We start from the raw sequence: 72089 nt of genomic DNA, 5'->3' as shown, positions 1-72089 counted from the left end.
TTGTGTGTATCCGCATTCTCCTGCTGGTCAGAGTAGAAGAAATAAGAAGCCTACCAAGCGGTCAGGCCTTGGGATAGAGTGAGGGATAGCCTCAGATCGAAGGGGAGGTCTCGAAACCTAAGTAGACTTAACACCTACACACTTGGTGGTCTATCCCATCCTGGCACCTATGGATTAATGGGTTCTAAGAGATAGACACTCTTTTTAAGGTGTAAATAAACTCCTATCCCCTGAAGGTGTTAATCCCAGCCCTATCCTGACAAGAATCAAAGTGATCACAATCTATCGTTTGTGTCTTGTTTTTTATTGGCCAACCATCTTTGGTGGCTTTATTACCTTTTCTGCTGCCATATGAAGACAGATGATGAGAGAGAGCAGAAACCTCCTGCAAATGGTGCAGAACAAGATGTGTTTCCTTCCGACTTCCCTATATTTGTTCCATTCTCACTACCCACTCTTTAATGTTCTACCATCCCAGGACCTTACATCCTCATGCCTAACCATGCCTGTAGGGTGACTCTTATTATTGAACAGAGCATTTCACCCGGGGACGTAATGGCGACACTGGCTTCATGTGCCACAACCCAACTCATGTAGAATTCCAAAAGAACACAGCTAAATCTGCACACATCAAAAAATCACCTCTAAGCCTGCTCCCGCTACCACACAGAATCCAGAGTCAAGCGGTTGCTAAAATGGCAGAAGTCCTGCTGTAGAAAAGAAGAAAAGACCATTTTACTGCAATACAAGGACTTGCAACACGCTATAAAAATCTAGCAGAAACTGATTCAGGGGGTAATTCATAGAATTCAGCGCACAAGTGGCGTACGCAGCTGGCGCACAGTGTGCACGTTCGACAGTCTGTGCCAGCCGTGTGCGCCAAAATCCATTTTCGCGCACAGCGTATTCATGGATTTTAACATCCAAAACCAGCCGTGGCGTAGAGTGGCGCAGCGACTCTGCAGCAGCGCCAGTTACGCCCCTAACCCCTCTCCGTGCGCCATGCACAGCGCACAAATCCCGTACATGGCACACAGGCCAGTGGACCAGCATACATCCCCCCAACTACGAAAACGCCTGTAAAACTCCCCGCGCACCCCTCCGAATACATGTACACCCCTGCGCGGGGAGAATCACACGCGATTGGGCCTGTGCAAGTGGGGTACGTGTATTACTGTGGGTCACGGGGAGTTTCACACGCGATTGGGCCTGTGTGATCGGGGTACGTTTATCACTGGGGTTCGCGGGGAGTTTCACACCCGATTGGGCCTGTGCGAGCGGGGTACGAGTATTACTGGGGTTCGTGGTGAGTTTCACACGCGATTGGGCCTGTGCGAGCGGGGTACGTGTATTACTGGGGTTCGCGGGGAGTTTCACACGCGATTGGGCCTGTGCGAGCGGGGTACGTGTATTACTGGGGTTCGCGAAGAGTTTCACACGCGATTGGGCCTGTGCGAGCGGGGTACGTGTATCACTGGGGTTCGCGGGGAATTTCACACGCGATTGGGCCTGTGCAAGCAGAGTACGTGTATCGCTGGGGTTCGTGGGGAGTTTCACACGCGATTGGGTCTGTGCGAGCGGGGTACGTGTATTACTGGGGTTCGCGGGGAGTTTCACATGCGATTGGGCCTGTGCGAGCAGGGTACTTGTATTACTGGGGTTTGTGGGAAGTTTCACACGCGATTTCGCTGTCAGAGCGGGGTAGGTGTATTCAGTGGGGTGCGCGGGGAGTCCCACACATGAATTGGCAGTGTGGGTCCTCCCAGGTGTGCCCTCTAACCCCTCCACGACCCCTGCAGGCAGCCCACACCACAGGGGACTATCCAGTACCCCTGGTCATGTCCCGCACGCAGCCTATTCAACATGGGCATGCCCCCCAGCCGGCCCACATGTCACCTTGCATTAGTGATCACCAACTCATGTTCCCCAGAACCCCCACCCCCAGCAGTGAGGCTCAGGCCCCAACTCATGTCCCCCAACACCCCCACCCACCCAGCAGTGAGCCTCAGGCCCTGACTCATGTCCCCCAGCAACCCCACCCACCCATCAGTGAGCCTCAGGCCCTGACTCATGTCCCCCTCAACCCCCCACCCCCCAGCAGTGAGGCTCAGGCCCTGACTCATGTCCCCCAGCACCCCCACCCACCCAGCAGTGAGCCTCAGGCCCTGACTCATGTCCCCCAGCACCCCCACCCCCCAGCAGTGAGGCTCAGGCCCCGACTCATGTCCCCCAGCACCCCCACCCACCCAGCATTGACGGGCACCTGCCAGGAGCCCCGACTCATGTCCCCCAGCACCCCCACCCCCCAGCAGTGAGGCTCAGGCCAGGCCCCGACTCATGTCCCCCAGCACCCCCACCCACCCAGCAGTGAGCCTCAGGCCCTAACTCATGTCCCCCAGCACCCCAACCCCCCAGCAGTGAGGCTCAGGCCCGACTCATGTCCCCCAGCACCCCCACCCACCCAGCAATGAGCCTCAGGCCCTGACTCATGTCCCCCAGCACCCCCACCCACCCAGCAATGAGCCTCAGGCCCTGACTCATGTCCCCCAGCACCCCCACCCACCCATCAGTGAGCCTCAGGCCCTGACTCAAGTCCCCCAGCACCACCACCCCCCAGCAGTGAGGCTCAGGCCCCGACTCATGTCCCCCAGCACCCCCACCCACCCAGCAGTGAGCCTCAGGCCCTGACTCATGTCCCCCAGCACCCCAACCCCCCAGCAGTGAGGCTCAGGCCCCGACTCATGTCCCTCTGCACCCCCAACCACCCAGCATTGACAGGCACCTGCCAGCAGGCCCCGACTCATGTCCCCCAGCACCCCCACCCACCCAGCATTGAAGGGCACCTGCCAGCAGGCCCGACCCATGTCCCCCAGCACCCCCACCCCCCAGCAGTGAGGCTCAGGTCAGGCCCCGACTCAAGTCCCCCAGCACCCCCACCCACCCAGCAGTGAGCCTCAGGCCCTGACTCATGTCCCCCAGCACCCCAACCCCCCAGCAGTGAGGCTCAGGCCCGACTCATATCCCCCAGCACCCCCACCCACCCAGCAGTGAGCCTCAGGCCCTGACTCATGTCCCCCAGCACCCCCAACCCCCACCAATGAGGCTCAGGCCCCGACTCATGTCCCCCAGCACCCCCACCCACCCAGCAGTGAGCCTCAGGCCCTGACTCATGTCCCCCAGTACCCCCACCCACCCAGCGGTGAACCTCAGGCCCCAACTCATGTCCCCCAGCACCCCCACCCACCCAGCAGTGAGCCTCAGGCCCTGACTCATGTCCCCCAGCCACCCCACCCACCCAGAAGTGAGCCGCAGGCCCCGACTCATGTCCCCCAGCACCTCCACCCCCAGCAGTGAGCCTCAGGCCCCGACTCATGTCCCCCAGCACCCCCACCCACCCAGCAGGGAGCCTCAGGCCCTGACTCATGTCCCCCAGCACCCCCACCCACCCAGCAGTGAGCATCAGGCCCTGACTCATGTCCCCCAGCACCCTGACACCCCAGCAGTGAGGCTCAGGCCCCAACACATGTCCCCCAGCACCACCACCCACCCAGCAGTGAGCCTCAGTCCCTGACTCATGTCCCCCAGCACCCCCACCACCCAGCAGTGAGGCTCAGGCCTGACTCATGTCCCCCAGCACCCCCACCCACCAAGCATTGACAGGCACCTGCCAGCAGGCCCCGACTCATGTCCCCCAGCACCCCCACCCACCCAGCATTGACAGGCACCTGCCAGCAGGCCCAGACTCATGTCTCCCCAAAATGTCATCATGATTCACAATCATGGGCCTCATGGCCTCCCAAATCCCACTGCACGCCACCCCTGTGCAAAGACCCAACCAAGTATCCCATCCACCCCACATTGAAATGCCCATTACATGATACAACCCAAATGGCAAGAATGTACATCAACACATGTCGGTCACACACACACAATGGGGCTGGTGATTGTGAAAACCTGCACCGTGACATGCATGAAACCATTGAGCGAATACCACACATCAAAGTAATAAACCAAAATGTATTGAACACAAAAAGAATGTAATCAAATGAAAACATGAAAAAAATGTTTGAAAAAAAGATGAAATTCAGCATGTCCAAAACACAAAAATAAAAACATGAAGTCTGAATCCAAATAAATCGAAATTAAAATGTGTCGAAAGTCTCCGGCCACCAAATCAAATCCAAAGGAAACGGAAACAGGAAAATCCATTGCTCCATGGTGAGAAAAATAATAGATAAATCCACTGTTCAACTATGTACAAAGAAGTAATCCAGGGTCCATGAGCCCAATGAATGAAATGAAACCTAGCAAAAAAACGACCTAATAAAGAACTATATACAAAAAGGCGGGGCATAGTCCAAGCGCCCCAAATGAATGAAAAAGATAAAGGAAACCTAAAACTACAAACTATATACAATGGCGGCGGGCTATTCCGACGACTCACTTCCCGATTGCCCGGGCCAGGGCATCATCGAACTCCTGCTTGATGTCCTGGAGGCGGTCCTCTTCCATGGCCCAGAGGGTTCGCAGGGACGATGCCATGTTAACCTCCAACTCCCTGCGAATTGCCTTGAGGCACTCGGCCCGCCTCAGTTCTCCGCCCTGACCATTGTGAGCCGTGCCTCTTCCGCCCGCCGCCGCTCCGCACCTATGGCCTGGCCCAACCGCTGCACACAGAAGACACTTGTAATCCTGGGTCCTCCTGCCCTCTGGCCGATGCCTGCCCCTCGGATGTTGAAGGCCCCGAGCCATCATGGCTCCCACCTTGTTGCTGCTGCTGCTGTGCCTGAGTCCTGGCTCTTGCTGCCTGCACGTCGTCCTCCGGCTGGGGTGCAGTTGTTGAGGTGGCCACCCCTGCTGGACGTCCGACTCCCGACTGTGGCAGGGATGTGTCCTCCACCAGCCTGGGCGCAGAGTCAGAGGCAGCTCCACAGGGTACCCAGGTGATACATGGGTGGGAAGATGGCATGGAGGACGACTGGTGCACAGAGGGTTCAGGTGAAGAGGGGGTCGGAACAAGGTACAGCATACGGAGGAATCCAGCCCTGGTGACCTGTCCCAGTAGGTCAACGCGGTCAACGAGGCATCTGAGATGACGTGCAGTGTCTTAACGAAAACACTGCAGGTCACCTCGCATGCCCCGTTGACGCAACGCCATCCCAGACAGGACAGGCTCATCTCGGTCACGGATTGCCACGTCCGCAGGGAGAGGAAGGCCAGTTGTTGTGCGCTCATCCCCTCCCTGAAAACATGTATGGACGTAGGCATCCCTGCTGGTGCAGGATGATGCAGTCACAGGATCAGGGACAGGATTACACACAGGCACCTCCGCCGCGGCCTATGCTGCCTCCTGTCCCTGCCCCTGCACTGCACCACTAGCACCAGTGGAATCCCCACCTCCAGACCCCGTGTGTCCCTTCCACGGCTTCCTCCTCCACCAAACCTCCCACCAACCTGGATGACTCCATGCCATCTTCCTCCATCGGACCCTGTGCGGTCTCAGCTGCCCCTTCTGCTGCCGAGGAGTCCACCTCTGACCTCTGCCTCTTGGACATACCCTCGCAGACTCCTTACTTCCCGACGAGATGACAAACTGGGAGGGGAGCCGGGCCTTGCGTCTCCGGCTGGTGATGCGATCCCTGCCGCTTTGCTCCACAGCACCCTCTCCGCCCTCTTCATCAGTTGACGCTGCAGACAGGAAGAGATAGAATACAGGCATCAGGGCATTGTACAATGGACTGATACACACATTGCAGACAGGAAGAGATAGAACACAGGCATCAGGGCATTGTACAATGGACTGATACAAACATGACAGTTGCACATGAGTGGCAGCGTAAATCTACAGACATGGCATCACACTCCCCAACACACATGTCATTTCAACTCACACACATGAGCAAATCAACAGGAATCTTGCACCAGGCAGCACCGTCCATACACAAACAACAGCACAAGCAGCCGAAGGTGAGCCTGACGTCACATGAAACACGGGGAGTGCAGAACACATGCACACACGCCACCAGATTTACAAGCATGTGTACATCTCCACCAACTGTCGCAGTGATGAGATCGCCATCCATGTCACATCTGGCAATCAGCCTCCTACATGTCAGTGTCACATGCATCCATGTTGCATCACAGTTGCACACTTGTCAAAAACACACACATGCACATGTACACAGTGCAGATACATGCAGCAGGAACCACCATCCATGTGTGACACAACAACCATGCCAACGTACATACACAGAAATACAAACATGTGTGTTCCCACACCTGCATTTGGCCAGCATGCTTAGCAACACATACACCAACGATGTGTCTCACACATGAGAGGACTCACATGTGGCAGCCTCACGCCCCTGTCCATACACATCCATACATGGCCCTACAAAAACACATGTGCAACCTGCACACTACTGGCACACCACAACATGCACAGCGTCCAATCAGTATGCATGTACACTTACCGCTCGACTCCAGACGGGTCTGCCTCTCAAAGACCTGGACGTGGAGCGCTGGGCGTATGCGTTCCAGGACCCTCATTTGGTGGTCGGACAGGTGGCCCCGGCGCCCCTCCGCATCCGCTGCCTTCAAGAGGCGCCGGGCCTTGTCGAGGGTCTTGGACCTGAAGTCCTCCCAGCGCTTCCGGACATGTTTGATGTCGCGGACTGCCACCCCCTCCACGTTGATGGCAGTCATGGTGTCCATCGAGATCCTGGTCTGTCCTTCATTTTCGGCGCACAAACTTCCAAAGAGGGCATCATACTGCCCCAGGACTTGCTCCACCAGGACACCAACTTCCCTGGCACTGAAGCAGGTGGCCCTCTGCCTCTCTGGCTGGGGGTTGCCAGTGGTGCCAGATGGTGTTGTGCCCGACATGGCAACCCCAGAGGCAGGTGTGGGTGGGCAACTGGGTCCTGGGGTTGGGTTGTGGAGCGATGTTATCCCAGTCGGGAGTCTTCAGTTCGAGCAGGGGTGGTCACAGCAACTGCACCCCTGGCTGATGTGCAGGCACCAAATAGCAGGGCACGTGGGCAGCAGGCAGTCAGGCAGCAGCAGATGGCAGGTGGGAGCGTGCTCGGGGCTCTGGGGGGCAGTAATTCGGGCCTTCTGGGCTGGAGCGTGGTCTTCCGTGTGTTGTTGCGTGGCCAGCTTGATACAGAGTGATTTGGCACATGAAAAAATTGCACATCAGTGTGTAATTCGAGGAAAGGCCCTTAGCACGTAAGTGCATCTGTGACGCGACACGCGCGGTCGTTTCCCTCGTAACGTGGGCATAGTGGTTCAGCGCGTGCGTGAAAAAACTGCAAGTCCGCGTGTGAATGATTGTAATCCGAGGAAAGGGCCTACTCGCGTAAGTGACGTGACGCGCGCGGGTGTTTCCCTCAGCACAGGTTAAAGGTGAGCGGGGCCAGCAGTTCGCTGCTCGTGCCTTTCGTGGAGACCGACGTGTATTGCTACTTTGTGTTGTTTCGCGCGCCATCACAACTTAACAGTGGATCAAGGACGTATCTCTTCTTTTGGCGGGGGTATTGGCTAGGCATGTTTTTAATTATCACGCTAGTCAGATGGTGAGTCACGCACGCTTTTTTTCCCACTCCGGGTGCCCCTGTGTATCGCACCCATTTTCGAGGTCATAGTAGCCTGCATGTCCCACGCGTACGCGTTTTTCGTGTTACTGGGTGCCACCGCATACTGCGGGTGGTTAATTCCACCCATGTAGGCTGCAGGGTTGCGTGCACGGTTTTACTGCCGTTTTGGGGTGCCTGAGCGTTGCGTGACCCGTCACTACATCACCGGGGTCACATACAGCCTTGCAGGTGCAGGGGGGCTGTTAACATCTTACATCCCGCCCCCTTCACCCCAATTGCCCAGGACAATTGTGATGTACACCTCCCATTGGCACTCCTCCATCTGTGCCAGCACTACTTCATCTGTGCCATGGTTGGGAGGCCACCAAAGGTGAGAGGCGCCTCAGCTGGGCATCCTCCTCATGGCGGGCGTGGTCAGGGACGTAGCCGGGGTGACCAGGGAGTAGGGGGACTCCAGGGGGTCCAGGGTGGCCGCAGAGGGGGAAGAGGAAGGGGTGCGCCACTTGAGCACGATGTTGTGCCATGTGTCGGTGCAGTCATGCCACCACCCCCTGTGGTTCCCGGGAGATGCAGCTTCTGCATCTGGCACTGGCGCCCGTGTGACCCGGCAGTCCATTTCACCAACTGCCACGGGCCCAAGGGTAGTGGTAGCTGCAGGTGCAGCTGTGGACACCACCACCACCCAGGCTCAGGGTCTGCCAGCGCAGGCTGCGTTGGCACTTGAAGAGTCCTTGGAAGATTTCCAACAGGCCAGGAGGGAAACCATAGGTGCACGCAGGGCTGCCCTGACCAAGACATGTGTCCCTGGAGAAGTAATGTCATCTGCTACCCTGAACAGCTGGGTGTTGGCAAGTGCAGGGGCAGATGCAGCCAACAACACCCCAGTTGTGAGTCTGCCAACCAGGACAGTCACGGTCAATGACCCTGCCACAGCGGATGTTGCTGCGCAGGGTCCATTAGAGGGCACCGAGCTGCCACTGACGCAAATCAGGCCTTTGGTCGTCCCTCCACCTGCCACTCCCTTGGCTCAATCCACCGGTGCCACTGGCCATACTGATCAGGGCGGCATTTGCCAGCCATGGTCTGTGCCACAACCCAAGAGGAGGAAGGTTGCACCTGCGGCACAGGCTGGGACCCCACATACAGCCACGACCTCCTGCATGTCGAGGAAGAAGCATTTCTGCAACCAGGAACTGGACTTCCTCGTGGACTATGTGCGGGACCACAGCCGTGACATGCTAGTGGGTCCTAATTGTCAGACTACGGCTGCCCACTGTGATACCCACTGGAAGCAAGTTGCGGAACATGTGAGTGCATTCGGCCATGAGATGGGCACGGCGCAAGAGTGCAAAAAGCGTTGGAATGACCTCAAACGCAGCGCTAAGGCTAAGCATGCCTCAAATTACAACTTGACTCTGGTGACTGGCAGTGGGCCTGCACCTGAGGAGGAAGACCTCACTCCGCATGAGTCACTCGTTGCAGAGTTCATACCATCTGAATCGGTCGAAGAAGCGGTAGAGATGCCAGACTTTGATGCCCAGTCCAGTGAGTGTTGCTGCGTGTCTGTTGAGGGCATGTGTGTTTTACTTGTGTGATGTGTTGTTCTTGACTGCCACTACATGTCACATGTACATGGTTCTGATGTGCAAGTGATGCAATGCTTCCCTGATGCATGGCTGCTCTGCTGGATGGTGGACATGTGGAGTGGACGGGGACTGTCCGCATCACCACTATTGCACCCTTCTCACATGCTGGTCACCAGGATGCCCCTCCAGTCCATGTTCCAGCTCACTGGCCCTTCTGCATGTAGCGTGGGGTGACCTTCCTCTCAGCCCAGGGACTATGTCATAGCATGACTGACCTGCATGTGTCCTCTGCCTGCATGTGGGTACTCCATGTAGTCATGCTCCCTTGCCCCTCCACCCCCCACTCTGCACCCCAATTCCACCTTTGCACTGGTCTGCTTCAATTTTGCCGTTGAGTACCTCCCTGTTCATGCGTCCTGTGTACATGCTAACTTCCAGCGGCCAATCTGCCAGACATATGCTGTGTGGTACATCATTTGTACTTGATGCAGGGTCTCTCACTTGGATTGTGCAGAGGTCAGATGCCCCGCAGGGACATGAGTGCCCATTCATGCTCCATGTGTATTCCATGCATGCCCCTATGTGTCCTTGACTGGATGATGACTGTAATACAAGTCCAGGATGACCTAAATTGCATGGCATTTCATCTGCCTTCCCATGTCAACTATGGCTCAGTCCTGCGTCGCACACATGTTTAGGGTGTGACAGTCTGTGTGGGTCACAGGCCTCAGCCTGTTTAATGGCCAATGACTCTGTCCAACTGGTGTAGTGTCTCCACACGTGGGTGTACACCAGAGGTTTCATTATGTGTCCTGATTACTGTCCCATCATCATTTGCTGTGTTGTCACTTGACTCACATGATGCAGTTGATGCTAGTCAACACTGTCTGTCAATACACAGGTCTATGGTCAGCCTTTTGATACGATGCTAGGCATCCCTGCATTTGCACTTGGGGGAGGGGTGGTTTGCTTGTAGCCATGCTACCCATTGAATGCACATTGCTCGTGATGCCTGAAGTTGACATTGCACTGCCTTCACATTTTCTGACACACATCATGAAGTACTTGTACATGTAGATAGTGAGTAACGTACAAATTTGCTGCACTGCATCGACCCACTTCTGTGCAAACTGACACCATTCTACATGCCTAATCACAGAAGCAATGTCAAGTTCACCCAGCATGCATGGCAGGTTCTATTTTGTGTGTGACATGTCTGCTTGATGCGTTTGATGTCTGTGTGATGTTTGTGTGTGTGTGTTGTGTGCTTCTAACATGTGTAGTGACCTTTTTTCTCTCTACTTTTCAGATGATGACGCAATGGAGTCAGAGAATGGTGTTGTCATGCCAGGCACAGGATTGTTATCACTATAGCAACCCGGCACAAGTGGGGGTCGTGGGGTGGTAGGCCACGAAAACCCACATGTGCTACAGTCCATCCTGTCTCTGGCTGGCAATGAGTCCATCCCGGATGACCACTCTGACGTCCATGTCGAGTTGGATGAGCATCAGGTCCATCCGTCAGGGGTGAGTGATTCTGATGTGGGCACTCCTCTGTCCGCGACACCTGCACTGAGGGGTCAGACAGTCTTGGAACCTCCGCCTGTGGTGGATCGGGACGCAGGGTCACCCTCCACACCAGTCACTGATGTGCCTGGGCCATCACGTCGACGGGGGCATGTAGTCGTGCAGCGCGGATGGTGGCAACACAACAAGGACACCCAGTCCCTGGGTCCCGCAGGGGTCAAGCCCAGAAACGGAGAACATCGCTGTGAGCATGGAGCGTGTGGCCCAATTCGTGCTCCCCACTGATAGGCAGGTGCTTCTCCAGCAGCAGGTGGCACGGTCCACGGCCCACTCGCTCAGGCTGGGCATGGCGGCCTCAGACAGGGCACGCCAGGCTAAAATGGTGTCTTTGCTTTGAGCAATTGCTGCTCACGCAGAGGCACACATGGAGGACCTGAGGGAGGAGTATGCTTCCCTCAGATCCACTCTGGGTGTCCTTATGATGTTCCAGAGGGAGCGGGCAGAGGAGAGGTTTGCGCAGCTTGAGCGTACCATCTCGGCTGAGATACATGCTTGCCGGGAGGTGCAACAGTTGTCCAGCCAGGCCTTGCAGGAGGACCTCCATGTTACACGTGTTACCTTGCAAGAGGAAGTACGCATATCACGTGAGGTCCTGCATGCAGATCTACGTGTGATTGCTGCACAGAACCAGGACTGGATAAGCACCTGCAAATTGGAATGGGTTATGTTAGCAAGTATGCATGTACTGTCAAGATATTATACTTCCACACACCAAGTGCCACTTTAAAATGTTGAAGAAATGTTTTGCATCTGTTTTTTTAGAGGAAAAAATGACACAGTGCTGCTATAAATGTACATATGCATTTCTTAACTTTCATGAAAATGCTCCATAAAAGAAAATGTTTTAAATGCAAAACATTTTGTATTTTCCATTCGATATAAATGTCACACTTTCAAATATTCCATTCAGGTCCTGTTTTTTCATTGCATTTGGAGTCAGAGTTGTATAATGAGAGAAGAGGAATAACAAGTCATAGAATGCACAGAAGAAATTAAGACTTGATGAGCACCTACAGATTGAAATGGGACATGTTGACAGGTGTATTGCCAACATATTAAACCTGCACACACCTAGTGCCACTTAAAAATGTTTTACACATGTTTTGCATCTGCTTTTTCTTTATGTTAGAAATAGGTTACATACAGTGCTTCTATAATTGGACATATTCATTTTAACCTTTATCAAATTGCCTCTACAAAGAAACATTTTTAAGTGCACAGCATTGTAAGCATTTGCTGCTCGATGTGAGCAGTTGCTGTATGCTTATTACAGAGTAGGTAGCAGGAATCCTCTATATACATATTTGTAAAAGAGTTGCAGGTAATAGTTTAAAATATATAAGCATACCTGTGCTATGCCTTGTTCGATATTGAATCTGGAAATAGAAATCTTGGAGAGTTTCACAGTAGTTTTTGGTGCAGATGGCTGTGATTAATAGTTAATATGTACTTTGAGTCCAAGTGCACATCTGAAGTGTTGAACTGAGATGACAGGGTTAGGTGTAGAGTTTTTGGATGTGATTGGTGGAAGGATATGTAACTGTTTGAAAACAGCCAATGAGGGAGTGTTTCAAACATGAAAGTGGAAAGGATGGAAGGATTGCCCTGAGTTGGTCCATGGCCACTGCGGTAGTCCACGGACAGCAGGCATGCCATCCGGGTCTTTCAAGGATGCTTGGCATGGAAAGGGGACTGTGGCATTTAGACAATGAGGGGTTCTGGTTGTGGTTTACAGGACGAGAGGGTAGCAGGTGTTTTGAGTGTTGTGTGTAGGGAAGATGGATATGGCTATAGCTAGGAAAAAGCTCACTGTGTGGATGTTGGGAGATTGTTAGATGAATAATTTGAAAAGGTACTCTGAGCTGTGTGGCTTCTCTGGTACTATTGGTTTGGAGAGAATGCAGGTTTGGTGCTATACAGTGTCTGGGCTAAACTGGGTGAGTGTTCTATCGTTTTCTAAGACTATGGGCCTCATTACGACCCATGCGGAGGACCATGGTGCTATTAGCATCATGCTCCATGCAGGTGTCTGCCATGGCTGAATGGGGAATTACCACCCCATTCCAAGGTTGATGGGGCGGTAATTCCCCATGCCGCCATGGCCCTTCCCCATTCCCATTTTTGCCCCATAGGGCTCAATGGGAATTGGGAAGGCGCTAATAACGGTACGGCAAATTCCGGTACCGTTATTAGCACCAAAGTCCCTTTGCGGGTCCCTACTTTAATGGCTGGAAAAAACAGCCGTTAAGGTCGGGTCCCGCAAAGGGACCTCGTAATCAGGCGTTAAGGGTTTAACGGCGCCGACACCTTTTACGGCGCCGTTAAACGCTTACCGCCAGGGTCGTAATGAGGCCCTATGGCTCACTTTCAATGGCCAGATAGTATTGTTTTTCATTGTGGAGGAAATAGTTTGGGCTATGCTACTCCACTATATTTTCAGGTTGCATTAAAGGATGTGTTCTGAGACTTAATGGAACTATTTCCATGTGGAAAGATCATTCTTTCACAAATACATCCAATGGAAGTATGGAGATGTCAAAATATGTTTTGTGCACAACTTGAAGAAGGTAGGCAACTTGTAAATAAAGATGTATGGGCTTTTTTGAATGGAGTAGGCATGGCATATTTTGAAAAAGAAAACACAAAGTTTGTTTGTGTGTTTGTTTATTTTATTTCTATAGCGCTCCGGACCTGGGAGTAAAAGGGCGCTTAGTACAGGTTACAAGGCACAATACATGGTAATAAGCAGTGATACTTGAACAAAAGTTATATACAGAATATACAATCAGTGGAGTTGATAGGAACCAATAATGACATAAATGAGACATGTGCAGTAGGTACAGTTTATAGCTAAGTCAACAGAGAGGTTGACTTTTTTTCAGAAGCCATCCGATGGCAAGTTTCCTAACGACTGGAAGGATTTGGATGACTTAATATTCAGTGGCAGGGCGTTCCAGAGTTGGGAGGCAAGAACAGTGAAGCTCGAGCCTCCGGCTCTTTTAGCGGTAAATCTAGGTACTTTGAGACATAAGGTATTGAAGGATCTCGTGGTTCTGATGGAAGATTTCATGGTGAATTTATTAGTCAGGTGGGGGGGCTAAATGATTAAGAGCTTTGTAAGTGAGGCCGAGTGTTTTTCGATCGATTTTATGTTGGATGGTGAGCCATTTGCATGTGGTTCTAGTGGCAGAGATGTGCTCACGCCTGGGAATGTTTAGCGCTGCCCGTAGCGCATTATATTGAAGGACTTGGAGTTTACTAATTATCGCTTGGTTAGCCCCTAAGTAGAGGCTGTTGCAGTAGTCTAACTTAGATTGTATAAGAGCTCTGGCTAGCGTGAGGCAACTGTTAGAGGAAAGAAATGGTCTACAGGCTCTGATTAGTTTTCCAGTATAAGCAGTGGCTGAAGCGGTCGAGTTGACTTGCTTCATGAGGTTAATATTGGCATCGAGATAGAAGCCAAGTGTTTTCCCGTTTTTGGCGACCATGATAGGTATTGCCATCAATTATGATGTTGGAGTAGTTGGGACTTAGTTTTTTTAGGTTATTCGGTGAACCAACAATGAGCAGTTCAGTCTTCTCGTCATTCAGGCAGAGGCCATGTGTGGCCATCCATGCCTGAATGACAGAGAAGATTTCATTGATCCTGGCTACATCAGTATTGTAGTTGCCCGAGATGGTGAGGAGTATCTGGGTGTCATCCGCGTAGTTTGTGTAGGTGACACCCAGACGATCCAGTTTATCAAAGAGGGGCTTTGTAAAGATATTATATAGGGTTGGTGAAACACAAGAGCCTTGTGGGACACCACAAGTGATAGGGATAGGGTCTGCTGCTGCCACCGGAGAGAAGACTCTCATGGTTCTATTGGCCAGGAAGGACTGTATCCACGTGACAGCAGAGAGGTAAAAGTGGGCGGCAGAAGAGAGGTGGTTGCAGAGTATTTTGTGGTCGACCAGGTCGAAGGCTGCTAAGAGATCTAAGAGGAGTAGGATGGCAACCTTGCCCTTATCTTTGATTTCGTCAATCTGACTTTTAAGATCAACAAGGGCAGTTTCTGTTCAATGTTGAGGTTGGAAGCCAGACTGACTCAAACCGAGTAATTGGTTAGACTCTAGGTAATGCTGAATTTGCAAGTAAGCAACTCTGTCAAGGATTTTTAACAGGAAGGGAACAGTTGTGATGGGCCTGTAATTGGTGGGGATGGCTGGGTCCAAGTTCTGTTTTCTTAGTAGCGGGAGGACCCATGACTGTTTCAAATTGTTGGGTACCGAATTAGTGGAGAATGAAACGTTTATGAGCTTAGAAATGAAGGGGGTGATGTCTCTTGCTGCATCTTTTATAATCTGTGCGGGGCAACTGTCCCCTTTGTAGTTTGATGGCTTGAGGGAGGTTATGATTTTTTGCACTTCTAGTACGGTTACTTTTTTGAAGGTGAAGAGCCATGGTTAGTGTTAGGGGTGGTGGGTGGGCTGGGGATAGGGGGGCTGGCTAGGGGTGGGGCTACTATTGGAAAGTTGTAGTCTTTTGTTTTCAATTTTTATTTGTAGGCCAGTGATTTTGTTCGCAAGGGCATCTTGGATACTAGTGCACCAGGGTTGGTCCTTCATGGACGTGTCTGCAGGTGGATTGGGGTTTTCTAACTCCTTCAGGATGGTGAATAATTCTTTGGTACTGGAGCTTGCATTACTTATTCTTATGTTGTAGGCTTCCTTTTTTGTGCGAATTATTTCTTTTTTTGTAAAGGGAGGATGCATTTGTGAGATTGATTTTGTGTTCCTCTGAAGGGTTCACTTTCCAAAGGGTTTCCATTTTGGACTTTTTATTTCTTAGTATTTTAAGTTCTGGTGTGTACCAGGAGTTGAGATGTGCTTTGGGTTTACCTTTGCGTAGTTTTAGAGGGGCAACAAGGTTGATAGCTTTGGTCGTGGCGTTGTTGTAGGTGTCTACTAGTAAGTTGAGGTCCGATGTGTTGGGGATCATGTTTAGGGTGGGTACAACCAGTGGGATGAGGGCTTCAGCCATAATGTTCTGCTAATTTCTCGTCAGACATGCTGGTGCAGGTGGGCACTGTATGTGGTGCGGGTTATTAGTGCTAATGTCAAATGAAAGTAGGAAGTGGTCGGTCCATATAAGTGGTTGGGGGTCCTTGCAGATAATGTTAAAATTGTAGGCAACAAGCCAGTCTAAGGTACTGCCTTTCTGATGAGTAGGTAGGGTGTTAAGTTGAAGGTAGTTATGTTCGGAAAGTGCATTAGCAAGGGAGGATGCTGGAGTGTCATGAGGATCATTGTATCCCAAGTTAAAGTCACCTAGAATAATATTCTGTGATAGCGGTTTAGATTTTTCAGCTATGAGGGAGGTTATATCTTCCTCGAAGGAACCTATGGGACCAGGGGGTCTGTATATTAGTTACAGGGTGATAGTATTCTTAGGGGTGGTTTGGATTTTAATGGATAGGTCTTCATAGGAATTTATAGGAAGGGAGGTAACAGATCTAATGTCGAGCGAGGATTTGTATATAAGTGCTACACCTCCTCCACGGGAATTAGGTCTGTCGGCCCTGAGGATGGAGTAGTTGTCTGGAACCGCGAGGGTTAGAGAGGGACCTGCTGCGGCATGAAGCCAAGTTTCTGTGGTGGCGAGGAAATCCAGGTCAGCTGAACGGATGATATCGGCAATTTCCGTAGGGTGGGCCACAAGGGATCTAACATTAAGTAAGGCTCCTTTGAGTGGCACAGTGTTTGCAATGGTGTTTTTAATAGTGATTTTAGTTGTAGGATTATTGGTCATTTTGCTAAGTAGAGTGGGGAGTCTACAACCTAGTCTGTCGTTACGGGTCATGAGGTTAGGGTAGGCTGTAGGGCAGTGTTCTAGCAAATTACGTGAGTTCGGGATCTTGCCAGAATGGTCATCTGTGGCGAGATCAGGTGGATGGTTACCTAAAGTGACGCTAATTTTCGTGCTATGGTCTGTGGGTGCACTGTGGGGGGAAGGAGGCAGGGAGGGCAGGAAGGGTGTGGGGCAGGGAACGGGGTATTGTCTAGGCCAGGCAAGCTTGGCAAGTCCATTACTGAATGGGATATAACTATTTCTGCTACATGGCATGCAGTAGGGCATAATGCAGAAAGGGAACATTATGTGTACTAGCCAGGCTGGCATAGTTCAGATATTGATGCGGGGAGGGATGCTAAAGGGATGGTGGATGTTGTAGGCTGTGCAAGTGCGTATAAGCCCTGGGAGGACAGGCTAGTTAAGGTAGCGCTGGAATCGAAATTGAGGCACACTTGCAAAAGTGGTTTGTAAATGGCGCGACTAACAGGCAAGTTTAAGGTAGCAGTTAGCTAGCGACCATGAGGCACAACACAGATCAAATGCGGTCTATTAGCGACCATAAGGCACAACACAAATTAGATGTGGTCTGTTAGCGACCATAGGGCACAACACAAATCAAATGTGGTCTGTTAGCGACCATGAGGTAGAGCACAATCAATGTAGTCTGCGACCATAAGGCACAACACAAATCAAATGTGGTCTGTTAGCGACAATAGGGCACAACACAAATCAGATGTGGTCTGTTAGCGACAATAAGGTACAGCACAGTCTGATGTGGTCTGTTAGCAACCATGAGGTACAACACAATCAAATGTGGTCTGTAAGAAACCATAAGGCACACAAGATTAGGCTCTGCAGGTACACTGACCCTTGCATTAAATGTAAGCAGAGCAGGTAAGGAACAAGGCGACGTGGATAGGGTGTGGCATAGCGGGCTGAGTATTGCACAACACACACTAGCCGGCAAGGGCAGAGTAACATGCCACTATTGAGCACATTTTGGTGCAATTTACAGTAATGACTACCAGATCTGGGCACCTCTAAATTAGGACGGAACCTTAATGGCAAAGCGAGAAGTGGTCAGGTCAATATTGGGTTTGAATCTGGCTGACCTTGATAAGGCAGCTCAGGCTGCTACAAGTTTACATTAGTACACAAGTTGGATGGTGCATACAATTTTCAGAGTGATGGAGTGAATTTTACTGATTTTGGTAATCAGATGTTTCTTGTAAATATTCAAAATGCACTGATAACGTTTATGTGAAAAAGATGTACGGTGCATATGAACACATTTGTAAGTAGTTCTAGGAAATAAAATCAGAATAGCAAAAACAAATGCATTACTGAAAAGTAATGGCTCTTTTAAGAGCCACCATTGTACAATAACTTATTTAAATTAAGTGTAAACCTCTCCACCCCCTTCAATTGGACATTCTGTCTGTGGACAGCACAGTAGTCCAAGGACGGCATGTGCCACTTCCAATTCTTTTGAGGATGCCTGGCATGGAAATGGGACTGCATAGACCGCAGACTGTCTTGGTTTCTGCAGACACCGGGGTGTTAGCCAATTAGTTTTCCTGGGTGTGGTGTACAGGAAACAAGGGTAGTAGGAGTTCTGTTTGCAGGAGTTTTGAGAGAACTTACAATGGCGAGGGTTATGTCCAAGGAGGCAATGTGTATGGATTTTAGGGGACTCATGGATCCATTAGCTGAAGGTCTATGTTGAGCACTGTGGATTGGGTGAAAATCTTGGATTCCATGAATTTGAAGTGTCAAGGTATGGGGTGTGAGGGATGAAGTAGGCAGACCAGCTCCTGTTTTGTAAGAATATGGTTCACTTAAAACATCCAGACATCATTGTTCTTCATTGTGGAGGGAACAGTTTGGGGTACATTACTGTAATTTCATTACCGCTTGTAATGAAGGAGTGTTTGCTGGGGAAAATGGGGACAGGTGCAAGAAGGACAGTGATAATGTACATTGTTAATCACATGATTTTTGACATATTGCAAAAGTTCCTTAAAATCATTACTTAGTTCATCCAATGTTGTAGACAAGCTCCTGATTTGATAATATACAGTTGTGCATAGGGCATCTCTTTGTGATTCTTACGATTGTGTATAATTAAATTGGGGCATGGTTTCTTCATGAAAACTATGTACTGTAAGACATTTTATTTTTTATTTTAGTAAGATCATACAAATTACATTATTTTTTTATTTACATTAGAATATGTATTGTATACCATCAGAAATGTTATCATCACTCATTTCTTCTTTTGGGAAGTTCTCCTCTAACCACTCAAGTGTGTTTGCCATTTCTGTAAAAAATAAAGTATTGTGTTTTTTTAAAAATAATACATATTTATATAATGAATGCTAATAATAAAGAAATAAAATCAGTGTAATTACTGTTTGGTGAGAGATTGTTTTAGAATAAGCGCTTAGTGTATTCCAGTCTCTATGAACAGTTGTATTGAAGTGATAATATGAGATGTACACTTATGGTTTATGCTTAGTGCATTCCATTATATTGTGTGTTATTAATAAAAAATAGTTTGTATATTTTCAAGTAATCATTTGTCCAAAAATGTATATTTGGTTGCAGTAAATGTAAGTAATATTGCTTTAAGTATATGTGTTTATTGTTTGTGGGTAGAACATTTTCTGTCATCCCCCGTGCTTCTGGGCTTTCCGAATGCAACCTTCTGTCTGCGGACATTCCTAATGTCTGCAGACTCTACAACTGCTACACTGGGTGTGAGTGCAATATAAGGAACTTGTAGCAGATTAAGTGTGCACTGGTAGAAACCTGTGAAATGCAATGAAAACACTTTGTTAAAGGGACATTTTGGTTAGGTTGCACTAATAAATACTTTTGCAATTAAGTAAAAAACTTTGTTAAAGGGATGTTATGGTTACAAGTAAAACACTGCTAAAACTAACACTCAGGACATCATAGATGACATGACACATATATATATATATATATATATATATTCACTGAGAAAACTTTAGTTCAAGTGCAGTTAAGTTGAGCAGATTTAATGGAACACAAACCTTGAAATTCAGTGAATCTGCTTAGATTTACATATCTTGCATAGGCCGTCATCTAGTGGTTGGTTTTTGAGCATTACACTTTTTTCAGAATCAAAAATGGACGTTAACAGTGGCGTTCCTGTCACACTATCCCCACCAGACACCTATGAACTGTCACGTGTCGATGTCTTCAGATTGTATTTTTTCCACCATTTCAACCATTCCTCATGTACGTGGATTTTCAATACCTAAAATATTTACAGCGTTCAGTATCGGAGAAGCGGGCACTGAGGTGTAACATGAACACTGCAGGGTGCCATTAGCTACTGACCAGGTGTAAAATAGGGAGAGTGGGGGGTGGGTATTGGTAGTTCACTATAATGCCTCTAAATCTCGTTCCCATAGATAACACTACATTTAAATGTTGTCTGTATTTCAATTCAAAGGTCCCTTGCAAGTACACACACAGGGTGTGTAATAATTGCTTTCCTAGGGATATGCTGAGGAGAAGTCCCACACGTGCAGGCTCTTTAAGTAAAAAATAGTTAAGTAGTGCAGAGTTAAGCGCTACACCATGCAGACCTAGTTGGTGTCGGGGAAAAAACCTCCCCTCCAGTTGAATTATTGAAGTCAAGCAATTGCCAAAATACTTAAGGAGTGCAGAGTAAAGCACTCAGTGGTTTACACCATTCAGGCCGAGTTGGTGCCGGACAAAAAGTGTTGAAGTTGACATTCACTTCGAATAACCATTGAAAGGTTTAGCATATCATAAAAAATGTGCAGGTGGCCCCCCGCTTCAAAGGACCGGCAGTGACCACCAGACTGCGCACTCATGGAAATCAGAGTACAGGTTATAGCCTAAAATCACCCGCTCTGCTGGGAGCGCCAAACATTTGTGGCCGACTCCAAAAGCTATGGAGGCTTCTGGGATTAGGCATATGGTACTGTTGCTCAACAACAAACACCCTCCATGTGTAGAACTCGGAAAATGGCAAAACCCTTTCAGAGGGTAGGGGGACTTTCCGGGGTAAACCTGCTGTTGGAACCCAAAAACACATGCCACCGGACAACATACGTAGAAGCAAGCTCAAGCCTCCTCTATCAAGGCAGAAAAAAAGCCTCTTAGATTTTTCAACTTCGGAGGAGCAAAGGTAGGTGGTCGGTGTAGAGGACATCCTTATTATTCCTATCTCAGTGCCTAAAGCCCACACTTACCCACTCTGAGGAATTGCCATCTGGTGAGGTTGCATAGCTGTGGCCTTTTTGTTCTTTTTGAAGTAATAAAATGATTTGGGTAGTTTCATCTCTGAAAGTTCACACCTCTGCTGATCAGATTGCCCTTTCATAAACTCCATGCCAACATCGTAGTGTGAATCTGTGCCTGTTCCGTCAGCATCCTGATTCGCTGTTGCCTGCTATACCCATGGCACCAAGTAGGTCCAGAGGTCACAGATGCCCCTTTGATAGCGACATTGACAGACAAGTCTCTGTCATGCAGGGGCTTAATTTAAACGAGAAGGATTATGAATAACCCATGCTGATGGCCGGATAATCTCTAAAGCTATGACTGAGTTTAGGCATACTGCATGGTACTACCTATTATCATGACCACCACATCCCAATTGATATTGCACATGTTTAATTTCCTGTAAGTCAGCTCTGCTGTGTTAGGTGATGTGTATTCTGGTCAGCTGTTGTAGTGCGCCAAATGTCAGGACAGGAACCTGGAGGGCCAGGCCTCCTCTTTGATCTCTTTGCGAGGACCGGTAACTCCTTTTGCTCGAGAGAGCTGCATAGCTGGCCGCTGTCGTGGGCATCAAAGAAGCACACCTATTCATAAGGAGTAGCCTCACAGAAGGTGGGCCTTAAAGACACCGGAGGACCAGACTAGCTGACCCTCCTTGTTCTACCACACCGAACTGGTCTCTCCGTGTTCACAGCACTTTGAAACTTTGAATGAGAGGGAAGGCCCCAGCGCTGGCTTTTGCACCCCTCGAACTTCAAACTTGCTGATACTTCAACCAGTTCAACACTGCATCGTGCCTTAGTCAACGCCCTCACCTGCTAGGCCCAAGGCGACTGCTCTATGCCAAGATCCGAACCAAATCACTGGTGAGTCACACACTGACTCTAACCAGGGCCTACAACCACGGCTCGACCCAGCTAGCCTGTGAACCACCAGTTCATCGACTCGCACTTTGACACATCCAAGATCACGACTTCGACGGCCATCGCCCGTGGACTCAAACCGATGGACCGTCAATCACTCAGTGACCCCCTCCCAGTGGCTGCCCCATCGGTCCACTTCAACCCTAGGGACTGGCTAGGTCACGACTGCTCCTGTTTTCATATGCAATGTCTTTTTTGTGGCTAGTAATCTACTTACCACCCCTGGAACTACATTCAAAGTTCTACTTTCTCTGGTCTGTCACATATTCTCTGCTCTTCTTTAGAGCTGGGTCTTTGTACAGTGCTGTATATTGGTTCTATTTGCAGATGGTGAGTTTCGTTAAAGTATATGGGCCTCATTATGATTGTGGCGGTCCGGAAACATGGGTTCCGGTAAGCTTACCGGCACCCTTGTTTCCGGACCATCACAGTCCGGGTGTGCCTACCAGAGCTGATGCACCCCACAGTTCTGACACTGCCAGGCGCAATGGCCACAGTAGGCAGAGTCGTCACTGAAGCACCGGCACTGTTAGCAATGGTGTCAGTGCTTCCGTGAACCCATTCCCATGGAGTCCTATAGGACACCATGGGAATGGGGACTAACATTTACCGGCACCTAGCTTCCCGGTCCGTCGGTACTTGTAATGTCCCGGTGGCACCGGAAAGCTAGTGGCTGGTAAAATGTTACGGATCCAGCGGCAAGCCGCCAATAGCACCAGCAGGGTTACCGCTAGACTCGTAATGAAGCCCATAAAGAATCTTGATTGGACATTCCCTTTATTTTGGACTGTGACACTATATTGGTTGGGTCAACACTGGTTCACCTTCACAACCCTCTTAAGTAGATAGCCTTCCCTCCAGCCACTTTACGTCAGAAGACAAAGGAGGTTTATCTCTTAACTGGCCCTGTTTTACCTATAATCGCGTTGTGTTTTGGTTTGAAGAAGTGTGAGTACCGAATGGGCAATTTTACCCCTACTCATCCTTGCACTCCTACGGAGCCGAATCCAATTTTTCACAGCCACACAAACAAGTTTGGAACACCGATGGTTTCATTGGCAATATGGCAAAAGCAGTCTCTTCCTTAGAGGACCAGGAACTCACGGCCCTCAAGCATAGCAAGGGTAAAACAGCTGCCCAATCCCTGTCATCCAGAAAAATAAGGATTCACGTAGAACCTCCATTAAATCTGCTGGATGAAGGCAATCCCTGATTATAATGAGGATTTAGACAACCCCGATGACTATCCACAAGAGCAGCAGGACATTGAAAAAGCAGTAGAGTACCTTATGGGCTCGCTAGATGATGTGGAGGCTCCAACTACCATGAGGTAAGACCACCGTAGATATGCAACAGCCCTAAAAAGATCAGCAGGGCACTTCAGTATCAAAGCACAAAATCCTGAGGAAGGCATCAATTTTTTATAGACGATGTTCTGCTTGAACAAAAACAAGTTGACTGCATTCCTCTGATGGAGTCGGTAGAAAAGCGATGGGCTCCTTCCCTGCTTCCAGCGGCAGCTACTAAAGATGTAAACCCACATGTTGAAAAAGTACACACCATCCTCTTCGGACCCCTTGTACATTTAGGGTCATGCCAAAGTGAACTCTTTGGCAGCTACTACCACCAAGAAGTGAAGCCAGGCTCATCTCTCCACCTCAGAACACCCACCCGAAAGAGAGAGTAAAAAGATGGCCACTTCAGTGGCATACAGTGCTCGTGTTGCCAAAGCTACTGTGCCAATGGCACAGTATTACAGGACACACCCGTATGAACTGCACTCCCTAATGAAAGAAATGACAGACCCCATACAGCCAGCTTTCAAAAAGGTTCTTCAGGAAGGAAAGGAAACTGCCAATGCTGTCATACAAAACTCATTGGATGCATCTGAAACCACAGGCTGTCACATTGCAGAGGCCGTGGTAGTAAAGCATCATGTTTGGTTATGCGGCACAGGCTTTAAGCCAGAAACACAGGCAAGCCTGCTCAATAAGCCTCTAGAAGACTCCCATCTCTTCGCAAAGGCTTTTGGTAAGTCTTTAGATAAAGCAAAATAGGAGCGTGCCACTCTCTAAACACTAGGCCAAACCAGGGGAAACAAACTGGCAAAGCCACATTACCAAGATCAGCACATGCTAGAACTCAAACTTTGAGTTGCCAGAGCTTAGTACAAAGGCATGTAGACAGGAAATGTGTCACTCTGTGAAGTCATGCACCTGAGAAGTAATGCATGATGGAGCACAGAGTACTAGACCCTAAAGCATCCAGAGGTTTCCCTACCAGTAAGAAGTAACACAGGCTGGAACTCAGAGGGCGCGCTTCTGGGACTAACGGAGATAGCCACACTAACAAGCAAGATTACACCCGGGAACTCAGGGTGGGAGACCAGAGAAAGTGGGGATGTCATTTGGGGGTCACCAAGGGTCGCAGCTGCGACCCCTGGTGACTCCCTTGCGACCCATGGCAATGCCTCTGCGACCCCCGGACTGAGGGATTGTGCTTCCATTATGTGATGTAGGCTCTTGCCTGCTGCACACTGAAGGGGTGGTGCCGCAGCAGAAGAGGAGGAATCGTGGTGCTGGACAGGCAAGGAAATTGATAATAATTGCTTTGTAAATAATTCTCCTTCTCTGCAGAACCATTGTGGCAACCCCTATCCAGTTTCAGTTCATTTGAAGCTGGACAGTGGGTGCCATGCTAGTGTTGTTTGTAAAGTCCTGACCATGTGGTTGGAGATGCGTCTTTCTGAGTACATCGGTGGGACCAGAGAGGCATCAGCTGATCAGAGGGTGCCAGCAGCAAAAAACATAAGTTTAAAAAATAGCATTTGTTTGCATGCCTGTGTGTTTATATGTGACTGCAGGAACGTGTATTTAAAGTGTCTGTGTGTGTGTGCTTGAGTGTGTTACCGTGATGCACCAGGTGGGAATGGGAGGTAACAGTGGTGGAGCTAAAGGAGGCATGGAAGGAGTGCCCACACTCCTTTCCCCACTCACATCCAACCCTCCTGTTGTGCCCCAATTCTGCCCGTTAAATGCCAGTGTTTGCACCGGTACAACGTCCTTTCATCGTTGGATAAAGGATGCTGGGTTTTTCTCTGTTGTTATTTCAAAGCGAAAACTCAGCAAATTATGTAGGGGGATAATAAAAATATATAGATAGGGTGTGAGTGTTGGGGAATAGTTAAATAATTAAAGGGGATGGGGATGGGGGTGGGGGGAACCCCCAAAAATAAATTTTAAAAAAATCGTTGAACTATCCACAGAGAAAAACCCATCGTTGTTTCATCCTACAATTAAATGACATGGAACCGTTTGCACCGCTCCTGCTGTTTAAATCAAAATTTTGCATACTGCAATTCAGGAGCCAGGAGCAACACAACAAAAAAATCTATTTGACGACAAAATTACAAAAGCCAAATCAAACACGAAGGAACTCTTCTCCATCCTTCGGGAAATGGAATCCCCCTTACAACCAGTAGACACTGTCCCAAAGGACAAGATATGGTGTACTAACATACAAAACACCCTATTGAATAAAATCACCACCCTCCAACTCAAAATAACCAAAAAGAAAGACTCTCTGCCCCTCTCTGAGCAACAAACGCCACCACCCATTGAGCACAATACTATTCTGCCCTTCAGCTTCAAAACAATCTCAATCATTGATACTGAAAAGGTAATTCTCTCCCAGAAACCCTCCAACTGCAAGGGCGACAGCTGCCAAGCCCAAATAATAAAGGATGCTACCAGAGACTTAGCCCTTTTTATCGCGAAACTCATAAACTCCTCCTTTAAATAAAACACAGTACCTACCAACCTAAAAGAATCCTGGTTCCTCTCCTTACTTAAAAAACAAACTCTTGATCCTGCTATCCCCACTAACTATAGACCCATCACAACCGTACCTTTCCTACTCAAAATTGTTGACAGAGTAGCCTACTTACAAACTCAAGACTACCTGGAAGCTAATCATCAGCAATCGGGGTTCCGCCCTCTCCATGGCCCCGAAACAGCCTTGCTAGACTGTAAGTCAAAAATTGAGGAGTTAAAGGACAGTGGCAAAACAGCTTTGCTACTGCTACTGGATTTGTCAGCAGCCTTTCATTTGGTGGACCATGCAGTCTTATGCATCCACCTCAGGCTCGCTGCTAACTTCACAGGAGAAGCTATAGCTTGGGTCCAATCCTTTCTAGCCAACCGGACTATGAGAGTTTTCTCTACCTCCACTTGCACTGACCCTATCCAAATGACATGCAGAGTCCCACAAAGATCCTGTGTCTCACCCAACATGTATAACAGTTTCACCAAACCACTATTCGACAAGTTGGACAGACTGGGCTTCAACTACACTAACTATGCAGATGACACCCAGATCCTCATACCCTTTTCAGCAAATATAAGAGGGACCTGGCCTTGGTGAATAAGATATACATCCTCAGTCAGGCATGGATGGCGACCCATGGCGTCTGCCTGAACGATGATAAAACTGACATTCTGCTCCTTGGATCTGACTCTAACCTAAAAAAATGAACCTCAAACTACGCATCCTCTAACATTGACAACAATATCATTAAGGTTATGGCTGAGGTAAAAACTCTAGGATTCTATTTGGACTCTTCTCTCACCCTGAAGAAGCAAGTCAACCCCTTCTCCTCCTCAACAGCTTCCACCTGTAAATTAATTTGAGCTGCCAGACCATTCCTCTTCAGTGCCAGCTGCATCACCTTGGCCAATGCTCTTATCATGTGTAGACAAGACTATTGCAACACCCTGTACTCAGGAGCCAACAAGTATGTCACTGATAAACTCCAAAGATTGCAAAACAACGCCCTAAAAGCAGCGTTGAACATCCCATTTGGAGAGCACATTTCTAAATTCCGGAAGGAGGCCCATTGGCTAAAAATAAAGGCTAGAATCCTCCTCAAAACCATATCTATTACCTCCAAATGTCTAAACAATCTTGCACCTCCCTACTTATCGGAAAAAATCTCTAGGAAATCCACAACCCAACCTTTGAGATCTGCCAACACATTCCTGCTCGAAATCCCTAGATTTAAACTAACCACGGCTGGAGGAACAAGCTTCCCAGTTAAAGCTGCGCAGTCATGGAATTCACTCAAAATAGACCTACGACGTCCCCTACCTTATGCCAGATTTAGAATCAATGCTTTCAAATGGCTTCAAATGACCCAAAACCACTCTACCTGACAACACTGCTCCTAACATTATCACTGCGACCTACCTGTCATGTATCTGTTCAGTTATACCTTCTATGCTTTACGAATTACAAATGTCTATACTGTTTCACTCATTGTACTCACATTGTATTCACCTGTATCCATGAATGGCAAATATCTGTACCGTTATTTTACTGTATTACACACTGTACTCACATGTATGTACCAGCCTGCAACAGGCACTGTAACTAAGCTTTGAGACGTCTTGTACTGCTGCGCCCGGCTGCCCAAGGGCTTGGAGCGCATTATCAAATTAATAAACAAACAAACAAACAAACATTAAGGTGCTGATGCACATGCTCCTGCGTTGTAATGTGCAAAATGCATAGTGCAGCTGTCGACAGTCTGTGCCCCACAACAGTGGTTTAAAGTTTGTGCTTTTCAAAGCTGAGTGCCACGCAGGCCCACCTTGGGGTGGGCAGCTCAGGCGCACCAACTCTAGCAACTGCGCCCAGGCCCACACGTGCGCTGGGCTCCCGGGATTTGCGGATTCCAGTGCTGATGTGCGCAGTGTGTCTGGAAAGGGCTGAGTAAGGAATGCATGTTGGTGCTGTGAGTCTTGGGTCATTACTGTGGTTGCTGGATCAACCCGGCCCTCTCACATCAGCAGGATGTGAAAACAAAAGCCAAGATGCTGGGACCTCACGGGAACCTTGAGCTGGGAGAAATGGCTTGTATCTGCTCCAGTCACTGCATGGTAAGGGCCCGATCCATGGAATTATTTGCACAGTTCAAAGTGACTTTGCACTGCCGACACAAATCCTGACTCATAGAACCGTGCAAAGTGTATTTTTGCAGTGCAAAGTAATTTTGTACTGCACAGTCCTTAGAGTTGTGGCTGTTGAAGTTGGGAGGAGGGAGGGAATTTCTTTTTGGACTGCGTGAGAAGAGTTTGCTGTTTTTGGGAGACTTCAAGATAATCCTCCAGTCGAAACGAGCAAGGAGCTGCTGTCATGATTCCTGCCCCTCATGTCCCCAGCCCTCCAAGATGTCAGGCTGGAGCCAGGCCACGATCACCTACATGGCCCTCAAGGGCCTCTCCGTCCCTCCAAAGACCTACTTGGAGTCAGACTTGGCGCTTGTGGCACCAGACTCACTCACTCCCATAGGATAACATTGGGGATTGGACTTGTAGTGCATTGATGAGGACAAGATGGATGCCCCCACATATTTTGATACCCAGAACTGCATGTGCAGTCTACTCTTTTGGGTGTGATTCAGCCCAAGAGTCTATTTAAGCCACTCACAGGCTGCGAAACATGCTTTGCGTTTTCTGCACCTGCAGCGTGACACTCACCGTGTTTGGATCGGTCTCCAGTAGGCCTGCATCTTTCTTCTGCGCTCAGCTCCTGCAAGAACAATAACACAGTTAGGAACAACCTTACCTTGCGGTGCTTCTGCCCATCATTCTGTACGAGCTTCAAACGCTTACCTGAATCCCAGTCGCTCTGGGGGAACTCTGTCTCCGGAACGTCTCATCCATCTGCAAGAGGGAAAAGACACTCCAGGTAAGTGTCGAAACATCTAGAGGCACCGCATATCGCGCTTACCCACCGCATTTGTTCTTCATAACCGGCATCCACGCTGAAAACGTCGCACCACCTAAAAGACACTGAAAAAGAACTCAGTTCAATGCAAATACGAAAGGGGTGCATCGCGGAATCGCGCTCTCACTCACCTTCAGTGTTACTCATCTCAGCAGCACGCCGCCATCCCCGGACGCCGGACATCATCTAAGGAAGGAAAGGAACGAAGTTAGAGAACTGTTCAAAAGACTCATACTTACCTGTCAGACTCTTGCCAGTGAAATAACTAGGCAGCAACGAGCCCGCATCAATCAACGCGCTCCTGGTGAGCTGTGGCTCAAAGGAAAGGGTTGGACCCCGGGGAAGAAGGGGTTCAAGCACAAAGAGACAATAGGGAGTTAAACTCTACCAATCCTGTGTTTCAGGCCCAGTCTCCAGTCGAATAGCCTCCCGGGAAGGGTTCGAGGTCGTAACAGGTCAGAGCAGGCTGAGTGACGGCCCCGTGGATACCAGGTGAGCGTTACAGAACGCAAAGCCTCACATCAAAATCCATCTGGGCGTCATGGAAACGTCAGAAACCGACCAGTTAGCCCACATGTTGGGGCAGATACGGTCTGAAGTACATGCAGCCAGGCAGGAGACAAACACCCTGAGGAGAGAGCTGATAGTAGCAAAAGAACGCACTGATGATTTAAGCCGGCAACTTCTCCAGTCACAAGCAGGGCATGCACCATTGCCGGGAAGCGTGCCCTCGATGCTAGCGCCATCAGCCAATCCTGTTCAGATAACCCTTCCTGGGGCAGTTCCCTTGGCCCCGCCCGAACAATTTACGGGGGGTTCCCAAGAGGTTTGCAACTTTCATGAACCAGTGCCGCCTGCACTTCCTTTGTAGGCCAGGGGCCTTTCCGAATGACCAATCACGGGTCGCTTTTGTGCTATCCTACCTGAGTGGTAGCGCCTCGGACTTGTCTGTACCCTTTGTGGCCCAAGACGATCCTTTGCTGCATGACTTCAGGGGCTTTCAGCAGGAGATGGAAAAGCTGTTCGCCTGTCGTACTCACGGGCAGGCATTCCACAAGAAACTTCTGTCCCTACGCCAAGGGAATCAAGATCTATTAACATACATAGCCACGTTCAATAGACTCGTAGTTGATGCAGAATGGCCAGTGGAGAAGAGAACCACGTCATTTCATTGGGAGTTGCGGGGGGAGCTCAAGGATGTTCTCGCACAGTAGTGAACCCCCCAAAAGACTGCTCAGAATTCATTGACCTTGTTGTTCAACTGGATCATAGGTTGCAGGAACGAAGAGCAGATCGGACCAGACCAGACCCTCGCCCTATGTATGTGCGTTCAAAGGACAATACTGCCCGAACAACGGAAGGTTCAGGAGAACCAATGCAAATCGGGGGGGGGTCAGAACCCCCTTGACTAAAGCGGACAGGGATAAAAGGAGACAGCAGCAGTTATGTCTGTAATGTGGAAGGTCAGGTAATTTCCTTAAAGAGTGCCCTGTGAAGCCACCGAGGAGGACGGTAGGGGCCATGGACAATGAAGATACCATCAAGGAATCGGAAAACTCACCAGCCCGGCAAGTGTAGGGGTCCACTTGTCGATCGAAGAAAGTGAACTAGAGACCCCCCATTTTGCACTATTTGTGGTCTTGATCAATCACCAACAACCATCTCGGATGCACGCAGTAAGAGCGTACATAGACAGTAGAGCCGTTGGAAATTACATCGACCAGGATCTTGTGGCAAAGATGGGGCTCCTTTTACGCCCTAAATCAACCACCGACACTGTTACCACTGTTGACGGCACGGAAATAGCTTCTGGTCCAGTATCCCAATGCACTGCAGCTTTAACCCTTCTGTGCCAGGATGGACACCAAGAATCTATCGTTTTTGACCTCATTAAGGCACCACAGTTCCGGTTGATTTTGGGAATGCTATGGTTGGTAGTTCACAATACTCGAATCGATTGGTGAGCTTAAGAATTGGCCTTGCCCGAGACTTGCGCCCACACATGTTATCGCCAAGAGAAACAACCAATAGACACCAGAACCTCCACGCTTGCGACTGTGGCAATCGGCACCCTACCAAGTGAATACTAGGACTTTCAGGATGACTTTCAGAAAGAACAGGCTAATACCCTGCCACCGCATAGACCATACAATTGCCAAATTGACCTGATACCAGGCGCACAAAATCCCTTGTGGGCGACTTTACGCACTCACAGAACCAGAAAACCACCACATGAAGTTCTATCTTGACCAATACCTGGCCAACTGGTTCATCCATCCCTCAAAGTCTCCAGCAGCCAGTCCTCTATTCTTCGTACCGAAAAAGGAGGGGGACTTGAGAATGTGCATCGACTATCGCGCACTGAACCAGATTACCATAAAAAATCGCTACCCCCTGCCACTGATCCCTGAATTTCTTGATCAAGTCAAAGATGCCCAAATCTACACAAAACTAGACCTGAGGGGGGCATATCACCTTGTTTGCGTAAAACAGGGGGACGAATGGGAAACCGCTTTACGCACCAAATACGGCTTGTACGAATATCAAGTAATGCCCTTTGGCCTTTGCAACGCGCCTGCTGTATTTCAGTACTTCATGAACGATGTCCTACGGGAATTGATTGATGTCTGTGCTCTAGTGTACATCGACGATATCCTAGTATATTCCGCATCAAAGCAGGACCACTTTAAACACGTCCGATCCGTATTGGAGAAACTCTGTCAACACCAGCTCGAAAAGTGCTCATTCCACATCTCCAAGGTGGAATTCCTGGGCTTTATTCTCAGCCCAAATGGAATCCAAATGGATGTACACAAGGTAGATGCTATCCTGAACTGGCCATCCCCAAATTCATTCAAGGAGGTTCAAAGTATGCTGGGTTTTGCAAACTTCTACCGCCGGTTCATCCCAGGATTTTTGCACATCGTGCATCCCATCACGTCATCACTAAGGAAAAGCAACAAAATGTTCCAGTGGACAACATAAGCCAAGGAGGCTTTCCAGGAACTCAAAGCAAGATTCACATCTGCCCCAATCTTACACCACCCTTGTCCTGATCTCCCATACCTGGTGGAAATGGACGCCTCAAACATGGCTATGGGAGCCGTCCTTTCAAAAAAGGACCCCGAAACGGGCCAGTTACACCCTGTTGCCTTCTGGTCACATCAATTCACACCCCCTGAACTCAATTACGCTATCACAGACAAAGAACTCCTGGCCATTAAGTCAGCCTTTAAGGCATGGCGGCACTACCTCTTGGGCGCCAGACACACAATCACCGTAATAACTGACCACCAGAACATCCAGTACCTAAAAACGGCAAGGGCACAATCCTCACGACAACTACGTTGGTCTCTTTTTTTAATATGACTACGCGATTACATTCCAACCATGGGTGAAAAACGGGAAGGCCGATGCCCTTTCCCATGTGGGGTTGGAAGAGCAAGGGTATCAGACTCCTGACCCAATAGCAATCATCCTGAGTGACAAGCTCCTAGGAATCACAGCAACCATAACTCAGAAAGAATTACATGAAGAAATAAATCCAAAACCTGATGAGTCCGGAGCAATTACAAGCGTGGAGTGCACAAGGAGAACATTACATGATAAAAGATTAGTTGCCCTACTTCAGGAATTGTTTATTCTTACCAAACCAAGAACTATGAGAACAAGTCATGTCCGGTTATCCTGATTCCTTGATCGAGGGCCACCCCACAATCGCTGAAATCCTAGCCAAGTTAAAACGAAATTATTGGTAGCCCACGTGGCGTAAATTCATTATCCAATTCATCCTATCTTGTGGAGTGTGTGCTCAAAACAAGTCATCCAAGCAGAAACCGGCTGGGCTATTACAACCATTGGAAATCCCACCAGCAACCTGGCACACGTTGTCCCTCGATTTTATTACTGACTTACCACCCAGTCAAGTGTTTAACACTATTCTTGTGGTCATGGACCTATTTTCAAAAATGGCACATTTCATTCCTCTTAAGGGTCTCCCAAATGCTTCTACTCTGGCAAAGGTATTTCTTGAAGGCATCGTACGGCTCCATGGGTTTCCTTCAGTTTTGATCTCAGACCGAGGTACTCAATTCTTATCTAACTTCTGGAAAAAATGCTGCTCTATTGTAACGCTCACCTGATTCCCGCAGAGGCGCCGGTCTTGACTGGGTGAATGCTGTATCTTCAAAGGTGATGTGTAACACACGGTTGGCTCTTTGGGCTGGACCTCTGTGCACTGTATGTCTGACTCGAAGAGTAAGATGTCTGCAGATATAAAATATGGGATTAATGAACTGGGGTCATTGGGTGCCTCTCTCCTCTTCCCTTTCTCTTCTCCTGTAGAACCCCAAAGGTTAACACCCTCACCTTAGGTAAGTGAACGCCGAGCTCTCCATCTGCCTCGGGGCAGGATGCCGTAACCAGTTTCTTCACTGGATAAGGGTGCAGGCCTCTTGACCTCAGAGGACTGCTGTCCGTCGTTAACTGCACGAACGGTAAGTTCTGGGCACTTCAAATGTCTTAAAAGTCTTTTGTAATGATATCTCTTGTTTTGCAGGGTTCCGGCGATGGCGGATGACGGGCTGATGAGAGTTGAGGATCGAACCCGCGTGAGGAATAGAAGCGCCTGGAAGCACGTAAGTAAGCGCTTGTAGCCTGCTTCACGATGCGCACTAACTGTCCCTTTTATCTTGCAGGTACAAGTTCGGAGCTTTAGAGAAGCTGAAGGGTGCTGGAATACCCACTGGATTCGGCGTGGGAAGGAGTAATGGCACGTGAGTAATAAAGTTGCCCAATGTCTTTAAACGCACCTTCTTTTGTCTTTCAGATGCGGGATGCAGCGCCGAAGGCCTCCGGAGCGTGCGAAGAGCTGTTAACCTTTTGTCTTTCAGATGCCGGAATGCAGTGCGAAGACCTCCGGAGCATGCGAAGAGTAGGTAAGCCTTTGTCTTTCAGATGCCGGAATGCAGCGCGAGGCGTTGTTGACAGCCGATGGACCAGGTAAGAGATGCGCTGCCACTGAAGACCGTAGTGCTAACCTGTTCTTTCTTTGTCTTTACAGGTGCTGCTGAAGACTGTCTTTACAGGTGCTGCTGAAGACTGGATTCCAAGATGGTAAGCCTTTGTTCCCTTAGGCCCAGGATCAGAAGCAGATGACACGATGAGCGTTCTGCTGCAGAGAATGCAGAATAACGCAAAGCAAGATTCATCCATCGGGTGTGGTTTAAATAGCCTCCTGTAGTGCTTAGGTGTCTCCTTCCACAGCCACGCCTAGGTAAGAAAAGAGTTCCTGCTTTCCAGAAGAGTTCCAGTGTTCTGAACCTAGGGAGTGGCTCCTGCCCCACCCAACAGGAAAAGTAGTCCCAAACAGAAGAGGATCAGGGGTTCAACTGGCAGGTAAGTAAGCAGCATGGTCTGCTGCAGGTAAGTCCACCCAAGCATTATGAGCCCGGCGCTTCCAGCGCTGGGACTGGGCATCTTTATGAGCCTGGTGCCACTGGCACCAGGACAGGGTCCAAAAGGTCCCAATTGGGACTGGCTGGCACTCGGAACCGGGGTTATGGGTCTGCTTCCACGGGAGTCGGGCAAGTCCTGATCTTTTGGAAGCAGAGATCATGACAGCACCCCCCCTCAAGGCCCCTCCCAAACCGGGCTTCTCTGGGGGTTTGGGCTTGTTAGGAAATGTTCGATGAAATCTTTTGATTAGACGAGACGCGTGGACATATTCTGCAGGTTCCCAGGATCTTTCTTGGGGACCGTAGCCTTTCCAGTCAATCAGGTAAAATAGTTTAGATTTGGAGATCTTGGAATCCAGGATGCTTTTGACTTCAAACTCGAGTTCTCCATCAACTAGAATAGGTTTTGGAGATGTAGTTAGTCGGGTTTGAGGTTGCACGGGTTTTAATAGAGAGACGTGGAAGACCGGATGTATCTTCATGTGAGGGGGCAAGTCCAACTTGACCGCTACTGGATTTACTATGGTAGTGATGGAATAGAGACCAAGGTATCTTGGGTTGAATGTGCGTGGTCCTTTTAGAGGTAGATATTTGGTGGATAACCAGACTTGATCTCCTACTTGATATTGGGGGGCTTCCTTCCGATGTTGGTCTGCTCCTTTCTTGTATTGTTCTTTAGCCCTTTGAAGGTGAGAAACGGCTTCCTTAAAGGCTTGGGTGATTGTAGAATGCAGGTGGTCTACTGCTGGTGTTCCAAGATCTTGGAGTGGATCCAACTCCGAGGTTCGAGGGTGACTACCGTATAAAAGAAAAAACGGGGTCTTCCCAGTTCCCGAGTGGACAGAGTTATTGTAGGCATATTCGGCTATCCAAAGGATATCTTTCCAAGTTTTTTCAGTGTGTTGTAGTATGCAGCGCAAATACTGTTCCAGAGTTTGATTGGTCCTCTCGGTTTGTCCGTCGGTTTGAGGGTGGTGGCTGGTCGAAAGTCTCACATCAATTTGAGCCGACCGACAGCAACTTCGCCAAAAATGAGAAATAAATTGACTACCTCGATCCGAAATTAGAACTGAAGGAAAACCGTGCAGTCGGACGATGTTTTCGAGAAATTCTCAGGCCAGAGTTGCTGCTGTTGGTAAGCCTTTGAGTGGAATGAAATGCGCCATCTTGGAGAATAGGTCCACGATTACTAGGATCGTATTGTATCCGGAGCATGGAGGTAGATCGGTGATGAAGTCCATAGAAAGCGTATGCCAAGGGCGAGGCGGGATGTCAATAGGGCGCAAGAGGCCGGCTGGTTTTTCCTTTTGACTCTTGTTTTGGGCGCATACTCCACAGGACATTATAAAGTCTCTGATATCTTTTTTCCAAGACGGCCACCAGAAGTAGCGCTTGATCTTTTCCGAGGTCTTGGTCATACCGGGATGTCCTTCCATTAAAGAATCGTGATAACAAGAGATTACCTTTTTCTGTAAATCTGTGCTGGGCAGGTATAACCGTTCTTGGAAATATAATAGGTTGTCCTTCACCGTAAAGTCCTTCCCTGCAGATGCCAATTCTGTATGTCTGCTGGAGTTACCAGTAGCCTGGCTTTATCCTTAACTTCCTCTATGGATTGTATGGCGAATACACCTAGAATTCTTTGTTCGGGAATGATAGGTACAGGTTTAGGATTGATCAAATGTTCTTCCACTCCCATCCGAGAAAGGGCATCAGCTTTACCGTTTTTTGTACCAGGTCGATAGGTAATTATGAAGTCAAACTCGGCAAAGAATAGTGCCCAACGGAGTTGCCTAGAGGATTGAGCTTTTGCGGTTTTCAAATATTGCAGGTTTCGGTGATCTGTAATCACAGTAACGGTGTGTCGGGCCCCCAGAAGATAATGCCGCCAAGCCTTAAAGGCGGACTTGATAGCTAGAAGTTCCTTATCAGTAATAGTGTAATTGATTTCAGGAGGCGAGAATTTGCGGGACCAAAATGCCACGGGATGCAACTGATTGGTTACTGGATCCTTTTGTGATAGAACTGCCCCCATGGCAAGGCTCGAAGCATCAGTTTCAACGATGTAGGGGAGTTCTGGGCGAGGATGTTTTAAGATCGGTGCAGAGATAAATCTAGTCTTCAATTTCTGGAAAGCTTGTTCCGCCTCGGTAGACCATTCAAAACGTTTGTTTTTCTTTAACAAGGCGGTGATGGGCTGGACTATTCGAGAGAATTCGGGGATAAACCTGCGGTAAAAGTTAGCGAAGCCTAACATGCTTTGAACACCTTTTACGGAGAATGGCGATGGCCATTTGAGAATTGCATCGACCTTCTTTGAATCCATACGCACTCCGCTAGGTGATAATATGAATCCCAAGAATTCAACTTCAGTCATGTTGAAAACACATTTTTCCAACTTAGCGAAAAGTTTGTGTTGATGCAATCTCTCGAGGACCATTTTCACGTGTTTCCGATGTTCAGTTTCCGATGAAGAATAAACGAGGATGTCGTCAATGTAAACAACAACACACACATCTATGAGCTCTCTGAGGACATCGTTCATAAAATATTGAAAGGCGGCCGGGGCATTGCAAAGTCCGAAGGGCATGACCTGATATTCAAATAGCCCATACTTGGTGCGGAAGGCCGTCTTCCATTCATCGCCCTCTTTTACTCGTACCAAGTGGTAGGCTCCTCTAAGATCCAGCTTTGTATATATGCATGCTTTTCTGACTTGGTCCAGGAGTTCAGGGATCAAAGGTAACGGATATCTATTCTTAACGGTGATCTGGTTCAGGGCGCGATAATCTATACAAGTTCTAAGGTCCCCTTCTTTTTTTGGAACGAAGAACAAAGCTGAGGAAGCAGGGGACTTGGAAGGACGAATAAACCCATTCGCTAGGTATTGATCCAGGTATTGTCTGAGGTGAAGATTCTCAGGCTCGGTGAGGGCATAAATTCTACTACAAGGAGGAGTAGATCCAGGTATCAGGTCTATCTGGCAGTCATAAGACCTATGAGGAGGTAGAGAGCTAGCCTGATCCTTCCGGAAAACATCTTGGAATTCTAGGTATTCAGGAGGTAACTGGGGAGCCTCCGAGGAAATTGCTGCCAGTGCAACACCAGGTCGAGGGTGACAAGTAGAGACACATTCTGGAAACTGAACCGTTCTTGCTCGCCAATCGATCTGAGGATTGTGCTTCTCTAACCAAGGAATTCCTAGAATAATCTGGAACTGAGGGGCCTTGATCACATCGAACACGATCTTCTCATGGTGTCCATCTTGACTTACTAGCGTCACTTCTTGGGTGGTATGCGTTACTGGTCCGGAGGCTATCTCCGTACCATCCACCGTAGTAATGACGTCCTTTATAGCCTTTGGACAAAGAGTCAGATTCATCCTCAAAACCATTTCATGATCCACATAATTGCCGATGGCACCGCTGTCGACGTAAGCTTCAATCGCATGTAATCGATCCGGATGTTCAGGGTTAATGAGGACCATAGGTATCACGAAATGCGAGGTCACGGAACTGGTTTTAACGCTCGGCAAGAGGACCTCTATTCTTGTCGGGCGATGTCGTTTCCCTGCTCAGAGTTTGTGACCCTGGTAACTGCAGCTCCTACTGCCTTCTTGGCTGGTTTCACCGGACAGTCTCGAAGAAAGTGCCCCGAGTTTCCGCAATAGAGGCATAATTGCAGCTGTTTTCTCCTTTCCCGCTCCTTTTGTGTTAGTGGTCCTTTCAGGCCCCCTATTTGCATGGGTTCCCCGGAGTCTACTCCTTTGGTAGGAGTTGGTGGTTTGGAAAATACTCGAGCATCAAACTTGGAACGATCGGCCTTCCTTTTCTGCAGTCTGTGGTCAATTTGAACGACTAAGTCAATATAGTCCGAACAGTCTTGCGGGGGATTCACTACTTGGGCTAACACATCTTTGAGCTCTCCACGTAGACCTCTATAAAACAGCGTAATCCTTTTGTCCTCAGGCCATCGAGTTTCCACTATCAGTCTGTTGAAAGACGCAATATAAGCCAAAAGGTCTTGATTACCCTGTCGCAATGAAAGGAGCTCATTGTTCAAGGCCTGCCCCTGTGAATGTCTTGCAAACAGTTTTTCCATACTGAGCTGAAAAGCTTGAAAATCATGGAGAACCGGATCATCATCTTGATTAACTAGAGGGATCGACCAGTCTGCCGCATTGCCACTAAGGTACGAAAGCACGAAAGCTACCTTAGCTTGATCAGTTGGAAAGGCTGCCGGCCGGCATAAGAAGTGCAACCGGCACTGATTAATAAATACTGCAAACCTCTTTGGGTCACCAGAAAATCGTTCGGGCGGAGCCAGAGGTACATTCCCAGGTAGGTTGATCTGCACTGGGTTTGTAGAGGATGTTGAAGGAAGATTTGCCCCTGATGCGGGTAACGGAGTTTGTCCGGCTTGTGACTGTAGCAATTGTCTAGCGAGATCGTCTGTTCGCTCCTTGGAAATAATCAGTTCCCTTCTTAGAGCATTCGTTTCCTGACGGGCTGCATGCACTTCTGCTCTTAGTTCCCCAAGTAACTGGGCGAGCTGGTCGGTATCCGAGGCTTCCATAGCGCCTGGGTGGGAGTTTTGCGATTGGCTTTGCGTTCTGTAACGCTCACCTGATTCCCGCAGAGGCGCCGGTCTTGACTGGGTGAATGCCGTATCTTCAAAGGTGATGTGTAACACACGGTTGGCTCTTTGGGCTGGACCTCTGTGCACTGCATGTCTGACTCGAAGAGTAAGATGTCTGCAGATAGAAAATATGGGATTAATGAACTGGGGTTATTGGGTGCCTCTCTCCTCTTCCCTTTCTCTTCTCCTGTAGAACCCCAAAGGTTAACACCCTCACCTTAGGTAAGTGCACGCCGAGCTCTCCATCTGCCTCGGGGCAGGATGCCGTAACCAGTTTCTTCACTGGATAAGGGTGCAGGCCTCTTGACCTCAGAGGACTGCTGTCCGTCGTTAACTGCACGAACGGTAGGTTCTGGGCACTTCAAATGTCTTAAAAGTCTTTTGTAATGATATCTCTTGTTTTGCAGGGTTCCGGCGATGGCGGATGGCGGGCTGATGAGAGTTGAGGATCGAACCCGCGTGAGGAATAGAAGCGCCTGGAAGCACGTAAGTAAGCGCTTGTAGCCTGCTTCACGATGCGCACTAACTGTCCCTTTTATCTTGCAGGTACAAGTTCGGAGCTTTAGAGAAGCTGAAGGGTGCTGGAATACCCACTGGATTCGGCGTGGGAAGGAGTAATGGCACGTGAGTAATAAAGTTGCCCAATGTCTTTAAACGCACCTTCTTTTGTCTTTCAGATGCGGGATGCAGCGCCTAAGGCCTCCGGAGCGTGCGAAGAGCTGGTAAGCTTTTGTCTTTCAGATGCCGGAATGCAGTGCGAAGACCTCCGGAGCATGCGAAGAGTAGGTAAGCCTTTGTCTTTCAGATGCCGGAATGCAGCGCGAGGCGTTGGTGACAGCCGATGGACCAGGTAAGAGATGCGCTGGCACTCAAGACCGTAGTGCTAACCAGTTCTTTCTTTGTCTTTACAGGTGCTGCTGAAGACTGTCTTTACAGGTGCTGCTGAAGACTGGATTCCAGGATGGTAAGCCTTTGTTCCCTTAGGCCCAGGATCAGAAGCAGAAGACACGATGAGCGTTCTGCTGCAGAGAATGCAGAATAACACAAAGCAAGATTCATCCATCGGGTGTGGTTTAAATAGCCTCCTGTAGTGCTTAGGTGTCTCCTTCCCTAGCCACGCCTAGGTAAGAAAAGAGTTCCTGCTTTCCAGAAGAGTTCCAGTGTTCTGAACCTAGGGAGTGGCTCCTGCCCCACCCAACAGGAAAAGTAGTCCCAAACAGAAGGGGATCAGGGGTTCAACTGGCAGGTAAGTAAGCAGCATGGTCTGCTGCAGGTAAGTCCACCCAAGCATTATGAGCCCGGCGCTTCCAGCGCTGGGACTGGGCATCTTTATGAGCCTGGTGCCACTGGCGCCAGGACAGGGTCCAAAAGGTCCCAATTGGGACTGGCTGGCACTCGGAACCGGGGTTATGGGTCTGCTTCCACGGGAGTCGGGCAAGTCCTGATCTTTTGGAAGCAGAGATCATGACATCTATGGCCCAGATCGACATCCGGCTATCCACCAGTCACCATCCCCAAACGGATGGTCAAACTGAGAGGACAAATCAGACGTTCAAGCAGTATCTGCTTTGCATGTCACACCAAGCTGAAGGAAGCTGGTTCGACCTATTATGGATAGCTGAATATGCTTATAATAATTCCCTACACACCAACACTGGGCAGACACCCTTTTATACCCTGTAGGGCAGGCACCCACGTACTTCTGAGTTGGACGTTCCTACAACCCTGGAAATGCCAGCAGTCAAAACCTTGCACACAACCATTTCTCAAACCTTTAAAAGGGCAGCTGAACACCTACTTCAAGCTAAGAACAGCCAAAAGAAGTTTGCTAATCAACACCAAGCAAAGACCCCCAACTAACAAGTGGGAGACAAAGTTTGGCTGACGTCTAAACACGTGTCCATTAAAGGAACCCGAACTTTCCATCCAAGATACCTGGGTCCATTCACCGTCACCTCCGTGATAAATCCTGTGGCGGACAGACTAGCTTTGCCGTCAAACATGCAGATTCATCCTGTGTTCCACGTGTCTCTCCTTAAACCTGTTCAACCTGGGACCCAGGTAGCAACGCCACCGCAGCCAGTAGTAGTCGCCGGGGAGCCAGAATTCGAAGTCGAGGACATCCTGGATTCAAAGTACGTCAGATCCAAATTATACTACTCAGTAGACTGGAAGGGGTATGGTCCAAAAGACAGGACATGGGAGCCTTGAGAGTACATCCATGCACCTCGCTTGCTTAGACGATTTCATCAAAACCATCCAAACAAACCAGGACCAGACATAAGAGCCACCTTGAGAGTGGCCTTGGGTGGGTTGCTGTCATGATTCCTGCCCCTCATGTCCCCAGCCCTCCAAGATGTCAAGCTGGAGCCAGGCCACAATCGCCTACATGGCCCTCAAGGGCCTCTCCATCCCTCCAAAGACCCACTTGGAATCAGACGTGGCGCTTGTGGCACCAGACTCACTCACTCCCATAGGATAACATTGGGGATTGGACTTGTAGTGCATTGATGGGGACAAGATGGATGCCCCACATATTTCTGTTCCCAGAACTGCATGTGCAGTCTAGTCGTTTCGGTGTGGTTCAGCCCAGAGACACCTGGGATACCCAGAGACTATTTAGCCATGCCCAGGCTGAAACATGCTTTGCGTTTTCTGCACCTGCAGCGTGACACTCACTGTGTTTGGATCGGTCTACAGTAGGCTTGCATCTTTCTTCTGCGCTCAGCTCCTGCAAGAACAAGAACACCATTAGGAACAGCCTTACCTTGCGGCGCTTCTGCCCATCGTTCATCGCTCCTTCTGTTCTGCGGGCATCTTCGGCTGTGTCATTCCCATTCCGGCACGCAGCTTCCTAGGGAAAAGGGAAAAGAACAGAGAAAAGGCATTAGTAAGCATTCTGCAAATCTTCGCTTATTTTTAAATACTGTACGAGCTTCAAACGCTTACCTGAATCCCAGCCGCTCTGGGTGAACTCTGTCTCCGGAACTTCTCATCCATCTGCAAGAGGGAAAAGACACTCCAGGTTAGCATGGAAACATCTAGAGGTGCCGCATACCGCGCTTACCCACCACATTTGTTCTTCATAACCGGCATCCACGCTGAAAACGTCGTGGCACCTAAAAGACACAGAAAAAGAACTCAGTTCAATGCAAATACGAAAAGGGTGCATTGCGCAATCGTGCTCTCACTCACCTTTAGCACTACTCATCTCAGCAGCACGCCGCCATCCCCGGATGCCAGACATCATCTAAGGAAGGAAAGGAACGAAGTTAGAGAACTGTTCAAAAGACTCATACTTACCTGTCAGACTCTTGCCAGTGAAGTAACTAGGCAATAACGAGCCTGCATCAATCAACGCACCCCTGCGCTGAAAGAAGGACGGAGAGCACACTTTCCAAGAAAACAAGGTGAGCTGTGGATCAAAGGGAAGGGTTGGACCCCGGGGAAGAATGGGTTCAAGCACACAGAGACAATAGGGAATTAAACTCTACCAATCCTGTGTTTCAGGCCCAGTCTTCAGTCGAATAGCCTCCAGGGAAGGGTTTGAGGTCGTAAGAGGTCAGAAAAGGCTGAGTGACGTCCCCATGAAAACCAGGTGAGCGTTACAGCTGACCCTTGCACTGACCAATGCCTGATGAACGCCTGGCAAATGCCCTGACATACCACGACAGGCCCTCTGCAAAAGTCTCATCAGGCCACTGAGTATAGCACCTGAGCCTATTAGTGTGAGGTGTAAGGCATCACTCAGCCTACAAACTGACCTACTTAGGACGGTGAAAAGGGTGACTGGAGTCCTCAAATGTCAAGAATGCCTTCCTCTGAACCGAATGTTCTTGCCTCCCCTAACCCTTAGGTGGTAGTTCATGGTAATGGCTGGAGTTTCCAGACTGCCTGTTTCCCTCATCTGCAAACTCGCAGATGCTTGACCCCCATCTGGAACTCAAAGTTGTTTGGTTTTGCTCCTCATGGAAATCAACAAATCTATCTGCGATCGAGTGAGAGAGAGAGGGGATTGGCAGGTGGCATTGTGAGCTAGAGAAATGGGGCCTCTCTGACAATGGCCAGCACTAGAAGTACCGTGTTGCAGATTGGTTTGACTTGGAACGCCGACTCCCTTCTTTCCCCGACTGACTCCCTTCTATGATCTCCTGCCACCTTACACGACACACACAGATCACCCAGAGACGACCACTGCAGGCCGAGCTGTTAGCACATCAGCACTAACCAAGCAACAAGTCATCTTTCCTCTTTAGCCCTGTCGAATTCTCCGACCTCAGAGTCTAACCAGACTCAAAGCGTTGTAGTCTGTCAGATCGTGGGTTCTTCTCTGTGGATAGCACACTCCCAGCTATCGCTGCCGAACCCATAGAAAACAGATAGCCACTCAGAGCCTGGGTACCTCTGACCTGCACCCATCCACACCACAGGTTTGGCATCTGCCTCTCACTACTTCCCCAAACAAGCCTGCACCCTTTTTCCTGACAGAGCCAAGCAGAGCGAGGTCATCAATAGTGGCAAAAATGCGCTATACAAGACCACTTACATTACATCACTTGGAACGTGGTCGTCTCCCATGAAATGGGTGCAGTGACTCTTCCTACAGGGACAATAGGTCATGACCTCTGGATATGCCCAGTGAACAGCATGAAAGGGGAATGTGCAATTGGTGTGCCCTGAGCACAGTGACCCCCTTGCATCATTCACTTGAAATAGCCTGCGGCCATGCCCTGAACACAAGTGGCATAATGCCATGCTATAGCAATATCTATCTATCTATCTATCTATCTATCTATCTATCTATCTATCTATCTATCTATCTATCTATCTATCTATCTATCTATCTATCTATCTATCTAACGATCTATCTATCTACTTATCAATCTATCTGTCTATCTATGTATCTGTCTATCTTTCTACTTTTCAATATATCTAGCTATCTACGTATCAATCTATCAATTAATCTATCTATCTATCTATCTATCTATCTATCTATCTATCTATCTATCTATCTATCTTTCTATCAATCGATCTATCTATCTACTTATCAATCTATCAATTAATCTATCTATCTATCTATCTATCTATCTATCTATCTATCTATCTATCTATCTATCTATCTATCTACCTACCTGCCTATCTATCTACCTTCCACATTAAGCGATTCAAGTAAAGAAACATTTGAAAATGCGGTTCAGAAATGGAAGTAAAATGTGGTAGTTTAATGCACTTTACCCCAATTTTTGCAAAATAATATTTTGAAGAGACAAATGTCAAGAAGGTTTGTGAAAGGGAGGGCTGGGAGGGATTCTGCATACATCATTTTTAAAGTTGAACAAAACTGTTCATATTTAACACACCTCTAGCCCACTTTATCAAAAGAGCGAATGCTTTATTCCACATCTTTTATGCTTTTTTTTAACTAAAGCTCCGTGTCAGATGCAATTATCCTCTCATAAAGAGAGACTCCAAAGAGAAAAGTGACATGTTCCCAGGTAATTCCATCTGCTGCTGAGAGCTTCCAATTGTACCTTTCACTTCAGCTTTCCATTTCATTTTTAGCTCCAAAGTCACCCCAGGGGGAGAAAGAAAGAGAAAAGATGAGAGAGAGAGAGAAAGAGAGAGAGAGAGAGAGAGAGAGAGAGAGAGAGAGAGAGAGAAGGCGAGGAGAGAGGGCAATAGAGAAGGAAGGGGAGAGTGAGAGAAAGAGAGACAACGAAAGAATTACAGAGGGAGCGAGAGGGAGACATGACAGATCAGATAGGAGGAGAGTTAAATAGCGAGAAAGAGAGGGGGGGACAGGGAGAGAGAGAGAGCGCAAGAGAGAAGGAAGGGGAGTGCGAGAAAAAGAGAGACAAAGAAAGACAGAGGGAGCGAGAGGGAGACACGAAAGATGGGAGGAGAGTTAAATAGCGAGAAGGAGAGAAAGAGGGGGAGGGACAAAACAAGAGAGGTCAAAAGAGTGAAAGAAAAAGAGAGGGAGAAACGACGGAGACAGGACTGGTTGGAGGAAGAGAGAGATAGCGAGAAGGCGAGAAAGCGAGAGAGGGACAGGAAGAGAGAGCAAGACAGGGCAAAAGAGTGAAAGAGAAAGAGAGGGAGAGAGAGGGAGACTAGAAAGATGGGAGGAGAACTAAATAGCGAGAAGGAGCGAAAGAGAGAGAGCAAGAGAGGGTAAAGAGTGAAAGAGAAAGAAAGGGATAAAGAGGGAGACACAACATATGGGAGGAGAGTTAAATAGCGAGAAAGAGAGGGAGGGTCAGGGAGAGAGAGGGCAAAAGAGTGAAAGAGAGGTAGAGAGACGAAGACAATAAAGATGGAGGGAGAGAGAGATAGCGAGAAGGAGAGAAAGCGAGAGAGGGGCAGGAAGAGAGAGCAAGACAGGGCAACAGTGTAAAAGTGAAAGAGAGGAAGAGGGAGAGAGCAAGAGAGGGCAAACAAGAGAAAGAGAGGCATAGAAAGCGAGACAAGACAGATGGGAGGCGAGTTAAATAGCGAAATGTAGAGAAAGAGAGGAAGAGCGAGAGAGAGGAAGAGAGGGAACAATAGTGAAAGAAAGAGAGGGAGAAGAAGAGAAAGGGAACAATAGAGAGGGGTGGAGAGTGAGAGGAAGAGAAGGAAGAGTTGGGCAAAGGCAAAATGAGAAAGGAAATGAGAGAAGAGAGAGAGGAGACGGAAAGAGTTTGAATGAGAGAGCAATAGGAGAGGGAGGGACAGAGAATGGGAGAGAGAGAGAGCGAGTGAGCAGTGGGGTTGTCCGATGAAGGCAGATAAAAGGTGAACAGACCCCAACAATGGCAAACCTTCTCTCTTACATGTCCTATGTGTACCCCTTCCCCTTCCCCGAGTGTCTTCCAGACCGACCGGAAGTCCCTTTTAAATGCATCCAGTTCCTTATGTCCTCTCGGAAGTTCTGGGCGAGTCCTAACTTTTGAACACAACCCCCTCTGCTGTGATACCAAGTCTGGCCCCCGCCTGTAGGGGCCCTCCTGACCATCTCCTGATTGTTGGCACGGAAGTCTGGGAAGAGCAGGATTCTATGCCCATCCGAGGGCCCTTACTTTCAGTTCATGGGGGCTGTCATTAGCGTCTATTCTTTGAGTGGTGCTGCACCGGTACTGGCAGCGGTTCTACGTGATTTCGCCGACCTATTTTTGGTCGTGGTACTTTTCATCGCTGGATTTTACATCGCCAGAAACCCTGTTTTTGTTTTTTTTTTTAATTCTGGGGGGGGGTTCCACCCCCGAGACACCCCCCTTACTATTATAATAATACCCCAACCCCAACAAAACACCCCCAAAATAAAAAAAAATTAAAACGGGGTTTCTGGCGATGTAAAATCCGGCGATGAAAAGTACCACGACCAAAAATAGGTTGGCAAAATGCGTGTATACCCTTGCAGCGCAGCTGCTATGCTAGTAATGGGAGTGTTGCAACACTTCCCAGCTGGACGATGCACATTTAATTTAGAGGTACCAACACATTCCATTAGTTATTTCCCAGCGTCCATGCTATACGTTCTCTATAGAAGCACAAGTGCCGTCTCGTGCCACTAGGGGATTTCTACTTCAGATGGGCACGCTCTGGCCTCCCTCGGTGTGGATAGCACCTTGTACAATTAATGAGGGAGTGGGGGCCCTTCTCAGCAAGATGCCCCACGGGGATTCTATTGGTGTATTGCGACATTGCTTATAGTTCCCAGCTGTGCTGTTATGCTTTTATTGGGACATTTCTGGCAATTCTCAGCAGGACTGCTGCACTTGTATTTGGACTCTTGGCATAAGCCCATAACCAGAGCAAATGGGATAGCACGTGTTCAGACAGGTGCGCTTATTGTCAGACAGCTCGTGACACAGTACAGCATTGTCTCTCACTCTGTCCGCATTACTTGAATTTGAGGAGCGCATGCCTCTTTGGAACACCCACTGTCTCGGAAGCCTACTCATTATGTGAAGAAGCAAGTAGTGAAGCAGCTATGTGACGCAAGTAATGAAGCCGCAGCTATCCAACGCAAGTAGTGAAGCAGCTATGCGACGCAAGTAATGAAGCAGCATATATGAGATGCAAGTAAGGAAGCAGCTATGCAACGCAAGTAATGAAGCAGCTATGCTACATATGTGATGCAGTAATGAAGCAGCAGCTATGTGATGCAAGTAGTGAAGCAGCTATGTGACGCAAGTAATATAGCAGCAGCTATGTGACACAAGTAGTGAAGCAGCTATGCAACGCTAGTAATGAAGCAGCTATGCAACGCAAGTAATGAAGCAGCTATGCAACGCAAGTAATGAAGCAGCTATGTGACGCAAGTAGTGAAGCAGTTATGCAACGCAAGTAATGAAGCAGCAGGTATGCGATGCAAGTTATGAAGCAGCTATGCGACGCAAGTAATGAAGCAGCTATGCTACATATGTGATGCAGTAATGAAGCAGCAGCTATTTGATGCAAGTAGTGAAGCAGCTATGTGACGCAAGTAATATAGCAGCAGCTATGCGACACAAGTAGTGAAGCAGCTATGCAACGCTAGTAATGAAGCAGCTATGCAACGCAAGTAATGAAGCAGCAGCTATGCGACACAGTAGTGAAGCAGCTATGTGAAGCAAGTAATGAAGCAGTAATGCAACACAAGTAATGAAGCAGCTATGCGACGCAAGTAATGAAGCAGCATATATGCGATGCAAGTAAGGAAGCAGCTATGCAACGCAAGTAATGAAGCAACTATGTGACGCAAGTAGTGAAGCAGTTATGCAACGCAAGTAATGAAGCAGCAGGTATGCGATGCAAGTTATGAAGCAGCTATGCGACGCAAGTAATGAAGCAGCTATGCAACATATGTGATGCAGTAATGAAGCAGCAGCTATGTGATGCAAGTAGTGAAGCAGCTATGTGACGCAAGTAATGAAGCAGCTATGCTACATATGTGATGCAGTAATGAAGCAGCAGCTATGTAACGCAAGTAGTGAAGCAGCTATGTGACGCAAGTAATATAGCAGCAGCTATGCGACACAAGTAGTGAAGCAGCTATGCAATGCTAGTAATGAAGCAGCTATGCAACGCAAGTAATGAAGCAGCATATATGCGATGCAAGTAAGGAAGCAGCTATGCAACGCAAGTAATGAAGCAGCTATGTGACGCAATTAGTGAAGCAGTTATGCAACGCAAGTAATGAAGCAGCAGGTATGCAATGCAAGTAATGAAGCAGCTATGCGACACAAGTAATGAAGCAGCTATGCAACATATGTGATGCAGTAATGAAGCAGCAGCTATGCAACGCTAGTAATGAAGCAGCTATGCAACGCAAGTAATGAAGCAGCAGCTATGTGACACAAGTAGTGAAGCAGCTATATGATGCAAAATGAAGCAGTAATGCGACCAAGTAATGAAGCAGCTATGCGACACAAGTAATGAAGCAGCATATATGCGCTGCAAGTAAGGAAGCAGCTATGCAACGCAAGTAATGAAGCAGCTATGTGACGCAAAATGAAGCAGTAACGCAACACAAGTAATGAAGCAGCTATGCGACGCAAGTAATGAAGCAGCATATATGCGATGCAAGTAAGGAAGCAGCTATGCAACGCAAGTAATGAAGCAGCAATGTGACGCAATTAGTGAAGCAGTTATGCAACGCAAGTAATGAAGCAGCAGGTATGCAATGCAAGTAATGAAGCAGCTATGCGACGCAAGTAATGAAGCAGCTATGCAACATATGTGATGCAGTAATGAAGCAGCAGCTATGCGACGTAAGTAGTGAAGCAGCTATGTGAGGCAAGTAATGAAGCAGCAGCTATGCGCCGCAAGTAGTGAAGCAGCTATGCAACGCTAGTAATGAAGCAGCTATGCAACGCAAGTAGTGAAGCAGCAGCTATGTGACACAAGTAGTGAAGCAGCTATATGATGCAAAATGAAGCAGTAATGCGACCAAGTAATGAAGCAGCTATGCGACGCAAGTAATGAAGCAGCATTTATGAGATGCAAGTAATGAAGCAGCAGGTATGCCACGCAAGTAATGAAGCAGCTATGCGACGCAAGTAATGAAGCAGCTATGCGACATATGTGATACAGTAATGAAGCAGCAGCTATGTGACGCAAGTAGTGAAGCAGCTATGCAATGCTAGTAATGAAGCAGCTATGCGATGCAAGTAATGAAGGAGCTATGTGATGACGCAGTAGTGAAGCAGCTATGCGACGCAAGTAATGAAGCAGCAGCTATGCGACAAAAGTAGTTAAGCAGCTATGTGACGCAAGTAATGAAGCAGTAATGCGACACAAGTAATGAAGCAGCTATGCAATGCAAGTAATGAAGCAGCAGATATGCGATGCAAGTAATGAAGCAGCTATGCAACTCAAGTAATGCAGCAGCTATGTGACGCAAGTAGTGAAGCAGCTTGTGACACAAGTAATGAAGCAGCAGGTATGTGACACAAGTAATGAAACAGCAGATATGCGATGCAAGTAATGAAGCAGCTATGGAACGCAAGTAATGAAGCAGCTATGTGACGCAAGTAGTAAAGCAGCTATGCGACACAAGTAATGAAGCAGCAGGAACGTGACACACGTAATGAAGCAGGAGATATGCGATGCAAGTAATGAAGCAGCTATGCAACGCAAGTAATGAAGCAGCTAAGTGACACAAGTAGTGAAGCAGCTATGCAACGCAAGTGGTGAAGCAGCTGTGCAGCTAATGATCTCACTAGGGCTTGGATTCTGGGAATGCGTTGCGTCAGGCAGGTTTCTTCATCGTGTGTTGCTGGACCTTGTAAGCACCGAAATTAATTTAGCACATTGAGCTGCATGTCTTCCTTATTTTACATTGTGTCGTCTGCAGTATGTTCTCTCCATACTGCTGTTCTTTTTATATAATTATTGTGCTATTTTGTATTTATTATTGAATGTATTGCTTGTTAACGCTTATGGAATTTCATTCCGAATAAACTTGATTGATTGATTGGTATTATGGCATTAAAGGCACTAATCATTAGTAGGGCAGCTATACCTCTATTGGGACAATACAGATGCTTCTCAGCAGGGATGCTATATGTGTATGTGGACATTACAGACACTTCTCAGCAGGGGTGCTGCATTTGCACATTAACATTAGAGGCACTTCTCAGCAGGGGTGCTGTATTTGCACATGGAAATTAGAGGCACTTCCCAGCAGGGCTGCTATACATTTATTAGGATGTCACAGACACCTCTCAGCAGGGCTGCTATATTTGTATTAGGACATCACAGACACCTCTCAGCAGGGCTGCTATATTTGTATTAGGACATCACAGACACCTCTCAGCAGGGCTGCTATATTTGTATTAGGACATCACAGACATCTCTCAGCAGAGCTGCTATACATTTATTAGGATGTCACAGACACCTCTCAGCAGGGCTGCTATATTTGTATTAGGACATCACAGACACCTCTCAGCAGGGCTGCTATATTTGTATTAGGACATCACAGACACCTCTCAGCAGGGCTGCTATATTTGTATTAGGACATCACAGACATCTCTCAGCAGAGCTGCTATATTTGTATTAGGACATCACAGACATATCTCAGCAGGGCTGCTATACATTTATTAGGATGTCACAGACACCTCTCAGCAGGGCTGCTATATTTGTATTAGGACATCACAGACACCTCTCAGCAGGGCTGCTATATTTGTATTAGGACATCACAGACATCTCTCAGCAGAGCTGCTATATTTGTATTAGGACATCACAGACATATCTCAGCAGGGCTGCTATACATTTATTAGGATGTCACAGACACCTCTCAGCAGGGCTGCTATATTTGTATTAGGACATCACAGACATCTCTCAGCAGAGCTGCTATATTTGTATTAGGACATCACAGACATCTCTCAGCAGGGCTGCTATATTTGTATTAGGACATCACAGACATATCTCAGCAGGGCTACTATATTTGTATTAGGACATCACAGACATCTCTCAGCAGGGCTGCTATATTTGTATATGGACATTAGAGATACGTCTCAGCAGGGCTACTATGCCTTTATTAGGACATTACATACACTTCTCAGCAGGACTGTTATATTTGCACATGGACATTAGAAGCACTTCTCAGCAGGGGTGCTATATATGTATTAGGACATCGCAGACACCACTCAGAAGGGGTGCTATATTTGCACATGGACATTAGCGACATTTCTTAGTAGAGCTGCTATACCTTTATTGGGACATTTCAGATGCTTCTGAGCATGGCTGCTAATATTTGTATTAGGACATTAAATACACCTCTCAGAGAGCTGCTATATTTGTATTAGGACATTACAGACCTCTCAGCAGAAATGCTATATTCGCACATGGACATTAGAGAGACTGCTCAGCTGGACTGCTATACCTTTTTAGGACATAACAGACACTTCTCAGCAGGGATGCAATATTTGTATTAGGACATTACAGACACCTCTCACGAGGGATGCTATATTTGCACATGGACATTAGAGGCACGTCTCAGCAGGGGAGCTATATGTGCACATGGACATTAGAGACATTTCTCAGCAGGGATGCTATATTTGCACAATGCCATTAGAGACACTTCTCAGTAGGGCTGCTATACCTGTATTATGACACTTCAGACACTTTTCAGCAGGGATGCTATACGTGCACAGGGACATTAGAGACAATTCTCAGCATGATTGCTATATTTGCACATGGACATTAAAGACACTTCTCAGCTTGTCGGCTATACCTTTATTATGACATTACAGACACGCTTAAGCAGGGGTGCTATATTTGTATTAGGAAATTACAGACACCTCTCAGCAGGAATGCTATATTTGCAGATGGACATTAGAGGCACCTCTCAGCAGGAATGCTATATTTGCAGATGGACATTAGAGGCACCTCTCAGCAGGAATGCTATATTTGCAGATGGACATTAGAGGCACCTCTCAGCAGGAATGCTATATTTGCAGATGGACATTAGAGGCACCTCTCAGCAGGAATGCTATATTTTCACATGAACTTTAGAGACACGTCTCAGCAGATCTGCTATACCTTTATTAGGACATTACAGACACTTCTCAGCATGGCTGCCATATCATATTTGTATTAGGGCATTACATAAACCTCTTAGTAGGGATGCTATATTTGTACATTGGCATTAGAGGCACTTCTCAGCAGGGATGCTATACATTCAGACACTTTGTGGAATGGCAGCTATGCTCTCATGGTTCCACTAATTCTCTGTAGGTCTGCTCTCATTTTCATGGAGAGCAGTGGCACATTTTAAGCACAGATCATGTACCCATGTACTGACAACTCTTAATAAGAATGCTATACATGTCATGGGTCAGTCAGGAAGCTTCTCTTTGGATAGTGATGCATTACATTTAACTGGCTAGTTCTTGGTGGCCAACCCAACCACACTTAGTGGCATGAATACATCTTTTGGCGTCACACTTCATGGCAGAAGATGAACGCTGCTGAGGGTAGGCAGTTGCACCCAGCATTGTTTCTTTGGTGGAGAACACCGAAGGAATGCAGAGTCTTGGGAAACTGGGTGTATGCCCTTTCAAAGTTGCAGCCCTGTGCCTATATTTTCATGGTTGGCCATTCCTTTAGACCAGTGGCCTGCAACCTTTGTCTCTCCAGATGATTGGTGAGGGATCCTGGGAGTTGCAGTGCAAAACACCTGAAGAATAAAAGTTTGCAGACCCCTGAGGCTTTGGGCTGAATGCTATATAACGTATGTACCAGAGGGCTCGCCTTGAGGTTATGTAGGGACATTCTGTGAGAGCATATATTGAAATTAATAGACAGTTCTGCTCTCTTTTACATACCTTTTGGGAGGATGGTAGTATGGCAGGATAAGGCACTGGCGGGTCATTACGAGTTTGCTGCCTCCAAACCCGGGTTCGGGTCCGGTCTGGTAGAATGGGGAGTTACCAGGATATTCCGACCTGCGTAGACCCGCTAAGTCTCCATTCAGTGAACCATTCCTCATTCCCATTTGAACCCCCATAGGGCTCAATGGGAATGGGGAAGGCGCTAATAGCGGTACTGCTAATTGCAGGCCCTTTATTAGCTCCAAGGTCCCTTAACGGGACCCACAGAGAACGGCTGGTTAGACCAGCCGTTCATGCTGGGACCTGCTAAGGGACCTTGGAATAGGGCGGTAAGGGTTTTCCGGCACTGGCATCATTACCGGTGACCGTTAACCCTTACCGCCCAACTCGTAATGACCCCACTGTCTTGCTGCAGGTGTAGATAACATCTGAAAAAAGTAGGAGATGGGGCCATGTTTGTCACCTGGACTTATCACGTATGGAGTTGGTATTTTACTATATGTGGTTGTGTCCTACTACGAACACTTTTGTATACTGAATTCATGCATACTTTAAATGGCTATTTCTATAGCGGTGGGACTTCACAGTGATCCCTGTTGTAACAATGGCACAAATCTTTGTGAAACATGTTGGTGACCTGTAGCTGGTTACCTCTGGATGACTTGGCCAGAACAATTCACATCTTGTAACTCGCGGGGTAAAGAAATTAAGTGGGAACAATTTTAAAAGTCCCCATCCAAAGGGGCAAAGCGGTGAACCTCTCCCGGGAAGATACCTGCACAATAATCAGGAATGTTGTTGTTTTTACAGATGTGTTAGATCAGGGGTCTGCAACCTGCAAATCTCCAGGTGTTTTTGGCAGTGATTCCAATGATACTTCACTAATGACTATGGACCCCATCATGGGATGGGCGGAGCGGTATAAATGCACTGGTAAAGCTATTACGGATGGATATGCCCAATCCAGAGTTTGAGCGAAAGTAGACGATTTACATCAAGCTTTGAGCTGGAGGTAAACATTGCCATTTTCCGCCCATTTGCGGCGCTATTATCGCAGAACTATTACCACCGGCAGTAATAGTGCAGATACTACTCTATAGAGTCCTATGGACTCTTAACAGAATGGGGAATAACACACTTACCACAACTCGAGATCTGCCACTAATAGCGCTGTACCGTGTTGCAGTAACGCTATTTGCATTGGTGGTATCCCCAGCGGATTTACCACCGGGATACTGCCAAACCTCTGATGAGGTCCTATGCTGGCTTGGGCTGGTGGGAGCTGGAGTTCATAACAAAGGTTACAGACCCTTATGTTAAAGCATGAAGAAGGTGGAGGTTGACCTTGCAAAACTCAGACCACCCCTTTGTGTCCCACGGAAACAGATTTTGAAGAATATGCTCCTTTGTGGTTGATTGCAACAAAGTGTTTGTAAGGAATTGAATTAAGATTTCCAAATTCCCAGCAGTCTCTCAGCCAGCTGCATTTACATGTAGCCTTCCTTTTTTAAATTTTTGCCTACTGCACACCCACCACCACTGCACACCCACCTCCAGTGCAGTCTGCGTATATGAAGATGGTGAGAGTAAGGGAAATAACCCCCTGGGTCTGAAACTGTCACCCTGGGACTCTGGAGGAGGACAATTTACATTTTGCTCTGAAAGGGTCTCACATTTATCAACTTCATGGTCAAATGTGATTGTTGATTAAATAGAATATTGATAAGTACATTGGTTTTACGATTTGATTGATATACCAAGGTTTCTTAAACTGAAAAAACATTGTTATTAAACCAGTAATTAAAATATTTGAGTGGTGTTAATCATTCTGCTCATTGCAGCCACTGCACTATTATACAACACTTTGTTCCAAGTAAAAGGATTGAACAAATAAGTGATTCTGATTATAACCGGCTGAGACACCCTTGTTTTTGACACTATAATTTAAATGAGGCTTTAACAGAACATATCAGATTTTTTGTTGTTCTTCTCATTCTCCAGTACTAGTAACTCTGGGCTGCTATACTGTGTAACGGTTTTAGAACACGGCACACTCCAGCCAGCCACTCTTTCTACTGACAATGAATGTGGTGCACACTAAAAATGCTTTTTATCTTTATTAATTCTCGGGTTCTACTTTGAGAAGGCACCCAGCCTGTCTCACACCCACCTTAACCAATACCCGTGCCACAATGAACTATGAACCAGGCCAGTGTGTAACAATGAAATATTTATTATTTTTTTAGAATTCAATGAAAATCAAGCAAATCAAATTTAGGGCAGCAGCCACCACTGTGTGGCAGCACACATGCAAAAATCGCACAATCCAGTTACTTCACACTCCTAACATAGGATACATAAACCTTTAATAGGAGACAGGAGCTAAATTGTTTTTCTTAAAATGGACAGATAGCACACAGGTTATGCACTTTCCCTGCGACACTTCCCCCCCCAATCACCTGATAACTAAATTATTTGTGGCTGGAAAACAGTGGCAATGAGCCAGAAAGAAGAGGGAAAAATCAGATTTAAAATTCAGCCTACCACCCCAAGATGGGATGCCAGAAACAATATTGAAAACCTTCAAAAGGAGCAAAATGGCATACTCCGATTTTACTCGTTACTTTTATCTCAGTTTACAATTGCAGTAGGATAGCTAGGACAGAAATCCATGTGGCTGCACTTAAGAGACACAGAAGCTTACAGACTACTGTTCAGGGCACCAAAGCAAAGTGGAAACAGGTAAAAAAATCAATTTTGGGAGGAAAACAATGCACAAGAAAACACACCTGGCAGAATTGCAATTCTTATTTTACAAAGGCTTTAAAATGACAAGCAGCTAAGAAAAGGGAAATTGTCAAAATCGGAAATTGTTTTTTGGATGAGAAACAAAGGCACATAAAAGACAGGATTCCGAGGGAAAGGGATTACTCTTAATAGGATGATGGTTAGGGTTTTTCTATGTAAAAAATGCAAATCTGAATTTATAGAAAAACACACTACATGGGCAAATTCAGATTTTGTTGCACAATCACTAGTTTTACTGAGGCTATGTTTTAATGGCTATATTATGAAAGGAAGACACTGCGCGCAAGGGGGTTAATTTCGAATTTTAACCAGCTTGCACTGCATACCATCTTATAGGGGAATTAATTAATTTATTTCAAAATGGTACTAAGGGTTTACACAGAAAACTGAAATAATTATAAAAGGAATAGACTAACAGATATGGACTAACACAGAATCTTCTAAGGAAGGATGAACAGATGATACTGGTAATTTGGGATTTTGGATGGGATTTTAATAGGGTTTGAATAGGATGCAAGGGTAAAAGAGTGGGACATGCAGTTTTTGGGTACTGGCTTATTTGATACTTACAAGGTAAGCTTGTGTTTGGGAATTCAGACAGCCAGCAAGGTCTCTGAACAGCGGAGCCAAGGATCTGGTCACTGTGACAGCGGGTCAAGAGATCTGGTCACTGGGACAGCTGGGCTCTTCTTGACAGGAACAGCTGGGCATGGTCTGGTCACTGTGGACAGCGGAATGGGTCAGCTGGGCAAGCTCTGGTCACTGGACTCTCCTAAAAGGGGATCAGCTGCCTTTCCTCCTTTCTCCCTGGATGCTTGTGTATGGCTTGATCTGGATAGGTGATTCTGCCTGGATGGAATCAGCTGCCTCTGGATCTGATTTTGAGTTTTTGAAATCTTTAATACCCTTGTCTCTCTCTGTCTCCTGCTTATATAGCCAGAGTGACATCATAAAACGTTACATTCTGGGGGAAGTACTCTGGAGTTACTCCAATCCTAGAATAGGCCAGGCTACTGCTGTTCCCTCCTCTCACCGAGCTGATTGGTTCAGGGGAAATGACATCATTTTATGTGTGTGCATTTATGACTTCCTTTGTCTCACGAAGCCTATGTCTTGACAAAATGAGTTATGATCTAAAAATCAGATTTACACTAGTCACCATCATAACAAGCAGATATGCAGATTCCATATTTCACAGAGAATGAGAGAGTCCGATCGCCAACTCTGTGTGAGGTAGCATTGCTTTTTGGCGCAATTTCGTGATTTTTAGGCGAAGCATAAATGTAAAATTTAAATGTAAAACAAAATGCACAAATTCTTGGGGTTGCTATGTTCAAATTTCGCCACACGTGCTAAGTAGACAAAAGCACTGTTGTCGTTGTGGTCCTGTGTAAATGCATTTTTTGGTTATAGGGGAGTCCTGCTTTGGGCCTTAAAATGTACCCCACAGATCACCCCCCTGCTCTGCTGTGACTTTTTGTTGAGGTTCATTTGGCAGATCCTCCTTCATCAGGGAGCGAGACTCCAGGATTTCCTTCCGTCTTTCGGTTGGACGGTATGCGGCACCCTCTATCTTTCCTTCCCTTCCAGGTCCTCGGGGAGGTCTTCCCCAGGGTAGGTAGTAATGGAGTTAATTATCTAATAGAAGATACATGATAAAACAAGTTTTAGGATTTTTCAATGACAATATTCCCGGAAGATTAACAACAGAGGGACAATGATTACAGTCACAATTTTCTGTGATCTCTTCCTCACATTCTGAAAATAACATCAGGCAAATTACTGAACAGGACAAGGACAGCAACTTGACTTTTAAAACACACTTTTTTCATTTTTACAGTAACAGTAAAGAAAATACTAGCTGTTGTAGAGATGTATCTAGTCACCTAAATAATTTCTTCTGCTTTTTCTTTTCCTTTCTTCTCATTCTTCCGATGGTTCCTCTCTTTGATTTTCCTTTGGCTCATCAAATAGGCTGCAAAGTGTGTCTGGGGTAACATTTTTTTAACTGATTGATGTGGACCATTTCTCTTCTGACAGCTCTCCTTTGGGGATGCGGATCTTGTAGGCGACATGTGAAATTTTGTCTACAATTTCAAATGGACCGCGCCAGGAGGGGAGGAATGTTCTCTCTTTAGTCTGGTTCCTCTGAAAATTGTACACGTAAACCCTGTCTCCTACTTGGTATTCTTTTTTTAGTTGTTTTCAAGTTGTAGTGTGTTTTCATCCCATCTGCCGATTTCTATAGATTCTGCTGAGCGTATGCAAAAGCATGCTGAAGGTGTTTTCTCAGATTCTCAACATATTAATGGTTGTGGAGGCATTAATCAGTGTCTGCTCTTGTGTTCTATAGAGCAGATGCTGAGGTAGCACCATTATTCATCCAGTCACTAGCTCAAATGGAGACATTTTGGTTGCAGAAGATGGTGTAGATCTGATGGCCATCAGGACAAGCAGAAACTGGATGTCCCAACTAGGCCCAGAATCTGCCACAAAGTTCTTATGAATGTTCACAATGGTTTTATTGTACCTCTCACTCCCCACTACTGGATGGGTGGTACGCAATATGGAGTTTTCTCTTTACCCCGAGTATCTCCCACATCTTTGTCATCCCTCCACTGGTGAAGTGACTTCCTCGGTCTGACCCAATCCTTTTGGGAAGGCCGAAACACTAGAAGATGTGGTTGATCATCAGGGCAGCTGCTGTGTCTGCCCTGCAATTTGGGGCCTGGAGACATTCCACCCATTTGGTGAACAAGCATATTACTGTTAACATGTACTTGTTCCCCCTAGAGGAGCGAATCACTGGCCCAATGAAATCTACTTGTAAATCTGACCAAGGCAGTGTCAGCCCCCTCTTATGGAATGGAGCTTGGTGTGTGAGTGAACTTGGCTGAAATTTTGCATGCATAAGACACCCCTTCAAATATTGGTCGATATTCTGCCCCATGTGTGGCCAGTATGGAATCTCCCACAAGATTTCTAAAATAGTATGAAACCCACGATGACTGGCTGTGGCTGTGCCATGGGCATGACTGAGCATCAGGCTTCGGAATGAGGTAGTACCACTCACTGGTCACATTCAGAGATAGATCTCCTTACCAACAAACCGTCTTGGATTCAGAACTTTTTGGGAAACTCCATCAACATCGGGAGATCCTCTTTGCCAATGTAATCGTTTTCAGTCAGAGGAAAGTTCACAGGGTCCTCAATGTGTTGGTAACATTTCGCAAGAATCAGATCCCCTTTTTGTGCCATAATTAAATCAGCATCTGGGGTCTCCATACTCCAAATTCCCCCAACCGGGACTCGATCTCAAGGGGATCCACCTAGATGGCTCTGGTTTTGGCCAACTAATCAGCCAGGTCATTTCCAGTTTTTTCTTGTCCCTCCATTCTGGAATGCCCCTTAATATTTTTCCAATATATGGTCATCGCATTAGAGGTAACCAGATCATCAATATTTTGTATGAGCTTGCCATGCTTGAGTGGTTTATTAGTTGCACACAGCATGCCTCTGGTTTTCCAATTAATCAGGTGCTCCATGAACCTTTTCAAGACATAATCTGAATCAGTGATTATGACCAGTTTGTGTAGTTAGTGTTGTACGGCAGTGAGAATGGCCTGTTAAACTGCCATCAACTCTGCCACCTGACTACTGCAGGGACCGATCTTGTACCCAGCAAAGGGCTCTGAGGCACCATTCACCCACGCATTCCTAACACTGGCCACCAGTTCTTTTTCCCCGATGTTGTCAACATGGTAGGAGCACCGGTCCACAAAAACTTTCGGCATCCCCTTGCGCGTGGCTTCCTCATAGACCTTGTGTGGGGAATTCGGGTACGCCTCCATGTTGCCTTGGGTTTTGAGACTTTCATCCTCGAGACAGTTTTCCTGGGCACAATCATGCAAGTCAGCCAAACCTTGTGCGAAGGGACTCTTCTTGTTTTGTTGACCTCCACAGGAAAGCCTTGCATGGACAGAATCCAGGAAGTAAATCTGGAATTACTTACATTTTCTGTCTGGATTCTATCACGTTGGAGCTATTGCAAAGGCTGGTCAGGAGTCTCCACAATGATGTTCTCCCTCTGGATGAATAGGTGGTCATTTTTCAATGCCCACACCGTTGCCAAGAGTGCCTTCTCACATTCATTGAATTTATCCTCCACAGAGGATAAGTCTTGCTTGCATAGGAGATTACTTTATTGACCTTGTCATGCTTTTGATATAATACTGCTGTTAAGCATGTATTCAAGAACCCCGTCTCCAAGAAGAACTCCTTGTTTTTGACAGGGTAAGCTAGTCAAGGCGCTTGTGAGAGGCATCCTTTGAGTTGTTACACTGCCTTGACTTGTTCTGGACCCCACTCCCACTTGACCCCCCTTTAACAGATGGATAAGGGGTCCTGTGACCTCTACATAATCCTCAATGAACTTCCTATTGTAATTAGTTAGTCCAAGAAGGCTCCTTAGTTCATCAGGACATCATCCACATAGGCCAGGTTAACCCTTTCATGCAAGTCGGGCATGGCCTTATGTAGAACGATGTTGAATTCCGTTCGTGTCCATGTGTACTGCTGCCTCCCAAAGGTGAAGGCTACAGTCCAGTATCCATTGGTCAGGTCGATGGCGGTGTATACCTTTGAACCCTGTATCTGGGCCAGCCCAGGTCAAGTAGTGAAGAGGCTATGTGGACCCGTTTATTCAGCTCCCTAAATTCTGCGCAAAGTCTCCAATGGCCATTTGGTTTTAAAATCCCCAGTACTGGGTTATTGAAGGTACTGTGGACTGGACACATTATTTCATGTGACTTTAGGTTTTTTAGGATTTCTGTAAGGGACTCCATAGATGTGAGTAGGAAGCGATATTGCCTCACGAAAACAGGAGTCATTCCAGGAACTGTGGGAATTGGGGCGGAATGTATCTCGGTGCGACTGCAGTCGTCCGAGTCCACAGCACAGATATCTTGAAAATCTAAAAACACCTGTTTCAACTTTTGCTTTTGTTCCTCGGTCTCACAGGCATTAGCAAGGTCGACCTGTTCTTCAACCATCTGTCTGAAGCCTGGGAAGACCTTGGGTTTTGCGATCTCAGCGGTCTCCTCTAGCTGTGTGGAGAGATTTCTGGTGAGGGTGTTGACCTGGACAGAGGGTTTCAATTAGGAGAGGCAGTCATTGTGGACCTGGAATATCACCTCATCCTTCCTGATGTCACAGGTCAACTCTCCCCCCCGTAAGGGAAGGAAGAGTACACCAGGAAATTCCCCCCTTGCTGGGTGAAGACATTTTCTGGTGGTATTTCATTGTCACAGTCATAGCACTCATTGGGGATTGGTCCTATGATTTCATTTCCTAAATCCATGGAAAAATGCTGGTCATCAACCGCCAATCCAAAAAAGGTGTCTGCGCCCAGAGTGATACTGAGGCATACATAAGCATCTGGGTTTTGGAGTTTCTGTCCTCTCTTAATGTTTAAGTAAAGTGGGAATTGTCGGGTCCATCCTGGGATGGTGACCTCCTCTCCAATTTGAATTTCAACTGCATACGGTAGCAATTGAGCCGACCAAAATGCCTTTTCAGAATCACCAAAGCCCATAGAATTGCCCTCTAGTCGGGACCAGCTTTTGCAATTTATGAGGTCCAAATTAATTGCGAACCGATTGATAATGTCACTTCCTAAATAGAATGCAGAGGGGACATCTTGCATGACCCAAAAATTATGTTCTATGCTTTTATCACCTATGGACATTTTTAGCATGCCCCTGCTAAGCAGGAGATGTTTGGAATTGGGAGTTTCCAGGCCCATTTCCCACTTATTAAACAATTTAAATGTGGGAATGGTCAGATCTTTTGGGAGTTTCCTGAACAGCGCTTCACTGATGAAGCTTTTCCCATTATTCAGGCATAATCTTGCAAGAACAGGCTCCTCAACCTCATTTAACTGAATAGAAGGAACAGCTGTTCACCCATTTTCTGAATGTCAGTCAGGCTTTGAGCTGGTGTTTCATCACGTTTTCCTATAGGACTTGGATTTTTAAATTGGAGATCGGTATTAAATTTCAAGGTATTTCCTTCCAGTGTGGAATGCCACTTGAAACTGGAAGGGAGGTTGATTTTCAGGAATGAAGAGGAATTCCCATCACCAGTTTGTTGTCCTACAGCAATTACTGCAATGTCAGGTATTTGATTGTTTAAAAATGGAACTCAATTTGATCGGATTGTTGTTCAACCATGTGGCATTTGCCAGTTGATGCTTTGTTTTAATTTTATTGGCCGGCTAGCCTGAGTCCAGAGTACCTTGTTCAGACAGTATATATGGGGAGACAACCTCCGAAGGAGGTCACTCCCCAATAGACAGGGGGTCCCCTCTGTGCCCGGTCTGTGCCGGTCTGGCCGGACTATATAGTCCACATCTCCCTCCTGACTCTTCTGGTTTGTCTGTGCTTTGATTAAAGAATTTTAATTCATAATTTCAAATAGCTGATTAGCACCTTTTTTACTGTGTTACATTTGTATTTTAATAATAGTATTGTGTTTGCACCTCTTAGTATTGTAAGCAGCACGTTTGGATTAGCCTAATACCAGTTATTTCTGTGCAATTTGAATCAGGAAGAAAAGCTTCCTGCACGCACGACTTTTTGGGAAACTACATTTCCCAGCAGCGCCTGTAGTTCTTTTTGATGCATTTCTTGCCGAACCCAGTATGACCACACCGGTGTGAAGGCGACAAGCCGGTCTGTGCCGGTCCGTGGCTGGACATGGTTACGTGGTATACCTCTCCAGTTAGATGGGGCTTCAGGAGGTTCTGGAGGCAATTGCCGCAGCAAGAAATATTTTCATCAATCCACCTGGAAGCAGGTCCTTGCCCATGATTGTAAGTACCTCCACCCTAACTAAGAATATGGAGTTTAACTCCCAGCATACTCAGAATGTTTCTTTTACACCACCAATACAGCCCCAAAGACCGAAACTCCTCCAAGTGGAGGAAGCTTTCTGTCGCGGCTCCCCTGAACGGCATGACTCAGACACGGCAGTCAGGAAACTGCGTGAGTGGCACTTAGGTGCAGTGTCATCAATACTGCCCTCGCCTCAGGACACTCAAACTGAAAAAGTCACGCCAAATCCAATACAGGCTAAAATCCTTATCAACAATCATAAACTACAGTGTGTTCATAATGCCACTAAGGCAGTTCATGACACGTTAGATAGTAAAAGTTCTGTACCCATGAAAGAAGAAAGTTTGGCCATCAAAAGATACCAAAAAAAAAGGTCAGCAGACTGAGACACAGTCCTTTTAACCAGTACCCAAAATACTATCTATTGCAGAGCTTAAAATCTGCATACTTAACACTAGATCTTTGAATGAGCACGCTCTTTGTATCCATGATAGGATTGTGGAGGAGGATATTGACATATTCTGCATTACAGAAACATAGTTAAAAAAATCAATAGGCCCTACATGTGATATTGCAGTCCCTGTTGGATATGCAATATATTTCACTAATAGAGAATCAGGCCAAAGAGGGGGGTGGCACTCATTGCCAGGGTTTAGATTCCCCTGTTTCCAGGTAAATCCATATGTAAGGGTAGCGAAATCTTACACCTTAAATACTTGCCGACCGGAAACAGCTGTCTCAAACTTGTAGTTGTATATAGACCTCCCTCTAGCACTCCCGACTTTAATGAAGAGTTCTCCCACCTTCTTAACCTTCTAAAAGGCTCTAATTGTGCCACGTTGGTAGTGAGTGATATCAATAGATGGTACGGTGACCCAGCAGATAAAGATGCCATCAACCTAGAGAAACTATTAAACAATCTAGACTTTCATGTCACCAACAAAGAACCCACAATGAAAAATGTACATCAATTAGACTGGGTAGTGACTAACAACTTAAAGACAAACGACTATAAGACAGAACCATGTATTTGGTCAGATCACTTTAGTGTCACTTTTCAAATTACCCCTCCATCCTCCGGAGATAAAATCCAAAACCCACACTGTAAAATAGCCCAAAGGGATTTTAAAAACATCAGTAGGGAACAGTTAGAATCTTGCATAAAAGGGGTTAATAATAACATCAAAGAGGAAGACTCCTGCGAAGGCATGATGACCAACCTACTAGAACACCTCAAGCAGTTGGTCAACCAGAATGCTCCCCTACAGACTAAAACTCGCAGATCAATTTCTAAACCCCTTACTTGGTTTACTAAAGATTTTCTAGAACAGAAAAGGGAAAAAAGAAAGTTAGAAAACGCATGGAAAAAAAAGCCCTACATTACAGAACAAGGAAAAATGGAAGAATATAGAGCAAAAATATAAGAAAGAGATAATTGAGGCAAAAAAAAAAACAGTACTACAATAACCTAATTACCTGCGTGGGTAATGCCACAGACAAACTATTCAGTACCCTGAAGTCTATTGAAAAGCCTAAGGCCATTTCACCCCCCTTCATCCCATCCCAACAAGATTGTGAGAATACACAACAAGCATTTTTCACGAAAATTGAAGCTGCTAGAGAGTTAATTACTAAATCCCAATTATATAAACCTAAAAACTCAAATCTACCTAGGGAAGAGACCATTGACAAAGTTAACATTTTCAACTTCTCTAATATTATGCCAGAGGAGATTAAAAAAAACACTTGCTACCATGAAGCCAACTTCTTGCGCTGAAAATATTCTTCCAGTAAAAATTATCTTGGACAACTCTGATCTCTTCTCACCTATACTATCCAAACCTATTAACGCTTCTTTTATGGACCAAATAGTCCCTTCGGACATAAAAAGGGTTACTGTTACTCCACTGGTTAAGAAACGCGGTCTGGATCCCAAAAACCCTCGTAATCTCAGGCCAATTACTAACTGTAATTTTCTTTTGAAAATGATGGATAGTATAGCCACTCAACAATTACAGGCACATGTAGAAGCATCTGAATTTCTTCATCTCCAATAGTCGGGCTTAATGGCCGGCCCATAGTTCTGAGACGGATATGTTAGAACTTCAGACAAAGATGCTCAGTATTATGGACAATGGGAAAGCAGGCCTCCCGGTCTTATTGGATCTCAGTGCGGCCTTCGATCTTCTAGACCATGACCTTCTAGAAGTGGCACTGAGTAAAACAGCCAACTGCTCTAAGGCAGCTAAGGGGTGGAGAATGTCATTTCTAAAGAATAGGACATCTCAGTTCACTGGGCTGATACATTTTTGTCAGAAAGAGAAATCCTCTTTGGGGTTCCCCAGTGAGCCAGCATGTCTCCCCTGTTGTTTAACTTGTATCTTAGATTTCCCTGCCTGTATTGGAGCAGTTAAATGTCTACTTTATGAACTACGCAGACGATACTCAGTGATTTAACTTTGTGGAGATCATAAGAAGGATAATGAAAATCTACTTAACATCTACTCCAGCATTGAGCAGTGGATGGATCTGAATTGGATGTGTTTAAACGGAAAGAAAACTGAGTTGATGGTCTTCGGCTCCCAGCAGGTCAGAAACCCCCTTTCACCAGAATAGAAATCTTTTCAGATAGATAACACACCGATCAAGGTCCTTGATAAAGTTAAAACGCTCGGCATAATGATGGAAGCATCATTAGGAGGCAAGCACAAGCGCAATACACAAAATAAACTTGTGGATACTATCTTAGACTCCTTAAAATCATCAGGTCCTATCTCTCAGAGGATAATTGCGCCAAAGTGGCTAGGGCAACCATCCTATCTCGGCTGGATTACGGAAATGCCCTGTTGTTAGGAACAAACAATAAATGCATTAAAGCCTTCCAGATTATACAAAACAACGCAGTCTGGCTTATTAAGCGCATTTCCAAACACGATCATATTAGCAATTTCAGGAGAGAATTGCATTGACTTAGAATAGAGAATAGAATTCAATTCAAAGCCCTTACCATCGCACATCGCTGCATTTACGGCAAAGCTCCTGTGTACTTGAAAGCAAAAATTCACACATACATACCCACTCGCTCTCTTAGATTGGTCGCCCAAAACAAAGTGGTGGTAGAGAAGCATAATCATAAGCTAGGCCTAGGCAAATCATTCCCAACAGTTACTGCAGGTCTTTGGAACAACCTACCGATTAATATAAGAAAAGAAGTGAATTACTTAAGCTTTAGAAAGCACGTGAAGACTGCATTCTTTGTTTTGTCCCGTGTCTTATGATGGTATTACGTGTGTTCATGTTTCTGCGCCCTGAGACTCGCGAGTTACCGGTGCAATATAAATGCAATAGAAAGAGAAATAGAAATAGAGTCACAACTATAACCAGGTGTTTCACCTTGTGTCGCCCCAATTTTAATCTCCAAATCCGCAATCGCCTCGATAGGAATTTTTTTCCCATCGAAGTTCTGGAGTTGTCCAGGAGGAGGATTGAGGGAAATTTGGTGTCTCACCCCCTTTCCTGAATTTAGCTGCACAAAGGCCCGTTTGGACAGAAGAGTGGCTTGGGATCCAGTGTCTACCAGTGCCAGAAATGCACATTGCCCTTGCACTCGGATGGGGGCAGAGAACCTACCTTCCTTCTCTTCCAAAGGGCAAACGAAATGGCTATTTTGGGCAATCTGGGCGGTTAGCTTCTTTATTTTGGACTCCGACACTGTGGGGCCTTGGACAGTTTTCTGTGTCACAGTTCGGGAATCTGTGAATAAAATTTGGCATCGTGAGATGGGGTTTCAGAATCCCCTTTTTCTCTTAGCTCTGTGTTGTCCCCCCTTAATTGCAGACATTCACTAGAACCGGTTTGTGGGGAGGATACCTCAGTGATCATTATGTTCTCTAAATGACATTTCTGGGGTTCAGGGATGGGTGATTCTGAATCAGTCCCCACCTCTACCCAATCTGGGTTGTGGTCTTTGGGAACCTATTTTTCTCTGGGAGGAATCCCCCCATCCTTGAAGGAGAAGACCTTCTTCCCAGAATCCTCCATGGATCCTTCCCCTTCAAACTGGAAGACACTGACTTCCTCCACAAAATGGGTCTTGTTGGTCTCTTTGTTTCTCCTATCCACCCTCTGTTCCCTATGGTTGCAGAGTTTCGGGGACAGGAGATTTAGGTTCTGGTTCGGGGGTGTCTAGGGTCTTTTCACGAGTGAGGAAGGAAGCTTCCTGTGGGGCTTTGCATCCTTCTTCCTCCTATGCCTCGTCCTCAGAAGCCGATGGGTTGTTAGGATTCTCTCCCCATCATTGTTCCGGGGTGCCAGACCCTTGGTTTGAGTTATTCTGAGCAACCATGTTCATTTGAGGGTTCTGCTGAGCCCTCAACGTGCGAGTCAGATCTTGAGTTAGGTTCTGGACCTGGTGCTCAGTTGTGACACCCGCTCCGGCTGGTACGGAGGTCTTGAGTCAAATCTGGGTTACTCTCGGGAAGGGTAACTGTCCCTTCTCCCAGAGTAACCTGGATATTTAGTGTTTCCCTGATAACCCTCCACCCTTGGCCTCCCTCTCCCGGATTTAGTGGTCTAGTCTCCTGAAACTGAAAGCGGGGAGACTAAGGAGGATTGTCCTGAATGTTGGGGTTTAGAGGGTACCTGGGAAAGAAACCTAAACCACAATTTGGAATATTACCCCTGAGGGAAGTTTGGAGGGAAGTTTCCTGGGGCCATACTCACCAGATTGGATCCCCGCTCTGGGCTGGGGGATTGCATACGTACCCCAAGATGGGTCTGTTGCCCTTACACCTAGGGGTGATGTAATTAGCAGAGACAGGGGGCACATTTGTGGGGTACCCTACCTGACTACCGCCTGTTTGTGATTGGTCAGAGGATCTTCTCTGCTTCTGATTTGGTTCGTTTTGGGAAGGGGTATTTTTAGGCCCCCCATTTCTAGGTCCACAATGGGGGCAACCTTCACCTACGTCACCTTGGCAGCTGCGGAGTGTTGGTTGGTTTGGGGTTTTTATTGGATCTTTGTTTTCTACAGGCTTTTGTACCTCGTAGCTCTGGGTAGCTTGCTCTTTTACCCAGTCCAAAGTCTGTCATCATGGAAATCCCTTACCAACTGGGTCATGATGTACTTCGGGAGTGCATGAAAATAGGTATTTATAAATTCCCTACTATTGGTGTCGCAATGGACTATGAACCAGGCCGGTGTATAACAATAAAATAGTTATTAATTTTTTATAATTCAAATAAAATCAAGAAAATCAAAATTAGGGCAGTAGCCACCACTGTGAGGCAGTACACATGCAAAAAATCCCACAATACAGTTACTTCACACTCCTAACATAAGATACACAAACCTTTGATAAGACAAAGGAGCAACATTATTTTTCTTAAAATTGACTTATAGCACACAGGTTATGCACTCCCCCTGAAACACTTCCCCCAAACACCCATTAACTAAATTCTTTGTGGATGGAAAGCAGTGGCAATGAGTCTGAAAGAAGAGGGGACAATCTGATTTAAAATTCAGCCCACAGACCCAAGATGGGAGGCCAGAAACAATATTGAAAACCTTCAAACGGAGCAAAATGGAATACTCAGATTTTACTTGTTACTGTATCTCAGTTTACAATTGTGATAGGATAGCTAGGACAGAAATTCTGTGTGGTTGCACTTAAGAGACAAGGAAGCTTACTGACTACTGATCAGCGGACGAAAGCAACGTGAACACAGGTAAGAAAATCGATTGTGGGAGTAAAACAATGCACAAGAAAACGCACGCGGCAGAATTGCAATTCTTATTTTACACTGATTTTAAAATGACAAGCAGCTAAGAAAATGGGCTTAGATGTCAAAATCGGAAATCGGTTTTTGGATGGGAAACAAAAGCACATAAGAGACAGGATTCTGAGGGAAAGGTATTACTCTTAATAGGATGATGGTTAGGTTTTTTCTATGGAAAAAATGCAAATCGGAATTAATAGAAAAACACAATACACAGGCAAATTCGGTTTTTGTTGCACAATGACTAGTTTTACTCAAGCTATGTTTATATTGCTATATTATGAAAAGAAAACAGTGTGCGCAAGGGGGTTAATTTCAAATTTTAACCAGCTTGCACTGCGTACCACCTTATAGGGAAATTAATTAATTTATTTCAAGATGGTACTAAGGACTGGCACAGAAAGCTGAAATAATTATAAAAGGAATACGCTAACAGATATTGACTAACACAGATTCTTCTAAGGAAAGGGGAACAGATGATACTGGCAAGTTAGGATTTTGGATGGGATTTTAATAGGATTTGAATATGATACAAGGGTAAAAGAGCGGGATATGCAGTTTTTGGGTACTGGATGACATGATACTTACAAGGTAAGATTGAGTTTGGGAATTTGGACAGCCAGCAAGGTCTCTGGGCAGCAGGGCCACGGATCTGGACACTATGACAGCGGGGTCAAGAGGTGTGGTCACTGGGATAGCTGGGCTCTCCTGGACAGGATCAGCTGGGCAAAGTCTGGTCACTGTGGACAGCGGAATTGGTCAGCTGGGCAAGGTCTGGTCACTGGACTCTCCTAAAATGGGATCAGCTGCTTTTCTTCCTTTCTCCCTGGATGCTTGTGTATGGCTGGATCTGGATAGGTGGTTCTGCCTGGATGGAATAAGCTGCCTCGGGATCTGATCTTTGAGGTTTTGAAATCTTGAATATCCTTGTGTCTCTGTCTCCTGCTTATATAGCCAGAGTGACATCATAGAATTTTATAATCTGGGGGGAAGTACTCCGGAGTTACTCCTATCCTAGGATAGGCCAGGCTAGTAGTGTTCCCTCCTCCCCCTGAGCTGATTGTTTCAGGGGAAATGACATAATTTTATGTGTGTGCACTTATGACATCCTTTGTCTCACAAAGCCTATTTCTTGACAAAATGAGTTATGGATCAAAACATCAGATTTACGCTAGTCACCATCATAACAAACAGATACGCAGATTTCATATTTCACAGGGAATAGGACAGTGCGATTGCCAACTCTGTGTGAAAGGTACAGTGAGCAAAAAGCAGATGGCTGCGAACTCTCAATGTGGTTAACAACCACTGAACAGGTTATCATGCCTTGTTCTTCAGAGAGAGGGGCACCTGCTACCTTTGTTGAATTCAACTCTGTGTGAGGTAGCATCACTTTATGGTGCAATTTTGCCATTTTTAGGAGAAGCATAATTTTCAAAATTCTGTCATTAACTGCACATATGCCCACTACTATTTTGCATCTTTTCAACAAGTTTTATTTCTGTGCCATTTATGATTCACGCAGAAATGCATTTTTCTTGCCATTCCCGATGCTAAGGCTGCAGCAATCTGCACTGGGTCTCATTTTGCTTGTTTAAAGATCACATGAAATGCTGGCATAGTATCAAATTATTGCTTATTTAGGATGCTGAAACGAATGTTCTAAGGTACAACAGTTCTTTTAATTCAATGGGCTGGATTAGCAAACTGTGGGAGGTCCTACCAACCCCCCCACAACCAAATTGTATTCTTCTGGGTGAGCCTGAACAAAGGGTTTCCATGACGCCCTTTGAAGCCATGCAATTTTTGCTGGGAATGGGTGTAAAAGGAAATCACACCTCTTGGTGAAATACCAGTTCCCCTTAGGTCCTTTGTTCTTTGCTATTGAGATGCCGGACAGTCTGACGAGGTCACAAACATCCACACTTTTGGGCCTTTCATGTGCCCCTGGAGCTGGTTCACTTGTGGATGTGATTATCCTTGACTATCCTTGAAGTAACTGCCTGGGCTAAAACCTGTTCTGCTGGTTTCAGTTTTTTTTTCTTTTCTTTCTTTCAACAGAAACCAAGTCTTTTTGGGAATAAATATAATTTACATTTTAGAGCAAAACCCCCATCCCCACATATTCAATCCCATTTCTGTGTAAGCACAGGCTGTAATTTCATTTCACTTTCAAACAACATTCTCCTGATTTGTAACAGCAACGTTCTACACGTGGGTTCATTTTCTTTCATGTTAATTTCACAAATGCGGTTTCTGCCGCACACAGGTTTATGTTTCAATGAACCTTTGATAGGGCTTTTATATTAGACTGTGGGTTAATGGACACAAAGGGATCCTGCAAAGAGTTTCTTTGAAATTGACATGGGCAAGAGAACGCTGCACTATTTCTTTCCTCTACTATTCTTTGAGTGCGATGGTTCATTTCCAAAAGAACACACAAGCCATATGGAGTGAAAACAGAATCTTTGGCTCGTCAAGTGATTTCAGTGAAACAGTGCAGTTCTTGAGATGGATTGCCTTACTCCTTGACAGTTTGCAGAAATAAAGCTGTGTTTAAATGGAGTGCACATTTTATAATGTGTAAAAATGACAGAAAAGCAAATTGCAATGCTTTTTCAAGTGCAGTGTTCATCTTTGAGTCTTTAAATGACAGAACAGCAATGTAGAGCCATTCTGAATTTAGGTTATTATCTCTGGATTCACATTAAGTAAAACCAAATGCAGCCATTCTTGGGGTGGCTATGTTCAAATCTCGTCACACATGTGCTAAGTAGACAAAAGCACCACCGTCATTGCGGTCCTGTGTAAATGCGGTTTTTGGTTGTAGGGAAGTTCTGCTTTGGGCCTTAAAATGTACCCCACAACATTGAGTCATTATAAGTTTGCCTGTGCGGGAAAATCACTGGTAATTCTCAGACTGGCAATTTTCACGGACTGGCAAATTACAAGTTTGCCGGGGCCACTGATATACCTCCAGCAAAGAGCTGCAGGTAAATCAGGTCCCCACCGGCAAAACACAGCTGGTATTTCCAGTAATGGTATTGCCGGTGTCGGAAATACAGGCAATCCCCTGGGGACTTACCGCCCTTTTCACCTCCTGTAATATCCTGTTAATACCGGGATATCAGAAGGTGGAAACTCTAGGTCAATTTGCTGGTATCTCTACAGAAATTACCGGCAGGATACCGGCAAACTTGTAATGAGGTCTACAGGCACTCCAAAGAACTACTCTTCTTGTAATGGGTCCACATGAGCCATTTCAAGGGAGGTGCTGCCATTTGAATAAGGCAGAACCAGCAGCTAAGGTTATGTGGCTTTAGTGGAGCACTATTGTCCTTCTCAGTAGGGCAGATACACTTTTCATGTTGACATTGTCATGATTCTTGGTTGGGTTGAACTAGTGTTGTTCAACAGTCCCTCCATCCCAGCACCAGTACTACAGTAAGTAGCTGTTTTCTAAGGTTCTCAGGTCAGGAACCCATCAGACTACCTGCTACAAATGACACTGATTTCATCGACATATTTGTTATATGCACAACAAATCCTCCATCTTGAAAGCCACATTCATGAGCCTGTGCATGCAACCCAGCAATGTCCAGCCAAGAGGCACTGTGAGGGAGGTAGATATCAAAAGGTATCCAGGGTAACCCCAAAGAAAGAAGGCACGTGCTGAAGACTGGTGGAGCTCAGGGGCAGCAGAATTCACTGCTTGTCTCTGGTGTCAGTGTTACCATCGCAAATGGTTTGAGGACTAATTTCCCCTCAACACAGTTCAGAGTAGCGTAGATCTTATAAGAATCTAGCTGTTTGAAATGGCTTAATCCTGGACGCTACCCTGGAGTGTTAGGGTTGGACGGACCCTTGGGTCAACAGTTTCCCTCAATACCATGGCCTCCAATCTTTCGACTTCTTCCAGAGGAGTGTTTTTAGTCTATGGGTAGGTAGAGTAAATCTGTGAGTGTTATGGCCCACCCGCCAGCCCAGATTGCTTGCTTAATTTACAGCAATTCCTCATAGTTTCATGTGTAAGGTGTGTGAATTGGACGTCTTGGTAGTTTGCTACAATACTCCATCCTTCACCAGACCTGTCCTGATGGTTTGTCTTGACCAGTGC

The sequence above is a fragment of the Ambystoma mexicanum genome, chromosome 9 (genome assembly GCF_040938575.1).
Source record: "Ambystoma mexicanum isolate Mex_15411 chromosome 9, UKY_AmexF1_1, whole genome shotgun sequence".
Classification (NCBI taxonomy): domain Eukaryota; kingdom Metazoa; phylum Chordata; class Amphibia; order Caudata; family Ambystomatidae; genus Ambystoma; species Ambystoma mexicanum.
Note: the sequence above shows the minus strand (reverse complement) of the source record.